Here is a 72,089-nt window from a genome sequence, read left to right as displayed (position 1 = left end):
AGCATCCACCCGACGGACGACACCGCTGCCCCGACGAACATCTCCACCACCCTTGATCCAAAATAGGAAGCCGAGCTCATCCAATTCCTCCGTGAGAACTGGGACATTTTTGCATGGAAGCCCGCTGACATGCCAGGTGTACCCAGGGAGTTGGCTGAGCACCGACTGTATGTGGATCCTACTGCTCGGCCCGTCCGAGAACGCTTGCGTCGGTCCGCCGCGCACAAAAGGAAGGCAATCGGAGAGGAGTTGGCTAAACTTTTGGCAGCCAACTTCATTCGCGAGGTACACCACTCCGAGTGGCTCGCCAATGTTGTCATGGTGCCCAAGAAGGACAAGTCTCTCCGTATGTGCATCGACTTCAAGCATCTCAATAAGGTCTGCCCGAAAGATCATTTCCCGCTCCCCCGCATTGATCAAATTGTTGATTCGACTGCGGGTTGCGAGCGTTTATCATTCCTTGATGACTATTCGGGCTATCATCAGATCCGTCTGTATGGTCCGGATGAATTAAAAACAGCCTTCATCACCCCATTCGGGTGTTTCTGCTACATCACTATGCCATTCGGTTTGAAGAATGCAGGAGCAACTTTCATGCGCATGATCCAAAAATGCCTCCTTGACCAGATCGGTCGAAATGTGGAGGCATATATGGATGATATCGTAGTCAAGTCACACAAAGGTTCCGACCTACTGACTGACTTGGCAGAAACATTCGCCAACCTTCATAGGTACGATATCAAGCTCAACCCTGCCAAGTGTTCATTCGGTGTTCCCAGCGGAAAGTTACTCGGTTTCTTCATTTCCGAACGAGGGATCGATGTCAACCCCGAAAAGATCGGGACCATCGTCCGAATGGAGTGGCCGGTCAGAATACATGATGTTCAAAGGCTCACAGGTTGCCTAGCGGCTTTGAGCAGGTTTATCGCTCGACTCGGCGAGAAGGCGCTACCTCTGTACCGACTCATGAAGAAATCAGATACCTTCGAGTGGACAGACGAAGCCCAAATTGCATTCGACGACCTCAAAGCCCTGCTTTCCACCCAGCCGGTTCTTACAGCCCCGCTCAGTAAAGAACCCCTTCTTCTGTACATCGCGGCTACAAATCAAGTCGTCAGCACTGTTCTCACAGTCGAACGCGAAGAAGAAGGCAAAGCGTACAAGGTTCAGCGGCCAGTATATTATGTCTCTAAAGTCCTGACTCCTTCCAAGCAGAGGTATCCCCATTATCAAAAACTTATTTACGGGATTTACATGACTGCAAAGAAGGTGGCTCATTATTTCCAAGACCACTCGGTGTGTGTCATTTCTGATGCTCCATTGTCGGAAATCCTCCACAATGGAGACGCATCAGGCTGAGTGGCGAAGTGGGCAATGGAGATGTTATACTGCGACATCAAGTTCGAAGCCAAGAAGGCTATAAAGTCTCAAGCTCTGGCTGACTTCATAGCAGAATGGGTAGAACAACAGCAACTGACTCACATCTACTCGGCTCATTGGACCATGTTCTTCGATGGGTCCAAGATGTTGAATGGCTCCGGCGCTAGTGTAGTGATCATATCTCCAAAAGGTGATAAACTTAAGTATGTGTTGCAGATACATTTCGATTCTTCCAACAATGAGGCAGAGTATGAAGCTCTCCTTTATGGATTGCGCATGGCCATCACACTCGTCGTCCGTCGCCTGATGGTCTATGGCGATTCAGATCTGGAGGTTAATCAAGTGATGAAGGAGTGGGATGTAAGGAACCCCACCATGACTGCATACTGCAACACAGTAAGGAAACTCGAGAAGAAGTTTGAAGGTCTGGAACTTCACCATGTTCCGCGACTGAAAAACCAAGCAGCTGATGAATTGGCAAAACTTGGATCCACTCGGAGACCGGTCCCGAGTGATGTCTGCCTCGAGCACCTACACCTTCCCTCAGTAAAAGAAGATCCTTTCACAGAGGAACCAGTACAACCGAAGAGCTCAACAGATCCGACTGAAGTCGAGGTCCCTGCTGTGGTTGATTTAATCATGGAGATTCTTGCTCTCATCCCCGATTGGACTGTGTCGTTCATTGCGTACATCCTGAGGCAAGAATTACCAGAAGACGAAGTCCAAGCTAGGTAGATCGTCCGCAGGTCGAAGTCCTTCACCGTCATTGATGGCCAGTTGTACAAGGAAAGTGTTTCAGGCATCCTTCAGCGGTGCATCTCCCCTGAGGAGGGACATTTAATCCTGGAAGAAATTCACTCGGGAACCTGCGGCCATCATGCTTCCTCGAGAGAAATCGTCGCCAAAGCATTCAGAGCTGGTTTCTTCTGATTGCAGGCGAATGAAATGGCAAAAGATATGGTCGACCGATGCGAAGGCTGTCAGTTCTATTCGGACAAGTCCCACAAGCCAACATCTGCACTGAAGACAATTCCTCTTGTTTGGTCGTTCGCAGTGTGGGGATTAGATACAGTCGGACCATTCAGAACAGGCCAAGAAGGATTCGCTCATCTGTTGGTAGCAGTCGACAAGTTCACCAAGTGGATTGAAGCCAAGCCCATCAAGAAGCTTGACGCCCTTACGGCCATCAAATTTGTCAGAGACATCATCGCCAGATTTGGGGTTCCGCACAGCATAATCACCGACAATGGCACAATCTTTGACTCGGACAGATTCAAAGGTTTTTCCACAGGCCAAGGTAGACGAGTGGATTTTGCATCTGTGGCGCATCCCCAAACAAACGGGCAAGCAGAGCGGGCGAATGGGCTTATTCTTCAAGGGTTGAAGCCTCGACTCCTGCGAGAAGTTGGACATGCCGCCGGCGCATGGGTCACTGAACTGCCTTCGGTGTTGTGGGGCCTCCGCACAACTCTGAATAGATCTACAGGGCGATCCCCGTTCTTCCTCGTTTATGGAGCAGAGGCAATCCTTCTGTGTGACTTTCTTCACAACTCTCCACGAGTCGAAGTCTTCTCTGAAGCTGAAGCAGAACAAGCCCGGCAAGATGGAGTGGATCTTCTAGAAGAAGACCGCGAGATGGCACTGACTCGCTCAACAGTTTATCAACAAGATCTGCGGCGATTTCACGCGCGACACGTCAGGAGTCGCACATTCCAAGCAGGAGACCTGGTGCTCCGAGTGGATCAGCAGAGACCACACAAGTTGGCTCCCGCCTGGGAAGGACACTTCATCATCTCTAAGGTGCTGAACAATGGGGCGTATCGACTCTACAACCTCAACAGGGAAACGGACGAGCCGCGAGCATGGAATGGAGATCTCCTGAAGCGTTCTACACATGACCGCCGACGGGGGCAATGTAAAGAACAAGTATCATTGAAGTAATACAAAGCAGATTGATTTCTTGCAGACTCCGGTCTAAAAAATTCTTCCGCGTTTGCAGACTCCGGTCTAAAAAAATTCGCTCCGAGTGCACACTCAAAGTCGCACTGGAGGACTTAGCTGTGACCCAGAGTCGCCTAAGTAAAAAACTCTCTCCAGTGTGCTCTAAAAGTCGCACTCGGAGACTTAGCTGCGACCCAGAGTCGCCTAAGTAAAAAACTCTCTCCGAGTGTACACTAAAAGTCGCACTCGGAGACTTAGCTGCGACCCAGAGTTGCCTAAGTAAAAAACTCACTCCGTGTGTGCACTAACAGCCGCACTCGGGGACTTAGCTGCGACCCAGAGTCGCCTAAGTAAAAAAACTCTCTCCGAGTGTGCACTAAAAGTCGCTCTCGGAGACTTAGCTGCGACCCAGAGTCGCCTAAGTAAAAAACTCACTCCGTGTGTGCACTAACAGCCGCACTCGGGGACTTAGCTGCGACCCAGAATCGCCTAAGTACAAACTCGCTCCGAGTGCTCACCAAAAGCCGCACTCAGGGACTTAGCTGCGACCCAGAATCGCATAAGTACAAACTCGCTCCGAGTGCGCACCAAAAGCCGCACTCGGGGACTTAGCTGCGACCCAGAATTGCCTAAGTACAAACTCGCTCCGAGTACGCACTAAAAGCCGCACTCGGGGACTTAGTTGCGACCCAGAATCGCCTAAGTACAAACTCGCTCCGAGTGCGCACCAAAAGCCGCACTTGGGGACTTAGCTGCGACCCAGAATCGCCTAAGTACAAACTCGCTCCGAGTGTGCACTAACAGCCGCACTCGGGGACTTAGCTGCGATTCAGAATCGCCTAAGTACAAAACTCGCTCCGAGTGCGCACTAAAAGCCGCACTCGGGGACTTAGCTGCGATCCAGAATCGCCTAAGTAAAAAAGCTTCCTTCGAGTGTTTCCTCGAGATCCAATCGGAGGCTTAGCAGACCCTCATTGAGGCTCATGTGGATGTGAACAAAACTGACAACTACATGAGTAACAACTCGCTTCGAGTGCGAGCTTACAACCACACTCGAAGACTTAGCGGCGATCCAGAATCGCCTAAGTAAAAAAGCTTCCTTCGAGTGTATCCTCGAGATCCACTCGGAGGCTTGGCAGACCCTCATTGAGGCTCATGTGGATGTGAAGACAACTGACAACTACATGAGTAAAAACTCGCTCCGAGTACGCACTAAAAGCCGCACTAGGGGACTTAGCTGCGACCCAGAATCGCCTAAGTACATACTCGCTCCGAGTGCGCACTAAAAGCCGCACTCGGGGACTTAGCTGCGATCCAGAATCGCCTAAGTAAAAAGCATCCTACGAGTGTATCCTCGAGATCCACTCGGAGGCTTAGCAGACCCTCATTGAGGCTCATGTGGATGTGAAGACAACTGACAACTACATGCTCCGCATGTTTGCCATTGGCTTCACCAAGAAACGCCAAACAAAAACCACGAGCCAAAATCGTGTCAAAAAAAACTTGGCGAAAGAAGAGCAAAATATTTGATTCGAATTCAATGTTGGATCTACGATCAGTCGGCTCGGTATGGATCAAGCTTATCCACACCGAACCATGAATGTAACGGCCAACAGCAGTGGCCAAAGTTTGATACAGATACCGCTCGGCATACTGAGGTAAAGTTTTTCAAGCGTCACCGGGACTGGCAGGCTTCACAAAGGTGTCAAGGTCGATCCCGTCTGCGATGCGAGTGGCTGTCTCGAGGAAGGTCTCCATGAAATCTTCGAATCAAAGCTTCTTGGTGTTGGCGACCTGCAACGTCTTCAGCTTTTCTTCGCGAGCTTCCTTGCAGTGCACTCGGACCAGCGATAGTGCCACGTCCGCACCACAACGAGCGGCAGACTTCTTCCATGCCTGCACTCTGTTCGGGACGTCCTCCAGACAAGTCATCAACCCTTCTATTTCTTGTCGGGAATCTTCTTCGGGCCACAGCTCCTTGTCGATCCGGCCGATGACTTCTCTCAGGCGGCCAATGAAAGGTCCCACTCTGCCAAGGCGAATATGCGCTTGGAGCATGTCCCGGTTGACTTCGTCGCCGAGTGGAACGTTCGGAACAACCGACCGTTCAATGTCGGCTGCTTCAGCCTCAGCGTCCAGACAAAAATCTGCCAAGAAAAGACAAGCAGAAAGTAAGCGCAGAATAAACTCCAAAGACAAGAAGCACTCGGCAAAAAGCTTACCACCAAGCAGTGCAATCATCTTCCTTGCCCAGTCGCTCACGTACTTCTCCTGCGCCATGCACCGATTGTTCATCAACTTCAGCTGACCCATCCGTTCGGTTCTTTGATTGCCCATTTTCTCAATTTCGGCCACCAATGCCTTGTTGGTCTCCGGGGGACTCCTCCAAAGACTTCTCTCGGTCAGCAAGAGCCCCCTTCACACCAGCCAAGTCATTCACAGCCGCCTCCAATTCCGCAGCAAGCTGAATCTTTTCAGCCTTCACAGCATTGTACGCGGATCCCATTTCGCAAGTCTTCTGCCAAATCAGCGCAAAGGGAAGATCAGACACATTCAACAAGGAAAACAAACAAAGCTCAAAGTTCTTCAGACCCCTGCCGATGCAAGCAATCGACAGCGGTCTCGGGGACTACACCCAGTGGGTTCACTAAGAGTGACCCCACTGGCATGAAGCTCGAACAGGCCGGCCCTATTGAGCTACATGACAAATAGACAAATCTATGACACTACTATCACTCGACCTGAGTAACACTACTCTCGGGGACTACACCCAGTGGGTGCACTCGGACTGCCCCCACTGGAACCATTCGGGCAGATCAGCTCTGATCCGCTTAGGTAACGGAAAATGCATCTAAAGACAACTGTCGGTGCAAGCACTCAACAGAAGTCTCGGGGACTACACCCACTAGGTTCACTCGGAGTGAACCCACTGCAAAATCATCCTACTGTATCCGGGTCTATCACTGCAACCCCGAGTGGGTGACAAGAGGAAAGTAAACACTTACTAGCGCACTTACTCAGATATCGTCCCGGAGCTCCAAGCTTCTCTTGTACAAAGACGCGATGGAGTCGTACGCTCCCTTGGCATCACCCGCCATAAACTCCACCTGCACCATGGCGTCCTTGGCGGCCCCCACCTGGTCTTCCGGGAGATGTCGGACATCATACTGAATGGTTGACGGACCCGGCACGGTAGAAGACTCCTTGGGCATCCCAAGCTCCGCTCCAGTCGGTTCCGCCGCGAGGGGCACCGTCTCAGTCGGCGGCATCGTCTCGGTCGGCAGCACGGCCGTGGTGGGAGCAGCAGCAGATGGGACAACCTCAAGGACAGGCGCTAAAGCTGGCCCTGACCCCCTTTGGTCGTCATCCTCTAGATGAATCACCTTCGAAGGAAGCCCGACTGAACAACATGAAATTACAGAAAAAGGGCAAGATTAAAGGCAGCACTCGCGAAACAATAATACAAACTCTCGGAGTCGGGACAACGTACCTTGCTGGAATGTGGCAGCGTTATCCGTATCCATGGGATCATCGTCCTGGCGCGGCAGAGAGGTGGCGGAGGTAGCAGCTCTGTCGAGTAAAATCCACTCGACGGATAAGCATGAGTTCAACTAGAGACTGAAGGAAGATGGGAGAACAAGACACTTACGCTGAGGCGACTGGAACAGCGATCCTCATCCGAGGCAAAGCTTTCCGAGGCTTGGGCCCGCTAGGTTTGGCCACCTTGGACGGCTTGTCCGTGGGCTCGGCAGCAGCGTCCCTAGTCCTCTTCACGCTCCAAGCACTCGGAGCCACTGGAGAGGCTGGCGGAGCACTCGGGGCCGCTGGAGGAGCCGGTGGAGCCACGGGTTCGTGACGGCGCTTAGTTCGATGCTCTGATGGTGGAGGTGGCGAGCTCTGCTCCCCAACCTCCCCCTCCTCCTCTTCAGTCCCCTCTTCCGTCTCCCCACTGTCAGAGACGTACTCGGCGCTATCCACGCTACCCTCCTGGCTGCCCTCCTCTTCCTCAGCTGGATTCCCATTCGAGACGGGAGAGTGCCAGTTGGTCCACTCCTGCACAAAACACAGTCGACAACGTCAGACGTCAGGCGGTGGTGCAAGAAAAGCGATAAATCTAAGAAGATTGAAAGCACTCGACAAGATGTGCTCACCTCATTTGGAGGAGGATTATCGGCACGGAAGGGCTTCACACGCCGGGCTCCTCGGGGGTTGTCGCATGCGCCTGTGATGCCGCAGACCCACGCTGTCACAACCTCCCCGGTCACGCATTCTGGATGAGTCCGAATGGAATCCTCTGGCCCCGCGTAGTGCCACATGGCGTGGTGTCGGGCTTGCAGCAGCTGGATGCGCCGACCCAGAAAAGTCTCCAACAAATCCGTGTCGGTGACTCCCTTGCGGACGACAGCTATCAGCGTGTCGACCAGAGGTTGGATCTGGATCTTTTCCACCTTTGAGAGCGCAAGCTGCCTGGGAGGAGCCGGACGGTCTAGGCTAAAAGGTGGCAACCCAGTCGCAGCATTCGGACAAGCGATGTCTTGGCAATAGAACCAGGTCGACTACCAGTTCCTAACTGACTCGGACAACTGGAGAGGGTGTTTGGGACCTAGCGGAGAAGATGTACTTAAAGAGCCCCCAATGGGGGACATCCAATAAAGCACTCGCAAAGGGTGACGAATGCGGCAAGATGGGCTATCGCGTTCGGAGGAAAATGATGGAGCTGCGCCCCGAAGTGATTCATAATACCTCTGAAGAAGGGGTGGGGAGGCAAGGAGAAGCCCCTGAACACGTGGCTGAGCAGCAGGACGCGCTCCCCCCCTACGGCGCCGGCACCGTCTCGCCCTCCGCCGGCAGCCTCCACGACTTGTTCGCGATCATGCCGTGCTCCACTAGCTCCAGCAAGTCGTCCGCCGTCACCGTGGAGGGGAGGAAATCCCCCTGGATCCAACCCGCCGGCAGTGCCCGCTGTCGCCGCTGAGCAGGGGCCGCCCCCTTCTTCTTCTTCTGCGGCTCGAGTTTGCTGGTCTGCCCCTTCGTCATGGTGTAGGCAACAGATCCGCAGAGGAGGAGAGGAAGGAGGAGGCTTGGAGCGCGCAGGGAGCTACGGGAGGAGCGAGGTGAATGCGAGTAACAAGGGCAGCGCAACAAGAAACCCCCGCCGGAAGGGCTTAAATAAGCTTCCGACTGAGTCGCTAGCAGGTGGCCACGAAATCTTATCCCCCCGACAGGCTGCTGTGATGTTAGTGGAGAAGATAACAGCGCGGTAATCGAGGCGGCAGAAACTACTCGATGGCGATGTCGTCATCCCCGCTGAGCGCGCGGCAACCGAAATTTGAGGATCCCGGAAAATCCGCCGCTGTCAGTTTGACCGGTCACATCGAAAGATTTCGCGGAAGCACTCGGTCCCTGACGGTTCGTTTCGCTGGTATATTCACTCGGATCACTGGTCGAAAGGATAAAATGGATCGAGGCAAACAACGCCAAAGTCACATCCATACCAGTCGGATCCGTACTCGAGGCATCACTTCGTCATTCCAACCCCGATCCATTCGGGGACTAATGATGGGGTTATAGTCCGAGGGTAGGGTCATAGGCCTGCCCTATAGGTCCTACCCAAGGACTACCCTTCATAGAGGATAAGGCCCTTAGACAGTTCCGACTGAACTAAGGACTCCCCCATCATCCAGTCGGTGACGAGCATTCGGAGCGTATTTAACGTACCGACTGAATTCCACTCTGTACATCGTAACCTCCCAGGAGGGCAACGGTCATACGTTTTCATACACCATTATTAGCATTTAAGCGATACGTTACCTGTAACGTAGGCATTTATTCGCCACTATTCCACCCCTGTCCACCGGGCCGTTGTGGAGGGCAGCGCACTCTATATAAGCCGCCCTTCCCCACTGGTGTAGGGGTTGGCATTTACTGTAATCTGATATTCCACTCGACACTAAGCTCCCAAGAGCACTGAGACGTAGGGCTTTTACCTCCATCGTAGAGGGGTCTGAACTCATACAACCTCGCCGTAGTTAAGGCTCTGTCCATCCTTTCGTACCCTACACATCTACTGTCAGACTTATACCCACGACACCTACGCTCACGAAGATCAATCTATGGAGATCAACATCTACGAGAGGGGGAGTGCGTCTACATACCCTTGTAGATCACTAAGCGGAAGCGTATATAACGCAGTTGATGTAGTCGAACATCTTCGCGATCCAATCACGATTAGTCCCACGATCTGTCATGATCTAGCATCGAACGGACAGCACCTCCTCATTCATCACATGTACAGGTCGATGACGTGTCTGCCTCCTTGATCCAGCAAGCGAGGTCGGAGAGTGAGATGAGTTCTTCGGCAGCACGACGGTGTGGCAGCGGTGTTGGTGGAGTTGTCCCGGCACGGCTTCGCCGAGCGCTACCGCTACGATCTAGAGGGAGAGGGAGAGGGTGTGTCGTGGCTTATCATGCAGCTTCCATCTCTCCTCTCCACTATATATAGGAGGAAGGGAGGAGGAGTGGCGCCCTAGGGTTTCCCCCTAGGGCCGGCGGCCAAGGAGGTATCCACCTCCTACAAGGGAGGTGGGGCGCGCCCTAGAGAGGAGTCCCTCTCCTCTAGGACTCCACCCACCTACTACCATTGGGGCGCATGGGCCCTTGGGGTCGGCTGCCCAGTCCACCAGGGGTTGGTTCGCCAGCTCTTCACCCCATGTGGCCCCCGGGATGGGTGGGCCCCTCCAAGTGGACCCCCGGAACCATTTTGTCACTCCCGGTACAATATTGGAAACACTTGAAACCTTTCCGGAACCTGAATACCTCTTTCCTATATAGAAATCTTTGTCTCCAGACCACTCTGGATCTCCTCGTGATGTTTGGGATCTCATTTGGGACTCCGAATAACTTTCGATCACCGTCATACATAACTCATTAATACCAAATCGTCACCAAACCTTAAGTTTGTAGGCCCTGCGGGTTCGAGAACTATGCAGACATGACCGAGACACTCTCTGGTCAATAAACAATAGTGGTACCTGGATGCCCATATTGGCTCCTACATATTCTACGAAGATCTTTATCGGTTGAACCACGATTTCTAGGATTCAATCAATCTCGTATGCAGTTAACTTTGTCCGTCGGATTGTTACTTGCCCGAGATTCGATCGTCGATACCTACATACCTAGTTCAATCTTGTTATCGGCAAGTCTCTTTACTCGTTCCGTAAAACAAGATCCCGTGACTAAATCCTTAGTCACATTGCTTGTAAGCTTGTTGTGATGTTGTATTACCGAGTGGGGCCCGAGATACCTCTCCATCACACGGAGTGATAAACCCCAGTCTTGATCCATGCCAACTCCAGAGAGACCCTCAGAGATACCTATAGCGCATCTTTGTAGTCACCCAGTTACGTTGTGACATTTGATGCACACAAGGCATTCCTTCGGTGTTACTGAGTTGCATGACCTCATGGTCATAGGAACAGATACTTTGACATGCCCAAAGCAATATTTCTAAGTTGGATACGATCAAACGCTATGCTTAAGGTTTGGGTCTTTTCCATCACATCATTCTCCTAATGATGTGATCATGTTATCAAATGACAACTCATGTCTATGTCTAGGGAACCTTAGCCATCTTTGATCAACGAGCCAGTCTACTAGAAGCTCACTAGGGACATTGTGTTTGTCTATGTATCCACATATGTATCTGATTTTCCGATCAATACATTTCTTGCATGGATAATAAATGATTATCATGAACAAGGAAATATAATAATAACTAATTTATTATTGCGTCTAGGGCATATTTACAATAATCTCCCACTTGCACTAGAGTCAATAATCTAGTTCACACCACCATGTGATTAACACCCAATGAGTTATGGGGTTTGATCATGTTTTGCTTGTGAGAGCGGTTTTAGTCAACGGGCCTACAACATTTAGATACATGTGTACTTTACAAATCTCTGTCATATGGTAGATGTTGCTACCATGCTCCACTTGGAACTATTCCAAATGACTACTCCACTATACGAAACCGGTTTTCTACTCAGAGTCATCCGGATTGGTGTCAAAGCTTGCATCAACGTAAACCTTTACTACGAACTCTTTTATTGCCTCCATAATCGAGAAATATTTCCTTAGTCCTCTAGCTACTAAGGATAACTTTGACCGTTGTCTAGTGATCCACTCCTGGATCACTCTTGTACCCCTTGACACACTCATGGCAAGGCACACATCAGGTGCGGTACACAACATGGCATACTATAGAGCATACGGCTACGGCATAGGGGACGACCTTCGTCTTTTCCCTTTCTTCCGTCGTGGTCGAGCTTCGAGTCTTACTCAAATTCACACCTTACAATACAGTCAAGAACTCCTTCTTTGACTGGTCCATTTTGAACTCCTTCAAAATCTTGTCAAGGTATGTATTCATTGAAAGTTTTATCAAGTGTCTTGATCCATCTCTATAGAACTTGATGCCCAATGTTAAAGTAGCTTAATCCAGGTTTTCCTTTGAAAAACTCCTTTCAAACAACCCTATATGCTTTCCAGAAATTCTACATCATTTCCGATCAACAATATGTCAACCACATATACTTATCAGAAAATCTATAGTGCTCGCACTCACTTTCTTGTAAATACAAGTTTCTTCATAAACACTGTATAAGCCAAAAGCTTTGATCACTCATCAAAGCACTTATTCCAACTTCAAGATGCTTGCACGAGTCCATAAATGGATCGCTAGAGCTTGCATGCCTTTTAGCATCCTTAGGACCGACAAAACCTTCTTGTTGTATCACATACAACCTTTCCTCAAGGAAACCGTTAAGGAAACAATGTTTTGAGATCCATCTGCCACATTTCATAATTAAAAAATGCAGCAAATTCTAACATAATTCAAACGGACTTTAGCATCGCTACGGGTGAGAAAGTCTCATCGTAGTCAACTCCTTGAACTTGTCGGAAACCTCTTACGACAAGTCGAGCTTTCTAAATGGTGACATTTACCATCATCGTTTGTCTTCCTTTTTAAGATCCATTTCTACTTAATAGCCTTGCGACCATCAAGTAGTTATTCCAAACTCCACACTCTCTTCTCATACATGGATACTATCTCGAGTTTCATGGCCTCCAGTCATTTGTCAGAATCCGGTCCCACCATCGCTTCTCCATAGCTCGTAGGTTCATTATTCTCCAACAACATTACCTCCAAGACGGGATTACCGTACCACTCTGGAGTAGTACGTGTCCTTTTCGACCTATGAGGTTTGGTAGTAAATTGATCTGAAGCTTCATGATCACCATCATTAGCTTCTTATTCAAGTGGTGTAGGCTCCACAGAACATCTTCATGTGCCATGCTACTCTCTAGTTGAAGTGGTGATTCAATAACCTCATCAAGTTCCACCATCCTCCCACTCAATTCTTTCGAGAGAAGCTTTCTCTCGATAAATGACCCATTTTTAGCAATAAACACTTTACCTTCGAATCTGAGATAGGAGGTATACCTAACTGTTTCCTTTGGGTATCCTATGAAGATGCATTTATCCGCTTTGGGTTCGAGCTTATTAGCCTAAAGCCTTTTGACATAAGCATCACAGATCCAAACTTTAAGAAACGACAGCTTAGGTTTCTAGCCAAACCATAGTTCATACGGTGTAATCTCAACAGAATTATATGGTTCTCTATTTAAAGTGAATGTGGTTGTCTCTAATGCATAACCCCAAAACTATAGTGTAAAATTGGTAAGAGACATCACAGTACACACCATATCCAATAGGGCATGGCTATGACGTACGGACACACCATCACACTATGGTGTTCCAGGTGGAATGAGTTGTGAATCAATTTCCACATTATCTTAAATGTATACCGAACTCGTAACTCAGATATTCACCTCTACGATCACATTGTAGACATTTCATCCTCTTGTCATGATGATCTTCAACTTCACTCTAAAATTGCTTGAACTTTCCAACATTTCAGAATTGTGATTCATCAAGTAAATATACCTGTATCTACTTAAATCATCTATGAAGTAAGGATATAACGACATACACTACGTGCATCAACACTCATTGGACTGCATAGATCAAAATGTACTATTTCCAATAAGTCACTTGCCCCTTCCATCTCACTGGAAAACCAAGGGCTTCAGTCATCTTGTCCATGTGGCATGGTTTGCATGTCCCAAGTGGTTCAAAATCGAGTGAGTCCAAAAGACCCATCATAATGGAGTTTCTTCATGCGTTTACACCAATAGGCATGGTTCGCATGTCTCAAACGATTTAAAATCGAGTGAATCCAAAGATCCGTCGGCATGGAGTTTCTTCAAGCGTTTTATACCAATATGACCTAAATGGCAGTGCCACAAGTAAGTGGTACTATCATTACTAATTTTGTATCTCTTGGCATAAATACTATGAACATGTGTATCATTACGATCGAGATTCAATAAACCATGCACATTGGGTGCATGAACATGAAAGATATTATTCATGTAAAGAGAATAACCCATTATTCTTTAACTTACATGAATAATATCTCGCAATAAAAAATCAATATAATGTTCATGGTCAACGCAGATACCAAATAACATTTATTTAGGTTTACCACTAATCTCAAAGGTAGATGGAGCGTGCGATGGTGATCACATCAACCTTGGAAACACTTCCATCACACATCGACACCTCTTCCTTAACTAGTCTTTGTTTATTCCATAACTCCTGTTTTGAGTTACTAATATTAGCAACTGAATCGGTATCAAACACCCAGGGGGTACAACAAGCACTAGTAAGGCACATGTATATCAAATATACCTTTGTTGACATTGCCAGCCTTCTTATCTGCCAAGTATGTGGGGCAGTTCCGCTTCGAGTGACCACTCCCCTCATAGCAGAAGCACTCAGTCTCGTGTTTGGGTTCAACCTTGGGATTCTTCACTAGAGCAACAACTGGCTTGTCATCCTCAAAGTTTCCCTTTTTTCCCTTGCCCTTCTTGAAACTAGTGGTTTTACTAACCATCAACACTTGATGCTCTTTCTTGATTTTTATACATTCGTGGTGTCAACCATCGCGAATAGCTCAGGGATCATCTTCTCCATCCCTAATATGTTATAGTTCATCACGAAGCTCCAGTAGCTTGGTGGCAGTGACTTTGGAGAACTATGTCAAGCACTATCTTATCTGGTAGATCAACTCCCACTTGATTCAAGCGATTGTAGTACCCGGACAATCTGAGCACATGCTCATCAATTGAGTTATTCTCCTTCATCTTTTAGGCAAAGTGTCTTGTCAGAGGCCTCTTACCTCTCAACACGGGCACGAGCCTGAAATCCTAATTTCAGCTCTTCAAACATTTCATATGTTCTGTGACGTTCAAAAATATTTTGGAGCCTCAATTCTAAGCCGTAAAGCATGACGCACTGAATTATCATGTAGTTATCAAAATGTGTATGTGAGGTGTTCGCAACATCCACACACGACGCATGCGGGGTAGCACACCGAGTGGTGCATTAAGTACATAAGCCTTCTGTGCAGCAATGAGGACAATCCTGAGTTTACGGACCCAGTCCGCATAATTGCTACTATCATCTTTCAACTTAGTTTTCTCTAGGAACGCATCAAAAATACAGGGGAGCTACAACGCGAGGTATTGTTCTACAACATATTTTTTCTAAAGACAACTTATACTATGTTCACAATAATAAGTTCAATTAATCATATTACTTAAGAACTCCCACTCAAATCAACATCCCTCAGGTTGTTCGAGTGTGACAAGATCCAAATCCACCAACCCAAGTCCGATCATCACGTGAGATGAGGTGGTTTCAATGATAAACAACTCCATGTTAATCATATCTACTATATGACTCATGTTCGACCTTTCGATCTCATGTGCTCCAAGGACATGTATGTACATGCTAGGCTCGTCAAGTTTAACCCAAGTGTTATCCAGGTGCAAAACTGACTTACACGTTGAATGCGAACGTACAGTCTATCGCACCCGATCATTACGTGGTGCCTCGAAACAGCGAACCTTCGCAACCGTGCACACTTGGGGAGAACACAATTTTATCTTGAAATTTTAGTCAGGGATCATCTTATAATGCTACCATCGTCCTAAGCAAAATAAGATGCATAAAAGGATTAACATCACATTCACATGCAAATCATAATAATGGCATGATATGTCCATCATTATCTTGTGCTTTTGATCTCCATCTCCAAAGCACCGGCATGATCTTCATCGTGACCAGCATGACACCATGATCTCCATCATCATGATATTCATCATCGTGTCGCCATTTAGGTTGTCGCGCCAACTATGCTTCTACCACTATTGCTAACTCATAGTGATCAAGCAAAGCAAAAGGCACAAATAATTAAAGACAACCCTATGGCTCATGTCGGTTGCCGTACTGATCGATATGAAAGTAGTGATAATTCTATACAATACATGATCATCTCATACATCACATATATCTCATCATGTCATTATCCATATCATATCACAACATACTGTGCAAAAACAAGTTAGACGTCCTCTACTTGTTGTTGCATGTTTTACATGGCTGCTATGGGTAACTAGCAAGAACCGTTCTTAGTTACGCAAAGCCACAAGATGATATTCAAGTTGCTATTTAACCTTCTGCAAGGACTGCCACTATCAAATCTGATTCAACTATAGTGGGAGAGACGGACACCCACCAGCCATCTTTATGCAACAAGTTGCATTTGAGTCGATGGAACTGGTCTCTCGTACATGGACGAGTAAGGTTGGTCTGGGCCGCCTCATCCCACAATACCACTGAATCAAAATAAGACTAAGGAAGTAAGCAATATGAACATCAACACACACAAACTCTTATGTTTTCTGCTCGTGCATGTTACCTATGCATAGACCTTGCTCATGATGCCACTGTTGGGTAACGTCGCATGGGAGACAAAAAAATTCCTACGCTCACCAAGATCAATCTATGGAGATCAACATCTACGAGAGGGGGAGTGCATCTACATACCCTTGTAGATATCTAAGAGGAAGCGTTTATAATGCGGTTGATGTAGTCGAACGGCTTCGCGATCCAATCATGATCCGTCCCACGATCCTATCACGATGTGTCCCGATCTAGCGCCGAAAGTTTGGCACCTCCACGTTTAGCACACGTACAGCTCGATGACGTCTCCGCCCCCTTGATCCAGCAAGCGAGGTCGGAGAGGTAGATGAATTCTCCAGCATCACGACGGTGTGTCTGTCGTGCTGGTGCAGTTGTCCTGGCAGGGCTTCGCCAAGCGCTACTTTGACGATCTAGAGGAGAAACTGATCTAGAGGGGAGGGAGATGCTGCATCGTGGCTTATCGTGCGGCTGCCCTCTCTCCTCTCAATTATATATAGGGGGGAGGTGTTGGGTAACGTAACAAAAATTCAAAAATTTCCTACGCCATACTTAGATCTTCCTATGGAGAAACCAGCAACGAGAGAGGGGTGAGAGCATATTCATACCTTTGAAGATCGCTAAGCGGAAGCGTTGCTAGAACGCGGTTGATAGAGTCGTACTCGCTGCGATTTAGATCGTGGTGTGATTTCGATCTAGTGTCGAACCACAGCACCTCCGCATTCAACACACGTGCAGCCCGGTGACGTCTCCCGCACCTTGATCCAGCAAGGAGGAGGGAGATGTTGGGGAAGAGCTCCAGCAGCAAGACGGCATGGTGGCGATGGAGCGACGTGGTCTCCCGGCAGGGCTTCGCCAAGCACCGTGGGAGAGGAGGGAGAAGAGAAGCAGGGTTGCACCGAGAGAGAGAGAGAAATCGTGTGTCTCCAATGGCCAAAAACCCCACTATATATAGGGGAAAGGGGAGGGTGGCGCACCCTTTAGGGTTCCCACCCCCAAAGAGTGTGGCAGCCCTAGATGGGAGTTGAGGCCGGCGGCCAGGGGAGGAGAGGGGGTGGCGCACCCGTGGGTGGGCCTTAGGCCCACCTGCGCTATGGGTTCCCCCCCCCCTTCCCAATCTTGGGCACCTTGGGTTGGGTGTGGGGGGTGCACCAGCCCACCCAGGGGCTGGTTCCCTCTCACACTTGGCCCATGTAGCCTCCCGGGGCTGGTGGCCCCTCCCGGTGGGCCTCCGGAACCCTTCCAGTGGTCCCCGCACATCGTCGATGGAGCCCGAAACATTTCCGGCGTCCAAACCCATCCATCCTATATATCAATCTTTACCTCCAGACCATTCTGTAGCTCCTTGTGACGTCCGGGATCTCATCCGGGACTCCGAACAACCTTCGGTAACCTCGTACAACAACTCCCTATAACCCTAGCGTCGTCGAACCTTAAGTGTGTAGACCCTGCAGGTTCGGGAGGCATGCAGACATGACCGAGACACCTCTCCGGTCAATAACCATCAGCGGGATCTGGATACCCATGGTGGCTCCCACATGTTCCACGATGATCTCATCGGATGAACCACGATGTCAAGGATTCAATCAATCCCGTATACAATTCCCTTTGTCCATCGGTATAGAACTTGCTCGAGATTCGATCGTCGGTATCCCTATACCTTGTTCAATCTCGTTACCGGTAAGTCACTTTACTCGTTCCGTAGCACATCATCCCGTGACTAACTCCTTAGTCACATTGAGCTCATTATGATGATGTTCTACCAAGTGGGCCCAGAGATACCTCTCCGTCACACTGAGTGACAAATCCTGATCTGGATTCGTACCAACCCAACAGACACTTTCGGAGATACCCGTAGTGCACCTTTATAGTCACCCAGTTACGTTGTGACATTTGATACACCCAAAGCACTCCTACGGTATCCGGGAGTTGCACAATCTCACAGTCGAAGGAAAAGATACTTGACATTAGAAAAGTTGTAACATACGAACAACACGATCTAGTGCTATGCTTAGGATTGGGTCTTGTCCATCACATCATTCTCCTAATGATGTGATCCCGTTATCAATGACATCCAATGTCCATGATCACGAAACCATGATCATCTAGTGATCATCGAGCTAGCCAACAAGAGGCTTGCTAGGGACACATTGTGATCTATTTATTCACACATGTATTACTATTTCCTGTTAATACAATTGTAGCATGAACAATAGACGATTATCATGAACAAGGAAATATGATAATAACCATTTTATTATTACGTCTAGGGCATATTTCCAACAGTCTCCCACTTGCACTAGAGTCAATAATCTAGTTACATTGTGATGAATTGAACACCCATAGCATTATGGTGTTGATCATGTTTTGCTCGTGGAAGAGGTTTAGTCAACGGGTCTGCAATATTCAGATCCCTGTGTACTTTACAAATATCTATGACTCCTCTCTAGACCTGGTCCTGGATGGATTTGTAGCGGCGTTGGATGTGCTTGGTCTTCCGATGAAATCTAGGCTCCTTGGCTATGGCAATGGATCCAGTGTTATCACAGAAGAGTGTCATTGGACCGGACGCGCTTGGAACCACTCCAAGGTCGGTGATGAACTCCTTCATCCAGATCCCTTCATGAGCTGCTTCCGAAGCAGCTATGTACTCCGCTTCACATGTAGATGCTGCCACCACGTCTTGCTTGCGGCTGCACAAGCTCACTGTCCCACCATTCAGAACATACACGTATCCGGTTTGTGACTTAGAGTCATCTGGATCTGTGTCGAAGCTAGCATCGGCGTAACCCTTTACGACGAGCTCTTCGTCATCTCCATAAATGAGAAACATTTCTTTAGTCCTTTTCAGGTACTTAAGGATATTCTTGACCGTTGTCCAGTGTTCCATACCGGGATCACTTTGGTACCTCCCTACCAAACTTATGGCAAGGTTTATATCAGGTCTGGTACACAGCATGGCATACATTAGAGAGCCCACGGCTGAAGCATAGGGGACAGTACTCATCTTCTCTCTATCTGCTGCCGTGGTCGGCGACTGAGTCTTACTCAATCTCATACCTTGCAAAACTGGCAAGAACCCCTTCTTTGAGTTTTCCATATTGAACTTCTTCAATATCTTATCAAGGTATGTACTTTGTGAAAGACCTATGAGGCGTCTTGATCTATCTCTATAGATCTTGATGCCTAATATGTATGCAGCTTCTCCAAGGTCCTTCATTGAAAAACTCTTGTTCAAGTAGGCCTTTATGCTCTCCAATAGAGTTTAACTCTATATTATTCCCCATCAATAATATGTCATCCACATATAGTATGAGGAAAGCTACAGAGCTCCCACTCACTTTCTTGTACAGACAGGCTTCTCCATAAACATGTATGAACCCAAACGCTTTAATCACCTCATTAAAGCGAATGTTCCAACTCCGAGATGCTTGCACCAGCCCATAGATGGAGCGCTGGAGCTTGCATACCTTGTTAGCACTCTTAGGATCGACAAAACCTTCTGGTTGCATCATATACAGCTCTTCCTTAAGATACCCGTTAAGGAACGCTGTTTTGCCGTCCATTTGCCAAATTTCATAATCATGAAAAGCGGTAATTGCTAACATGATTCGGACTGACTTCAGCTTCGCTACGGGAGAGAAAGTCTCATCGTAGTCAACTCCTTGAATTTGTCGAAAACCCTTTGCGACAAGTCGAGCTTTATAAATGGTCACATTACCGTTTGCGTCAGTATTCTTCTTGAAGATCCATTTATTTTCTATGGCTCGCCGATCATCGGGCAAGTCCACCAAAGTCCATACTTTGTTCTCATGCATGGATCCTATCTCGGATTTCATGGCCTCAAGCCATTTGTTGGAATCTGGGCCCGCCATCGCTTCTTCATAGTTCGAAGGTTCACCGTTGTCTAACAACATGATTTCCATCACAGGGTTGTCGTACCACTCTGGTGCGGAACGTACCCTTGTGGACCTTCGTGGTTCAGTAGAAACTTGATCCGAAGCTTCATGATCATCATCATTAACTTCCTCTTAAGTTGGCGTAGGCGCCACAGGAACATCTTCCCGTGTTGCGCTACTCTCCGGTTCGAGAGGAGGTGCAATTACCTCATCAAGTTCTACTTTCCTCCCACTTACTTCTTTCGAGAGAAACTCTTTCTCTAGAAAGGATCCGTTCTTGGCAACAAAGATTTTACCTTCGGATCTAAGATAGAAGGTGTACCCAATAGTTTCCTTAGGGTATCCTATGAATACGCATTTCTCCGCTTTGGGTTCGAGCTTTTCTGGTTGAGGTTTCTTCACATAAGCATCGCAGCCCCAAGCTTTTAGAAACGATGGCTTAGGTTTCTTGCCAAACCATAATTCATACGGTGTCTTCTCAACCGATTTAGACGGTGCCCTATTTAAAGTGAATGCTGCAGTTTCCAATGCGTATCCCCAAAATGATAGCGGTAAGTCGGTAAGAGATATCATAGATCGTACCATATCTAATAAAGTGTGATTACGACGTTCAGACACTCCGTTACGTTGCGGTGTGCCAGGCGGCATCAGTTGTGAAACAATTCCACATTTCCTTAGGTGTGTGCCAAACTCGTGACTCAAATATTCTCCTCCACGATCAGATCGTAGACACTTTATTTTCTTGTCACGTTGATTCTCAACCTCACTCTAAAATTATTTGAACTTTTCAAATGTTTCAGACTTATGCTTCATCAAGTAGATATATCTGTACCTACTCAAATCATCGGTGAGAGTGAGAACATAACGATAGCTGCCGCGAGCTTCAACGTTCATTGGACCACATACATCAGTATGTATTATTTCCAATAAGTCGGTTTCTCTCTCCATCACTCCTGAGAATGGAGTCTTATTCATCTTGCCTATGAGGCACGGTTCACATGTGTCAAATGATTCAAAGTCAAGAGACTCTAACAGTCCATCAGTATGGAGTTTCTTCATGCGCTTGACACCGATATGACCAAGGCGGCAGTGCCACAAGTATGTGGGACTATCATTATCAACCTTACACCTTTTGGTATTCACACTATGAATATGTGTAACATCACGGTCGAGATTCATCAAGAATAAACTATTCACCAGCGGAGCATGACCATAAAACATATCACTCATATAAATAGAACAACCATTATTCTCTAACTTAAATGAGTAGCCGTCTCGCATTAAGTAAGACCCTGATACAATGGTCATGCTCAAAGCTGGTACTAAATAACAATTATTAAGGTTTAAAACTAATCCCGAAGGTAGATGTAGAGGCAGCGTGCCGACGGTGATCACATCGACCTTGGAGCCATTCCCGACGCGCATAGTCACCTCATCCTTAGCTAGACTCCGTTTATTCCGCAGTTCCTGCTTTCAGTTGCAAATGTGAGCAACAACACCGGTATCAAATACCCAGGAGCTACTACGAGCGCTGGTAAGGTACACATCAATAACATGTATATCATATATACCTTTGACGTTGCCGGCCTTCTTATCCGCAAAGTACTTGGGGCGGTTCCGCTTCCAGTGACTGTTTCCCTTGCAATAGAAGCACTCAGTCTCAGGCTTCGGTCCATTCTTTTTCGTCTTGTTCCCGGCAGCTGGCTTACTGGGCGCGGCAACGGCTTTGCTGTCTTTCTTTAAGTTCTTCTTAACCTTGCCCTTCTTGAAACTGGTGGTCTTATTGACCATCAACACTTGATGCTCTTTCTTGATTTCTACTTCTGCAGATTTCAGCATCGAGTACAACTCGGGAAAGGTCTTCTCCATCCCTTGCATGTTGTAGTTCAGCACTAAACCCTTGTAGCTAGGTGGGAGAGACTAGAGGATTCTGTCAATTATAGCGTCATCCGGAAGTTCGACTCCAAGCTGAATCAGACGACCATGCAACCCAGACATTCTGAGTATATGCTCACTCACAGAACTGTTCTCCTCCATCTTATAGCTAAATAACTTGTCGGAGACTTCATATCTCTCGATCCGGGCATGAGCTTGAAAAACTAGCTTCATCTCCTCGAACATCTCATATGCTCTGTATTTCTCAAACGCCTTTGGAGCCCCATTTCTAAACTGTATAGCATGCCACACCTAACCAGAGAGTAGTCATCACTCCGCGTTTGCCAGACGTTCTGAACATCTTGGGCTGCCGCGGGAACAGGAGGATCACCTAGCGGCTCATCAAGGACATAAGCCTTCTTGGATGCAATGAGGATGAGCTTCAAGTTACGGACCCAGTCTGCATAGTTGCTACCATCATCTTTCAGCTTGTTTTTCTCTAGGAACGCGTTGAAATTGAGGTTGACATGTGCGTTGGCCATTGGATCTACAATATTTGTAAAGACAACTTTTAGACTAAGATCATGATAATTAAGTTCATCTAATCAAATTATGTATGAACTCCCACTTAAATCGACATCCCTCTAGTCATCTAAGTGTTGCATGATCCATGCCGACTAACCCGTGTCCGATCATCACGTGAGACGGACTAGTCGTCGATGGTGAGCATCTTCATGTTGATCGGATTCAACCATGCGACTCATGTTCGACCTTTCGGTCTCTCGTATTCGAGGTCATGTCTGTACATGCTAGGCTTGTCGAGTCAACCTAAGTGTTTCGCATGTGTAAATCTGGCTTACACCCATGATGATCGAGTGTGATAGAGCATCTTCATATGGAGAAACCAGCAACGAGAGAGGGGTGAGAGCATCTTCATACCTTTGAAGATCGCTAAGCGGAAGCGTTGCTAGAACACGGTTGATGGAGTCGTACTCGTTGCTATTCAGATCGTGGTGTGATTCCGATCTAGTGCCGAACCACGGCACCTCCGCATTCAACACACGTGCAGCCCGGTGACGTCTCCCGCACCTTGATCCAACAAGGAGGAGGGAGTGGTTGTGGAAGAGCTCCGGCGGCACGACGGCGTGGTGGCGATGGAGCGACTAGGTCTCCCGGCAGGGCTTCACCAAGCACAGTGGGAGAGGAGGGACAAGAGAAGCAGGGTTGAGCCCGAGAGAGAGAGAAATCATGTGTCTCCAATGGCCAAAACCCCCACTATATATATGGGGAAGGGGAGGGTGGCACACCCTTTAAGGTTCCCACCCCCAAAGGGTGCGGCATCCCTAGATGGGAGGTGAGGCCGACGGTCAGGGGAGGAGAGGGGGGTGGCGCACCCCTGGGTCCGCCTTAGGCCCACCTGTGCTAGGGTTCCCCCCCCCCCCTTCCTCCCTTGGGCGCCTTGGGCTGGGTGTGGGGGGCGCACCAGCCCACCCAGGGGTTGGCTCCCTCTCACGCTTGGCCCATGTAGCCTCCCGGGGCTGGTGGCCCCTCCCGGTGGGCCTCCGGAACCCTTCTGGTGGTCCCGGCACATCGCCGGTGGAGCCCGAAACATTTCCGGCGTCCAAACCCATCCATCCTATATATAAATCTTTACCTCCGGACCATCCTCGTGGCGTCCGGGATCTCATCCGGGACTCCAAACAACCTTCGGTAACCTCGTACAACAATTCCCTATAACCCTAGCGTCATCGAACCTTAAGTGTGTAGACCCTACGGGTTCGGGAGGCATGCAGACATGACCGAGACACCTCTCCGGTCAATAACCATCAACGGATCTGGATACCCATGGTGGCTCCCACATGTTCCACGATGATCTCATCGGATGAACCACGATGTCAAGGATTCAAACAATCTCGTATACAATTCCCTTTGTCTGTCGGTATAGAACTTGCCCGAGATTCGATCGTCGGTATCCCTATACCTTGTTCAATCTCGTTACCGGTAAGTCTCTTTACTCGTTCCATAGCACATCATCCCGTGACTAACTCCTTAGTCACATTGAGCTCATTATGATGATGTTCTACCGAGTGGGCCCAGAGATACCTCTCTGTCAGACGGAGTGACAAATCCCGATCTCGATTCGTACCAACCCAACAGACACTTTCGGAGATACTCTTAGTGCACCTTTATAGTCACCCAGTTATGTTGTGACGTTTGATACACCCAAAGCACTCCTACGGTATCCGAGAGTTGCACAATCTCATGGTCGAAGGAAAAGATACTTGACATTAGAAAAGTTGTAGCATACGAACAACACGATCTAGTGCTATGCTTAGGATTGGGTCTTGTCCATCACATCATTCTCCTAATGATGTGATCCCGTTATCAATGACATCCAATGTCCATGATCAGGAAACCATGATCATCTATTGATCAACAAGCTAGCCAACTAGAGGCTTGCTAGGGACACATTGTGATCGATTTATTCACACATGTATTACTGTTTCCTGTTAATACAATTGTAGCATGAACAATAGACGATTATCATCAACAAGGAAATATGATAATAACCATTTTATTATTGCCTCTAGGGAATATTTCCAACAGGAGGGAGGGGGTGGCGCCCTAGGGCTTCCCCCTAGGGCCGGCGGCCAAGGAGGTGTCCACCTCCTACAAGGGAGGTGGGGCGCACCCTAGGGAGGAGTCCCTCTCCTCTAGGACTCCTCCCACTTACCATCATTGGGGCACATGGGCCCTTGGGGTCGGCTGCCCAGCCCACCAGGGGCTGGTGCACCACCTCTTCATCCCATCGACTCCCCCCCCCTCGGGGATTGGTAGGCCCCTCCGGTGGACCACCAGAACCCTTTCGGCACTCCCGATACAATACTGGAAACACGTGAAACCTTTGCGGAACCCGAATACCTCTTTCCTATATATCAATCTTTGTCTCCGGACCATTTCGGAACTCCTCATGATGTCCGGGATCTCATCCGGGATTCTGAACAACTTTCAGTCACCATCATACATAACTCATTAATACCAAATCATCATCGAACCTTAAGTGTGTAGACCCTACGGGTTCGAGAACTATGCAAACATGAATGAGACACTCTCCGGTCAATGACCAATAGTGGGACCTGGATGCCCATATTGGCTCCTACATATTCTACAAAGATCTTTATCGTTTGAACCATGATGTCAAAGATTCAATCAATCCCGTATGCAGTTCACTTTGTCCATCGGTAGGTTACTTGCCCGAGATTCGACCGTCGATACCTACATACCTAGTTCAATATCATTACCGATAAGTTTGTTTACTCGTTCCGTAATACAAGATCTCGTGAATGACTCCTTAGTCACATTGCTTGCAAGCTTGTTGTGATGTTGTATTACCGAGTGGGCCCCGAGATACCTCTCCGCCACACGGAGTGACAAATCCCAGTCTTGATCCATGCCAACTCACAGACACCCTCAAAGATACATGTAGAGCATCTTTATAGTCACCCAGTTATGTTGTGATGTTTGATACACACAAGGCATTCCTCCGGTGTCAGTGAGTTGCATGACCTCATGGTCATAGGAACAGATACTTTGACATGCAGAAAGTAATAGCAGTAAACAGGATACGATCAAACGCTATGCTTAAGGATTGAGTGTTGTCCATCACATCATTCTCCTAATGATGTGATCCCGTTATCAAATGACAAGTCATGTCTACGGCTAGGAAACTGTAGCCATCTTTGATCAACGAGCGAGCCTACTAGAAGCTCACTAGGGACATTGTGTTTGTCCATATATCCACACATGTATCTGAGTTTTCGATCAATACAGTTCTTGAATTGATAATAAATAATTATCATGAACAAGAAAATATAATAATAACTAATTTATTATTGCCTCTAAGGCATATTTCCAACACGGGGTAGCACAGGAGCTGGTGCAGGGGCAGGATGCATATCGTGGTTGGTGCAAGCGGAGTAGCTCTATCATGGCAAAGGACGCTAACAAGCTCACCACGCCTCGCTTGTCACAGGCGCAACAAAATCCTCCATAGAGGGGTGGCCCACTAGCGCCCTCGGCACATGCATCATTGGCCTCATGGAAAACATTCTCGATGTGAGCCATCCATCATGTGAGGCCAACTAGCCCACCCGGAATTGAAGGATGCTGATAGGAGGACTCACCTCACCACCCACCCACCCACCCCCCCCCCCCCGACGACCAGAACCGTGTGCAAAAGAGCACACGCGGGCGTGCTGAAAAACACCGTGGGAGCTGGCCCCGACGGAGCGCGTAGTCCACACTATCCTAGACCCCTCAGGCACACGACCCGGGTGTGCACCGTCCGGGCAGATCGAACAACACACACAGCCACACGGAGCCAGCCGCGAGAAGCCAGCGTGAAACTGACGGTGCACACGGCTTCATTTCAAATTGTTCAAAAATTAAAAAAAGATTCGTATTTTTATTAAAATTTTAATATTTTTCTTAAAATTTTAATATTTTCAAAAATTATTTGTTAGTTACGAAAATTGTTCTCATTTCAAATTGTGTTCGTGTTTTTCTAAAAATGTACGGAGTGCGCCACAGACTCGGCCGGTCCATTTTCAATATTTTCTGTGTTTATTTTTATTTTATTTTTCCTGTTAATTTTCCTTTTTATTTTCCGTTACCTTTTACTTCCGAGCTTTTTTTACATTTTTCAATCTTTTCTCGTTAAAAACTGATTCACAAATTCAAAATCAAAAGTTAAAATTCTAAAATTTTGAAATAGAACCATTTTTCAAAAATTGCTTATTTCCCAAAAACAGCAATATTTTTTTGAAAAAATGTATTTAGTTGTTTCTAAATTGGAAATTTTTATTTTACTGAAATATTAACAAAAATAAAATAATGTTTGCTTTTAAAATATATTTTGTAAAATTGTTATGAATGTACAAACCTGTTCCCGTTTTTAAGTTGTTCACAAATTTACAGATGTTTGTATTTTTAGTAAAAAATTAATGTTTTCATAAAATGTATGTCAATTACAAAAAAAATCACTTTTAATTGCTTTTGTGTTCTTCCAAAAACATACGTAGTTTTCAAAAAAAATATTCGTATTTTCTAGAAATGATTATGATTTAAAAAACACGTTTCAAGAAATATTCGGCACTTCATAATTTTTATTATTATTTAGAAAGATCAGAAAGAAGCAATAACACGAAAAAAATGTTTCGAATCTCACACTACGTTTCATGACGCCATTTTGAGGTCTTGAATTCAATTCTTCAATGCCTTTCAAAAAAAATATTGTGCCTTACAAACACACATTGTTTTGGTGCCTGCTAGTGAGCTGGCCGAGATAAACCCTCACAAATATGAGACATTCATACTTGATTATAAGCTGATTAAGCTAATGAAACGAGATCTATGCACATATTAGCAATTCATCCGGCTACGGCGTCGTATGAAATAAACCCCACCACTACCAAGATATCAGAGGACAAACATAACCCGGAAGAAAACTGCAACTCCTCGATGTGGAGACCATTTTTGTTGGACACATTAATTATCTCTCTTGCTATTTCTCACGGAAACAATCATCTTCCGTAACGCATGGGCATGTTTAGGGATCCTTCCTAAACTACCCCCCACCCCCCACACCAACTAAGAAGACAGTACGTGTAGTATTGTTGGTACCAAAACCCTCGTGAGTGTGGAAAACTTGATGCAAGCGTATACACCTCGGCAGGGACGCGTTCGTGTTATATAGGGCACCAAGCCAGGATTTACATGCGGTTACAACTCAGGTTTATCTTAGGATTGATCTCCAAGTAAACTACAATCTATCTCTAAGATAAACCACATCATTAGGAGTTAGGTACGGTTTATAACAATACCGTATCCTAACTATATACATCGTTTAACACTCCCCCTCAATCACAACTTATCACAGCTATCTAAGTTGAGATTGCGACGAAATCCTTCTAGCTGCCTGAGAGTAAGTGGTTTAGTGAAACCATCAGCAACTTGATCACTTGTAGGCACAAATCTAATATTCAACAGTTTATCTGCCACTCGTTCACGAACGAAGTGATAATCAATCTCTATATGTTTTGTCCTGGCATGGAATATTGGATTAGCAGACAAGTATGTAGCACCCAAATTATCACACCAGAGAGATGCAGCTCTGGGATGGCGTATCCCCAACTCAGTCAACATGTTCTGAACCCAGATAATCTCAGTAGTAGCATTAGCTAAAGCCTTGTATTCTGCTTCCGTGCTTGACCTAGACACAGTAGGTTGCTTTTGAGCACTCCATGATACTAAGTTGCCTCCTAAAAATACTGCAAAACCTCCTGTAGACCTCCTGTCATCAGGGCATCCTGCCCAATCTGCATCAGAAAAGGCACTAACAAGCATAGAATCTGACTTATTAATCTTGAGACCATGACTTCTTGACCCTTGTAGATACCTGAGTATTCACTTGACAGCTGTCCAATGTGTACTAGTAGGAGCATGCAAAAACTGACATACCTTATTTACTGAATAAGAAATATCTGGTCGAGTCAGTGTTAGATATTGTAGTGCTCCTACAATACTTCTATACCTGGTGGAATCTTCTGCTCCAAGCACCTCCCCATCATGGAGAGACAGCTTCTCAGATGTAGATAGAGGTGTAGAGGAGGGTTTGCATCCTTTCATACCTACTCTCTGAAGTATTTTTTGAACATATTTTTCTTGTGACAACATGATCCAAGTGGGTAGCTTTATAACTTCAATGCCAAGGAAGAAGTGTAAATCACCTAAATCCTTGAGAGCAAAATCTTTGCTTAAGTCTTTGAGGAGTGCCTCAACTGCCTTAGTTGATGAGCTGGTAACCACTATATCATCAACATAAATAAGCATGAACATAGTGATCCCATTTTTATGATAAAAGAAGAGCGATGTATCCCCCTTGGATGGAACAAACCCTAGAGACTGTAGCTGAGAAGTTAAACGAGAGTACCAGGCTCGAGGAGCTTGTTTGAGTCCATACAGAGCTTTATCCAGTTTGCATACATGACGTGGTAAGTGAGCATTCTCATACCCGGGAGGTTGACGCATAAAGACTTCCTCTTCCAGAATGCCATGTAAGAACGCATTCTTCACGTCTAGCTATCGCATGCACCAGTTACGAGAGACTGCAACTGAGAGAATTAATCGAATAGTAGCAGCTTTAACAACAGGGCTAAAAGTGTCTTCATAATCCAATCCATATCGTTGCTTAAATCCCTTAGCAACAAGACGTGCTTTATACATATCGATGGTACCATCGGATTTCCGTTTGACTTTATAAACCCACTTACAGTCGATAATATTTCTGCCAGAAGCAGGGGGAACAAGGCGCCACGTCTAATTTTTCATGAGGGCAGAAAACTCCTCATCCATTGCTGCTTTCCATCTATGGTCACCAAGCGCTTCGCCAAGGTTTTGTGGTTCACATGTAGAGCAAAAAGAACCCCAGCGCACACAGCCGTCAGTAAACACTTTTGGTTTGATAATACCGCCCTGGGAACGTGTGTGCGCCCGAGCAGGTGGAGGCAAAGCCGGTTGAGCGAGTTGCTACTGGAGGCGATTTGTCGAGGGAGATGTCGGGTTGGACGTAGCAGCAGACGTGGGAGTTCGAGACACCGAGGCCGATTCGCTGAGTGGGGCCAGCCCGGGAGCCGAGGGCGACCCGCTCGGCACCCAATCAGCGCCTGCATGCGACGGAGGAACCGTGCTAGGCGACGGAGAAACCGGCCCACCTGCCGGGGCGGTTGGTGCAGAGGGGGCAGCACGCGCATCGAAGCCCGACAACGGTGTGGCCGCAAATGGTGCAGGCGTTCGCGTGGCGCGGCGGGACTGGCCACCGGGCCCGCAGAGTATCTCCTGTCGCCATCAGCCCCCGCAGGAACAGCGCCTGACGCGGAACCCGATCCCGAGAGATTCTAGGCAGGATCTGCGCCAGACTCCGAGGCGGGATTCTCTGTGGCCATCCCTAGTGCACCAGTAGACATAAAATCACGACTGTTTTCACCGATTTCTTCATCTGTTGCCTGCACATCATTAGTAGAAAGATCATCGAGCACGGTATTATTGGACATAGTCATGCGGTCATCAGCAGTATCAAGCCCCCTAGGGAGAAAAAGTGGCGATGGAAGAAGGTGTGATGGAAGGAGCACAAGTTCTTTTCTAAGCTGGGCACCGGCATTAGGATGGAGTGTGGAGAAAGGAAATACTTGTCCATCAAACACAACATCGCGGGAAATATATACCCGGCCAGAAGTAATATCAAGGCATTTATAACCTTTGTGCATAGTGCTATAGCCGAGGAAGACACACTGTTTGGATCGGAACTCAAGCTTGTGTTTGTTGAAAGGGCGTAGATTGGGCCAAACCGCACACCCAAAAATACGGAGGAAAGTATAGTTGGGTTTTGTTTTGAAGAGACGCTCAAGAGGGGTTTGGTTGTGGATGACCCTGCTAGGAACACGATTAATGAGGTATACAGCAGTAAGAAACGCCTCATCCCAGAATTTGAGTGGCATACAAGCATGTGCAAGAAGGGAGAGGCCAACTTCGACAATGTGTCGATGTTTCCTTTCAGCTGATCCATTCTGCTGGTGAGCATGGGGGCATGAGACATGGTGGGTGATACCTATGCGTTCAAAGAACACATTAAGCTTGTGATATTCACCTCCCCAGTCAGTTTGCACGGTTAAAATTTTGCGGTCAAACAAACGCTCAACATGTTGTTGAAAGAGGTGAAACTTGGCAAACACATCAGATTTATGCTGAAGCAAATAGATCCAACTAAACTTGCTGAAATCATCAATAAAGCTAACATAGTATTTTTGTTTGCCTACAAAGAGAGGCCCAGGACCCCACACATCGGAAAAAATAAGCTCTAAAGGAGCCTTTGACACACTAGTAGAACGAGAATAAGGAAGTTGATGGCTTTTAGCCATTTTCATGAATCACACACTGGTAGGTGATCCTTTTTATTTGATACTGGAAGGGAGAAATCACGAAGAATTTTCTGAACCACTGGTAGTGCTGGATGACCTAGGCGCTTGTGCCATCTTGAAGTAGATGGTTTAACCACACCAAGGACTTGACGTTGGGGAGCATCATGGCGACCAGAAACTGGGAATAGGCGACCCTTACTCTTGCTTTGAAGAATGGTTCTCCGAGTGCCCCAATCCTTAACAAAAACAATTTCAGGGTAAACCTCAAGGAAAGCATGATTATCTTTAATAAGTTGCCAACCAGAGAGGAGACTTTTATCAGCTTTAGGTGCATGAAGAATGTTGTTTAGTTTCAAAGAGCCATAGGGGGTAGACAAAACAGAGTGACCAGCATGAGCAATGTCCATACCTTGACCACTCGCAGTGTGGATTTGTTCCGTGCCGGTGTAGCGGTCACACACAGCCAGCTTCTCCAGCTCACCAGTCACATGGTCTGTTGCACCGGTGTCAAGATACCAGTTGGTATCAACTCCATAGGAGTGGGCAGTGTTGGCGGTTCTGTTTCCACCTCCACTACCTGCAGGGTTGCGGACATTGTTGTTGTAGTTGCGATCAAAGCGTCTCGCGCAACGCCAGGCACCATGCCCGACTTCCTTGCAGATCTGGCAGTTCTCTCTGTTGGTGTTGCGGTCACCGCGAGTAGCGCGATCACCACGACCACCTCCAGAGCCACCAGCGCCATTGAAGTTGTCGTTGAAGCGAGGGCCCCCCGTGTTGTTGTTGGAGAAGCCACGGGAGCCATTGTTGCCGTTCCCAGAACGGCCGAAGGTACCACGGCCGCCTCCTTTGGCGGCGAGGTTAGCGGAGTAGGCGGGGGCCTGAGCGGTGATGCATCCTTCGGCTGCAAGAAGGAGGGAGTACAACTCCCCAAGGCCGATCGGCTGATCGGTGATAGTGCGAGTGGAGATTGCAGAGACGAACCCGTTGTACTCGGATTCGTGCATCAGTCCCTGAAGGATGTGTGACACAACGTCATCTTCATCCAGGGGTTTTCCGGCGGCTGCAAGCTCGTCGGCGAGTCCCTTCATCTTGGTGAAGTAGGCGGCGGCGGACAGATCGCCCTTGCGGGTGGTGGTGATCTGAGAGCGGAGTTGGATGATGCGAGCCCGAGACTGCGAGGAGAAGCTTTGGAGAAGCTCCTTCCATGCCTGAGCCGCCGTTTCGCAGTTGCTGACCTGCATCAGAACATCGCGCGAGAGGGAGGCCAATAGGAAGGTAAGCACCTGTTGGTCCTGCGTGACCCAAGCCGCATGCTCGGGGTTGGGGATGGCGGAGATTTCTTTCTTGCCAGCAACTTCTTTTTCCAGGAGGATCTCAGCAACGGGTTCTTTGTGAGACCCATCCAGGAACCCTAGCATGCCGGCGGCACGAACGTGCGGCAGCACCTGCGCCCGCCATATGAGGAAGTTATCCCTCGTGAGCTTCTCAGTGATGGTGTGACCCAAGGAAGCAATGGAGGGAACAGCCATGGTGACAGCGGAGGATGAGGACGACATGGCAAGGGGCGCGGTGCGATGGAGGGCAGCGAGGGCAGGGTGCGATGGTGCGAGCTAGACGTGGTGGAAGAGCCTAGCTATCTGATACCATGTGAAAAACTGGATGCAAGCGTATACACCTCGGCAGGGACGCGTTCGTGTTATATAGGGCACCAAGCCAGGATTTACATGCGGTTACAACTCAGGTTTATCTTAGGATTGATCTCCAAGTAAACTACAATCTATCTTTAAAATAAATCACATCATTAGGAGTTAGGTACGGTTTACAACAATACCGTATTCTAACTATATACATCGTTTAACAGTGAGCACATGGAGTGGTGCATGCTATTTTCCTTGGTTACCGGGGTTGCAGTCTCCAGTTCTGGGCTGATTAGAGCGACATGACCATCAATGTCTTTGTCTAACATGCACCCAAATGCAGAATCCCGGCGGCGAACACACGAGCTTGCACATCCACCGCTGACGAGGTAGGAAACCTCTGCTTATCTTTTAAATCTAAGATATAATAAATCTGAAAATTCAAAATAGGACCATGCGTCGGCAGGTAAGCTGGAATCCTCCTTACGTTCAAGTGGTTGGATACGACTTTGAAAGTTAAACATGAGTCCCATCGTCGTGCAGGTGAGAGCGAGAGATCAATTAGCTTTTTATTTTTTGAGGACGAGAGATCAATTAGCTAGCTAGGATCACTTAAACATACGTCCAAACCGAGGGAGAGCCCTCCATGTGAAGTCCTCATGATGTACGTCCGTACGTACATTCTTCTATAAATACATAGCACGGCCATACCACCATCCCATCCCATCCCTTCCTCTCCTCCTTCCCTCCGCAACACCCTCCATCATCTGCCTCCTCTCGGGACGCCGGCCGGCCGGCGACCCTGGCAACATGAAGCTCCTTCCGACCGTCTTCCTTCTCCTCCTAGTCGTCCTTGCATTGGATGGTACAGCCTTGCTTTTTTCCTATCCGTATACTACCTCAATCGCATCGAGCTCTTCATGTACTGACGTGATCCACGACCTATATACACTGTTGACAGATGTGGAGGCCCGAGGCGCACCCAGGGGTCATGGTGCACACCGCCAGTGGTCCAGCATGTTCGTCTTCGGCGACGACTTTGTCGACAACGGCAACGTTCCCAACATCATCGGTGAGAAGACGTCGCGGCAATGGAGCTACCCGTACGGCGCTTACCGCAACTCCAGTTGGTCTGGAGCTCCTGTTCCAACAGGACGCTTCTCCAACTACCGGATGCAGTCAGATTTCATCGGTACGTGCTATGCTATACCATTAATTCCAGTGGACTTGAACTTTTAGAACTTCTAAATATATATTGCTAGAACTATTAGATGGACTACTGCTAGTGTGCTATGACATGTATCATTATACCTCTATAATCGATCATATATATTGCCTTGTCCTTGCAGCAAGGATGTTGGGCCTCAATGAAGCCCCTCCAGCCTACGAGCTCACATCAGACCAATCTTGCGACTCATCTGGCATGACCTTTGCTTTTGGCGGCGCTGGTGTCTTCAAGGTGACGGAGAAGAAAGTGCGGACCCTTGCCGCACAGGTCCAAGCTTTCAAGAGGCTAGTCAACGACGGGGTCATCCCAACACGACAGCTTCATCACTCTGTTGCGCTCATCGCCATCTCCGGCAATGACTACATGACTGGCTCCGACGCCAACAGTGGCTTCTACTCGAGCTTCGACGATGTGAGTAGGAGTAGTTCCTAAGAAACTCAAGCAATTAAACCATCAATTACTACTTATATGGATCTTCACCTCACTAATTATTATTAACTTTTCATGCATGCAATTGCAGCTCGACACTTACATGGGAAACGTGGCGACTGAGATCCTAGATAATGTGGCACAGCTGCAGATGCTTGGTGTGAGAAAGGTGCTAGTAAACAATTTGCATCCCGTTGGTTGCACTCCTTTGCAGACTAGCTCCAACAACCATACCACATGTGACCTTCTCGCCAACTATGGCGCATCCGTGCATAACAAGTATCTAAACCAAATGATCGGAGAAAGGGACAACGTCCACATACTGGACCTCTACACTGCCTTCACCGATATAGTCAATCACGCCCCTGGTAAATACTCCCTCCGTTCCTAAATATAAGTCTTTTTAGAGATTTCACTAAGTGACTAGATACATAGTAAAATAAATGAATGTGCATTGTAAAGTATGTCTATATACATCCGTATGTAGTTTTCTAGTGAAACCTCTTATATTTAGGAATCGGAGGGAGTACATGCATATATATATATATATATCCGTGTGGATGTTGTAAGTCAAATCTTGCTTCTAATGCGTTCATATGCAGGTGAAGGGTCGGATCGGTCCAAGGATTTCAAGCGCAAGCTGACCCCATGTTGCAAGAGTTCCTATGAGGGAGGGTACTGTGGAGAGCGTAGCAGCTCAGGCAAGCACCTGTACGATCTATGCGAAAATCCCGACAAGAGGTTCTACTGGGACGAGACACACCCGACACATGCTGGGTGGGAGGCTGTAATGGAGGCGCTGGAGCAACCTCTGATGGAATTTCTGGATCAGGACTACATTCCATGATGCGTTGTATTTTTATTACATTAATAATTGGTAGTTGGTGTTGAGTAAATAGGCAATTTTCCGAGTACATTAATCCACAAAATAATAACTAGCATGGCATTGACTAGACTAATGACATACTGATCTTGAGCTAACCTAACACATACTACGCATATAGTGGATACATCTATGCAAACAAGTAGTACTGCTAGAATAAATACGAACATGAGGATAAACGAGTCATACCCTCCAATCGGCCAGTTGGCCGTAGTAGCGGCGGCAGTATCCTCTGTCGTCTTCTTCTCGGCTTCCTCACGGAGACGATCAGCTTCGCTTGGTGAAGACATGGCGATGACGAGGGCGACGCGGACGTAGACGAAGCAGACGGACGAAGGCGAGCAGTCGCGTGATCGCTCCCCAAAAACCTAATCGCGAGGTTTCGGAGGCCTGCTCTCCCGTCGACCGTGTACGCGGTAAACGGGACGGCTAGGCTATCCCGTCGACCGTGCATAACAAGTATCTAAACCGGCGGCAGCAGCAGTCAAGGAACGAAGGCGTGAGGCAGATGTGATCTGATTCTCGTGACGGCTAGGGTAGGCGATCGCGTGCTTATAAAGGCGGCTGGGTGGAGAGACGTGGGCCAAGCCCACGTCCGAGTCGGTAACAGCCACGATCCGACGTCTCGGATCGTTCCTTGTCCGTTACGTATTCTCCGTTCCTGACCGGCAAAAATAAGCGCGTAGGTATGAGCTCGGCTCGGCTCATTCCCGCAACCCGCGGCGCGGCGCGGCGCGGCGCGGCGCGGCGAGGCGGGCGGCGGAGGAGGAGTGCGCGAGGGCACCTTCTCTTCTCACTCTCCAATAGCATGTGGAAGAGAGACCCTTATAAAGGGGTCCAAACTCTCCTCCACTAGCGGGGTGGGACTAAACTCCCACCACCTTGCCATGCCACCACCTACATGGGCCCTTGTAGATTTTCTGAAATTCTCTAATGGGCCTAAGGCCCACCTCCAAATTTCAACAATCCCCCACCAGATCTCAAGGGCACATCGTGTTCCCTCGTTCCAGTCACTGTTTTAATATACCAGCATTTCAGTGAAGACCTATTAAGGTTGAGCTTCACCTAGAACAAGTAGCTACACTCCTTTACAACTGAACAATGGACTATGCCTTGAATTGTCAGCTTGGCGTAAAAGAGCTTCACCACAAGTCTTACTAGTACTAGACTGCCGAAGGTGACCCCTCGGGTGGAGCATATTAGTCACACTCCTGGCCTATTCATGAGTTTACTAGAGATCACCCAAACCTCATAGACTGTGACCAGCAGTCAAGCTCATATAGGTGTGTTCCTCCAAAGATCGCTCTGTAGGACAGCATCTTGCTTACATGTAAGCTTTAGAACACATTAAGACAGTAGTCATCCTACCGTACAGTATCCGAGAGTATTGCATCTCCAACGGAGTGGGTTAGTAAAGTTACTCTCCTCAGTTCACCACTGGCTTATTTTCCCAGGTCCTACTTCACGGGATCTCCGATCATATAGGTTAGGTTACTACCATGGCAACTCATGTGGGTCTCATACCCATCTCCCTCGATGCACTATCTATCACAACACGTGATAGCCCTTTAGTAAAGGGATCTGCCAGATTCTTAGCCGTTTGGATATAATCCAACACTATCACTCTGGAGTTTCTCAAACGTCTGACAGACTTCAATCTCATTCTTATATGTTTGTTGGACTTCATATTGTCCTTTGAACTCTTCACTTTAACAATAACCGTCTGATTATCGCATTTCATAAGGATAGCCGGAACCGGCTTCTCAACCACAGGTAAGTCCATCAAAAGATCTCGAAGAAATTCTGCTTCGACACCAGATGTGTCTAATGCTGTTAATTCTGCTTCCATTGTCGATCTTGTTAAGAACGTTTGCTTGCAAGACTTCCAGGAAACAGCACCACCCCCAAGAGTAAACATATACCCAGTAGTGGCCTTCATCTCATCAGCATCAGAGATCCAATTCGCATCACTATACCCTTCAAGTACCGATGGGAATCCCGTATAGTGAAGCCCGTGGTTGACAGTACCTTTCAAGTAGCGCATAATTCTTTCAACAGCACGCCAATGAACATCGCCCGGGTTTGCAACAAACCGGCTAAGTTTGCTCACAGCAAACGCGATGTCAGGCCTCGTTGCGCTAGCTAGGTACATAAGTGAACCGATAATTTGAGAGAATCTCAATTGATCTATAGCTGTGCCTTTAAACTTTCGAATAAGCACACTAGGATCATATGGTGTTTGACAAATTTTGCAGTCTGAATATCCAAAGCGACTCAAAATCTTATCAACATAGCGGGATTGCAGAAGTGTAATCCCACCCTCATCATCTCTCAACAGCTTGATGTTCAAGATAACATCAGCCACCCCAAGGTCCTTCATCTCAAAGTTTTGAGACAGAAAAGACTTAACCTCCTCAATTACTTTGAGGTTGGTTCCAAATATCAGTATGTCATCAACATACAAGCACAATATAACTCCTTCGCCCCCACCATGGCGATAGTATACACATTTGTCAGCTTCATTAACAACGAAGCCAACAGATGTCAGAGTTGTATTAAACTTCTCATGCCATTGCTTAGGTGCTTGTCTCAGACCATATAAAGATTTCAGCAACTTACACACCTTTCCTTCCTGACCTTCTATCACAAAGCCATCTGGCTGTTGCATATAGATTTCCTCATTTAGCTCTCCATTCAGGAAAGCCGTCTTAACGTCCATTTGATGAACGAGAAGACCATGAGAGGCCGCCAATGAGAGTAGTACTCTAATGGTGGTCAGTCTAGCCACAGGTGAATAAGTATCGAAGAAATCTTCCTCTTCTTTCTGGGCATAGCCCTTGGCCACAAGCCTAGCCTTGTACTTTTCAATCGTACCGTCGGGCCTAAGCTTCTTTTTGAACACCCACTTGCATCCCAATGGTTTGCAACCATAGGGACGATCAGTGATTTCCCATGTCCCGTTAGCCATGATGGAGTCCATCTCGCTACGGACAGCAGCTTTCCAGTAATCAGCATCTGGAGAAGCATACGCTTCTGAAATAGAAGTGGGATTATCATCCACGAGGTATACGAAGAAATCATCACCAAAGGTCTTTGCAGTCCTTTGTCTCTTGCCCCTACCACGGGCTTCCTCGTCATCCTCCTCAGGATTTTCATCATGTGTTTGTTCATAATATTCCATAGGAATGGCAGGCTCAGGAGTTATCTCGGATTCTTGTCTAGAAGTGCTTTGCATATCTCTCATGGGAAATATATCCTCAAAGAATGTAGCATCCCTCGACTCCATTATTGTACCGACCTTCACGTCAGGTACCTCAGATTTCACTACTAGAAATCTATAGCCTACGCTATTCTTAGCGTATCCCAAATTAACGCAATCCACAGTCTTTGGTCCAAGCTTACGCTTCTTGGGGATCGGTACATTGACTTTCGCCAAGCAGCCCCAAGTACGTAAGTACGAGAATGTCGTCCTTCTCTTCGACCACTCCTCGTAGGGAGTGACCTCATTATCTTTTGTAGGAACTTTATTCAGGACATGACACGCGGTCAATATAGCCTCCCCCCCCCCCCCACCATGCCTTGGATAAACCCGATGTATCTAACATGGCGTTAACCAAATCAGTTAGAGTACGGTTTTTCCGCTCGGCAACCCCGTTTGACTGGGGTGAATAGGGAGGCGTCCTCTCATGAATAATGCCGTGTTCCGCACAAAATGAATCAAATTCGTTTGAGAAGTACTCTCCACCACGATCAGACCGGACTCGTTTAATTTTCTTTTCAAGTTGATTCTCAACTTCTGCCTTATAGATTTTAAAGTAGTGTAGAGCCTCATCTTTAGTATTTAACAGATACACATAGCAAAATCTAGTGGAATCATCTATCAATGTCATGAAGTATTTCTTTCCACCTTTAGTCAACACACCATTCATCTCACAAAGATCAGAATGTATGAGTTCTAATGGTGCCAAGTGTCTCTCCTCTGCAGCCTTGTGAGGCTTGCGAGGTTGCTTTGCTTGCACACACGAGTGGCACTTAGAACCTTTGGCTAAAGTGAAAGTTGGGATTAAATTCAGTTTTGCTAGCCGCGACATAACACCGAAACTTATGTGACAAAGACGTGAATGCCAAACTTCAGATTCGTTAACACTCGAATGAATATTGTTCACGACTTTATTACAAAAATCTGCTAGAGAAAGGCGGAACAGACCTCCGCATTCATAACCTTTTCCAACGAAAAGTCCATATTTCGTAACTACTACTTTATTAGACTCGAACACCAACTTAAACCCTTCTCTACACAGAAGGGAGCCACTAACGAGATTCTTCTTGATGGCGGGGACATGCTGCACGTTCTTCAGCTGCACGATCCTTCCCGAAGTAAACTTCAGATCGACCGTGCCAACACCAAGAACAGAAGCACTCGCGCCATTCCCCATCAATACGGACCCGCGACCGGTGGCCTGATAAGAAGAGAACAAAGATAAGTCAGCACACACATGAATATTTGCACCCGTGTCCACCCACCAATCGGTGGACTGACAAACTGTAAATACAGTAAGTAAATTACCGTACCCAGATGCACCACTTTCATTGTTGCCCACAATCATGTTTGCAGACTTGGAGTCCTGCGCCGGCTTCTTGTACTTGTTTGGGCATTTGTTCGCCCAATGTTCCTCTGAACCACAAGTATAGCAGCCATCTCCCTTCTTATTCTTCTTGAAGGGCTTCTTCCCCTTCTTCTTGAAGTCGGTATTCTGTTGGACAGAGTTCTTTCCCTTGGGCTTGTGAGAATTGAAGTTCCTCTGATGTACCATATTGGCAGCAGAAGAGCTTTCCACCGCTTTTCCATTGGAGTCCTTTGCTCTCGAGTTCTGCTCAACACTCAGATGGCCGATGATGTCCTCTACTGAGAACTCACGCCTCTGATGTTTTAGAGTAGTAGCAAAGTTCCTCCAGGAATTAGGGAGCTTAGCAATTATACAGCCCACGACAAACTTGCCCGGCAAATTGCACTTAAGAACCTCAAGTTCCTTAGCTATGCATATTATCTCATGAGCTTGTTCCAATACAGAACGGTTGTCAACCATCTTGTAATCGTGGAACTGCTCCATAACATACATCTCACTCCCAGCATCGGTGGCCCCGAATTTAGATTCGAGCGCCTCCCACAAGTCCTTGGCAACATGCATATGTAAATATGCATCAACCAGCTTATCTCCGATCACGCTAATGACTGCTCCAAGGAATAGGACGGTGGCCTCCTTAAACATCTTCTCCTGTTCAGGAGTGATAGTTTCCGTAGGAGTGACACCGGCTACCCAGAACACGTTCATAGCCGTGAGCCATAAGGTGGTTCTCGTTTGCCAACGCTTGAAAAAAGTACCGGTAAACTTATCCTGTTTCAGTGCAGCAGACTAATGACATACTGATCTTGAGCTAACCTAGCACATACTACGCATATAGTGGATACATCTATGCAAACAAGTAGTACTGCTAGTAGGTATGAGCTCGACTCGGCTCATTCCCGCAACCCGCGGCGCGGCGCGACGAGGCGGGCGGCGGCGGAGGAGGAGTGCGCGAGGGCACCTTCTCTTCTCACTCTCCAATAGCATGTGGAAGAGAGATCCTTATAAAGGGGTCCAAACTCTCCTCCACTAGCGGGGTGGGACTAAACTCCCACCACCTTGCCATGCCACCACCTACATGGGCCCTTGTAGATTTTCTGAAATTCTCTAATGGGCCTAAGGCCCACCTCCAAATTTCAACAGTTGGTGTGGTATCTTTTAGGTTAGCAACCATTATGTACAGTATGCGTATTTATGGGTGAGCCTGAGAGGTTTTCTTTCGTCATGTTTGGCTGAACTTTTAGTCAGTAGTAATGTCTATATGTGAACTGTTCTATAAAATGCTTAATGTCTCGTATCCCATGTTTGAGATTAGAAAGATGGTACTCCTGGTAGTATTTGACCAACTTTTATCTTCAGTGTTCGGCTGGTTGATCAATATAGTACAACGTCCATGCATTTTTTGCTACATATATCCTGGAGTTTTGCAGCACGGAAATCTGATGAAATTTTACAAAAGAGGAAGCAAGGAATTCATCGGGAAATTTGCATGCTCAACAGGAAATAAAGGGGATTGTGAGGGATTATATCCCCATAAGGCCTTGTTTGGTACTAGTGTTTTTTAAGAGATTGGTGGGGATAATCCCCCAAGGGATTGGGTGACACCCCAACCTTCACCCAATCCCTCCAAATCTCCATTTATCCCCAATACACTAGGTAGGGGTAGTGTATTGGGTATTGAGAAAAATGCACTATAATTTGGGTATTTGAGGGGAAATGTAGGGATGAAACATGTCAAATACACTAGAACCAAATGGTGTTATGGGATATGTGGGGATTGAGGGGTTTGACCGGGATAATCCCCACAAATTCCCTAAAATACACTAGTACCAAACAAGGCCTAAATCAAATTTCTTTCCAATCCCCTTCAAACCTCTACAATCCCCTTGGGGGAGGTATTAAACGAGCAAGCCCTTAGGCCTTGTTTGGTTAAGGGGGATTGGGGAGGTTTTGAGAGGGAGGGATTTCAGGGGATTGGGTGAATCCTTTGTTCCACCCAATCCTCTCAAATTCCCGGGGTTTTGCTTCCACTAGTCCCCTGAGGCCTCGTTTGGTTAAGGGGGATTGAGGAGGTTTTGAGAAGGAGGGATTTCAGGGGATTGGGTGAATCCCTTTGTTCCACCCAATCCTCTCAAATCCCCGGGGTTTTGCTTTCACTAGTCCCCCGAGGAGGGTTTTGAAACACATGGATAGGGAGGGATTGAAGGGGAACGGAAGGGATTGGGCTAAGCAAACCCCTCCTACCAAATGGGCGCGCGAGGATCTGTGGGGTTTCTGGACCCCCCGGAGATTTTCCTCTCAAACCCTCTCCAATCCCCCCTAACCAAACGAGGCCCGAGGAGGGTTTTGAAACACATGGATAGAAAGAGATTGAGGCCTCGTTTGATTAAGGGGGATTGGGGAGGTTTTGAGAGGGAGGGATTTCAGGGGATTGGGTGAATCCCTTTGTTCCTCCCAATCCCCGGGGTTTTGCTTCCACTAGTCCCCCGAGGAGGGTTTTGAAACACATGGATAGGAAGGGATTGAAGGGGAACGGAGGGGATTGGGCTAAGCAAACCCCTCATACCAAATGGGCGCCCGAGGATCTGTGGGGTTTCTGGGCCCCCAGGGGATTTTCCTCTCAAACCCTCCCCAACCCCCCTTAACGAAACGAGGCCTGAAGGGGAACGGAGGGGATTGGGCTAAGCAAACCCCTCCTACCAAATAGGCGCCCGAGGACTGTGGAGTTCCTGAGCTCCCCGGGGATTTTCCTCTCAAAACCTTTCCAATCCCCCTTAACCAAACGAGGCCTTAGGAGTTTCATGTTTGTTTCGGCCGCTCTGTAATCTGAATACTCCCTCCGTCCGTAAATAACTGTCTCAACTTTGTACTAGCTCTAGTATAAAATTATACTAAGCTTAAGACACTTATTTTAGGACGGAGGGAGTACATGTTATGAAATCCGAGTAGTACAAAACTGACTACAAGATGCGATATTCTTCCTCGTTACCCACGTACAGCAGCACGCCGGCGGCTGTGTGCTTCCTGACGCCCTGGCCGAAGCTTGGCCTTCAGCCTTGAAGACAGGTCGCCGTCCACCGGCAGCGATGGTTGGCCACCCTGGACAAGCGATGTTGCCTTGGGCTCTCGCCGGCGTCCCGGACGATCTAGATGGCCACCGGTCGCTACAAACCGGGACGTCAAGCGTGAAAGAACACAACATACTTTTTCTCCTACTTACACTCTGCTCTGCCGCTGTTCGTCAGCAAATTACTAGGTATATACCGGTATTGATAGACGTTATATAGTACTCGTAGGTAACCAAACAAACTTCAACATTTACTAAATCCATTTACAATGACGCTGTAAAGCGATTGCGTTTACGAACCAAACACCTCCTAGAAGTACATGAAAACAAGGTATGAAACAGGATGCGGTCCTGCTTCAAGTGTATTCAGAAGATGTATTTCACCGTACCCAAGTACAGATTTGGGAGTACAGCGTCGTGCCCTATCCATACATAACATAGTAACACATTGCCATGATTATATTATGCAGATAGGCCTTCTACTTCACAGTAGCCAGAAATGTAAAAAAGAAAAAAGAAAAAAACAGACAACAAATTACAGCCAAAATTCCTTGTGTGCAGAAGAAAATGTTTTCGCCCTGGACTGGCGAATCTGACGCCGCTCACACTGGCTAGAGAACAAAGGGTAATTTCAAAAGTTTCAGGTCTATCTGCTGTGGAAAGCTAGCTTGCCGTAATCCTGGTGTCTAGCTCTTCTAACTAGGCATGCACTTCTCCTCGTTACTAATACACAAAACATGATGATCTAGCCTATGCTCCCTTGACTTTACGTGATGGAGGCCGTCGGAATATGTTAATGAGATCATCGAGGCCCTGTTCAGGAGAAAGGTATCATCTCAGTCGCAGGGAAAGAAAGATTCTAGTTATGTTTACAGAAATGAGTCGGTCCATACCCGTGTCGTGATTACTAGGAAACTGAAGAGAACAATTAGATAGGAACCGAGCACCAGAAGGAACAACAGGTCGAAAGTAACGCTTGCAACCTGTGAATTGAAGAATCAAAGGCCGGTTGAGGTTAGTTCATTGTCATCATATTAAGAAAAGCAACTTAAAAGGTGGGATAAAACTTAAAAATTGAGCAAGTAATAAGGGAATTCATCCGTTGAATGACACATCACAAGGCAAAACATGGAGAAGTGTGACATGAAGCTTACACACTTACCTGATATACGTTTAAAGTCGATTTTGTTGCATCATAGAAAGTGAACATGCCATCAAGGACGTCATTTTGAACATGCACATCAGTAGTATGCTCAGACAGTTCCTGCACCAATATGCAGATAGTGTCATGGCTTGCGAGGGAACAACTATGAACAATGTGAACTAGATGAGATTACTGATAGTAGGTACACAACCTTTTTAAGTGCTACGATAAAGGGGTCATTCTTCTGAAGAAAAGGTGCAACCCGTGGTGTCCGTGAGAAAAGATCCAACCAGGACCGGATATAGTGAGGACTAATGGCTAAGCTGCTGTTATCAGCAAAAACATCAATGTTCCTCCCTCTCAATCCGTAGATGTGTCTCTGCGAAGAGGCATTATTAGTATTAATATCAGACTTCATCTAATTAAAAGAACCCTGGTTCAGAAAAGAGCAAGAAGCAGACGGTAACTTTAGTTCTTCCAATCACTCATCATAGCAGCATTTTGTATAACTAATCATTTTAACATTCAAACATGCTACTCCCTCCGATCCATATTAATTGTCGCTCATTTAGTACAACTGAAACATGGATGGACAGCAGAATCTCCTAAACCTTCGTCTAACTATTAGAATCCTGGTTCAGAAAACAGCAAGAGGTAGCCAGTAAATTTGGTTCTTCCAAACACTTATCATAGCAGCAATTTGCATTTCTAGTGATTTTTCGCATCACATTCAAACATGCTTATAACACGAAAGCATTGTAACATGGATGAACGACATAATCTCCTAAACTGGTATTTCTACTCAGCTAGAGATTGGAGTGTAACTGGTGCACCAAAGTAACTAAATGAATTTTCTGTTGACATATTTCAAGAGAAATTTCATGCTAAGTTAAAATCAGTTGAACAGTTATATTATCTGAAATACTCCCTCCGATCTGAAATAATTGACGAAGCCTCTCTACAATGTAAAATGGCATTGTATAGAGGTTGGATCAATTAATTCCAATCAGAGGGAGTACATTTTTTTGCAGGGGATACATACATGCTACTGCTGTGGATATTTATATCTAAATTTATAACCCAGCTAAAAATTTGATTAGTCCGTACTAACACATTTTCCCAGACAAACAAATATTTCAATGAACATTTGCCGAAGCACTGACAAGAGATGTATCACAGAAGCGGTCATTCGCCAGCTTTGGAGATTATTACATGGAATGAAAAAATGTCTACAAAACATTAACACATACACATCTCTAACGCTGAAGAAACCATAACTTCATCAACATTATCTAACTAGTGTGCAAATTGCAAAGTAAAATGAAAAAATTCAGAGCAAATAGTTTAGCTTACCGCAAGGCTCTCAGAAACTAATTTGACAGTTCTCATTACTGACTCGACATCTACTGATTCTCTGAAAGAAGAAAAATATACAAGTAAATATAAAAAACTAAGACAGTGAAAAAAAGAATTAGGGTGCATTAGAAGTGACTTCACCTAGTGTCGTACAGACCACCAGTGCTTTCCAAAAATTCAGGAGGTGTAGACAATTCCGAAAGAGTTAGCGCAGTCACCCTAAACCTCGAGAATTGCTCATGTTCCCATGCTACCTGCAAGATTGCAAGCACATCACTTGGCAAGCTTGAAAATTAACAAAATATAATACTTAATCAGCAATACTAAAGCAGTTCCAGGCTTCTAGATTCCAAAATGTACATACTAAACAAGCATATTAATTTCTAGAAATAGCATATAATTCTGAACTCATTTCTAAATCAGCCCTGATGCCAATACTAAGCTAATTCTTGATCCTGCACCCGAAATATGTCAGGCTACCATACCAGAAGAACTGATTCAGCAATAAATATATCAAATGCCATCATACTAGTACAACAGTAGGTACATGTAAGATGGATTATCTGAAATCCTGATGGGATCCAGACCTAATGACGGTGTAAATCCTTCAAAAGGCAAGAACATACTCTAGAATTTGACACGTTAATCTTCTTGTGCTTGATGCCAACTGAAATGCCCATTTCCTTGGAGATATCTGAAAAATCCTGAAGCAAACAAACTTCAAGTTGTGAATGACTTATCATTGCAGGCAAAAATTTATGGACCAAAAAATTTGGAATGGCTACTGTACTTCAAAGATTTGCTTGATGTAAGGGTTCTCTGGAGGCTTTGACACATGCATCCAGAGATCATTGCTCCACGAACCAACGCTATTCAAGCAAATTGCATAGTCAATACTCTCACGGACACGCTGATCGAAACTTCTAAGCCACTGTAACAAAATTTGGAAACCATACATCTGTGAGTTGACCATGAATATGCACCAGAAAGCTTCCATAATGGCGCAAGATGAGCACTAACCTTGCTAGTTCCATTGTAATTGTAGGGTCCGCCAGATGTTAATCCAAAGAGAAGATTAAACTTGCCTCTGGTCTTAGGACTTGAATAGAGGCGTGAAAAGATCCTTGCAATTTCTAGAAGAGCCACAGCTCCACTTCCATTGCTGTCACTTCCCACGGAAAGCGCCTGAAAACATATGTATTATGAAAATATCGAAAATAACATAAAAAATTCTTGAAACACTTTTTCTGGGTTACATACAGGTGCAGCACCAAAAGTGTCATAGTTTGCAACTATGGCAATAGTTGGAAGCTGTTCAGCATCGCCCTCTCCTTTCGATCCAGGTAACCATCCCTGCAACTCAAAGGTATTAAACTTAGGGATGTATACATCTCATGAAAGATGGGAAACACTGCTATATTTATGAGTCAGATATCAGGTGTAGCGATCACTTCTGGCATACAGCCAGCCATTCATCGTGGCCTACTTAATTGTTTGTTTCAAAAGAAAACAGATCTATAAGACATTCCAGTGAATTATATAAAGTAAATAAGACCAACCTGATAAATGCAAAAGTAGACAGGAAATTCATGTCAAAGCAGCTACCTGGATATTTGAAATGGTTGGAGATGACACCTTTTTAGGTTCCGCAGAAGGCACAACAAGCTTGTATCTACAAGTCCAAAAGACAATCAAGAGCATGGAGGAGGCTGACAATTTATAGTCAAGTGTTACATTAATTATTGTGAGAAATGCTGGACACTCAAGAGTATGCTGTGTTTCTTCTTCAAGTATTACCCTCCTGTTGATGCAGAGGCTGGCTGGCCTGAAGAGGCAATTTTACGAATATCTTCCAATAGGTTATCCAAATTTTCATCATGGAAAGCGAAGTACACTGGAAACTGCATTGAGTAACGCACACGAGTTAGCTGAAATATTATATCATATTAAAAGTTGATCATTGAACAAAGAGGGAGCAGGACATATTTAGACGAAAAAACAACATGAGCAAATTCGAATGGAAAGTCATGATTTATAAAAAACGTTATACAGTAAAGGGGATCACCAAAACTGTTGATGATGTGCCCATAGCAATTTAAAGAGTGCATGTTTCAAAACAAAGAGAAGTTTGGTAAACAGCTAAAAGCATCACTCAGGATTTGAAATGCAACTATAATATTAGTTTTGTTGAGCTACCTCCCAATTACAAATTTACAATACAGATTGCAGAAGCTCAATGCATATTTGTATTTTGTAGCGTTAATTTGTACTTCAAAATGTTCTGTCCGTGGAGTCTTGTGATATATCTGACTAGATACTGGATAAGTAATGGAACATATAAATCACAAGCAGAGATAGAGACATAACTGCCTAAGAAATTTATAACTTACCGGCACTTCTTCATGCATGAGCAACTTTTCTAGCTCAGCCAGCACATTCTTTGGTTCACCCTTGTCATCGTTGTTTCCCTCAACGTTCTTAGCGCTAATGTTTCTCGGGAGCAGAACAAGCAACCCTCCAAGATGTTTTTTCTCTGCCAGGTACTCTGAGTAGTAGGTAATGAAACAACAGTTTGTCAACACTATTATTTCAATCAAATTTCATGCGCAAAATAAAAAATAATACTGTGGTTCATTGAAGAAACATGATCTTTTTCGGATGGGTCATGCATGATGGAACACCATCGTTGAGTCATGATTGTTGTAGTTTAGATGCCACGACTCGGCAGTTCGTAATGCCACATGAGTGAGTGCATACATTTTGGCAAGAGTAAGTAGCAAACAAGTCAGATGATAACTAAAGCCATACTTGAAAGCCCATACATAGAGCGTATCCTGGCTGTGATCTGGTTGCTGTAACTAAACGAGCAGCATGAGCCGTGTAGAAACTAGAAACACGAAAGTAACAGATACACACCGACACCAGAATCTTACGAGATCAGAAAGTATATCGCAAACACTACACACATCTCGATCGGCAATGCGAAGAGGCACACAGATCGAGCTCAATTCTAACTAGAGCCGGTGAAAAGCTCGTCTCATCTACTACAGCGTGCTGGTACTGGGAGGATGGGGCGTAGGAGGGAGGAGGAGTACCTCGGAGGAAGGAGAGCGGGAGGTCGAGCAGCGGCGCGACGAGCGCGGAGCGGGAGAGATCGGCCCCGGCGGGGAGCGGGAAGGCGGCGGCGTGGTGGTTGAGCGCGGCGGCGCGGGAGCCGAGCGGGGCACCAGCGAGGTCGTACTGGATGAGGCGGTAGACGCCGACGGCGGCGGCCGCGTCGCCGAGCTCGACGCAGGCGAGGAGGACGAGCAGGACGGCGAGCGCGGAGGAGACGGATGCGACCACCTCCCCGGAGGGAGACATGGCCGGCGGGGCGGGGCGGGGGTCTGGAGCCCGGGCGGAGATGCAGATGCAGCCGCTGCCGCTGCCGCTGCTGCCGATCTGATTGGTATCAGACTGGTGTTCAATCAAACCAAGTCCTCCTCCCGACCTCACCTTCACTGCGTCGTGCGGAGGTGGCGGCGTGGACTCGCGTGGTAATTTCCTCTGGTTTTCTGGGTTCCTTCGCATATAAACTTAACCATGTGATTTCCGATCGTGGATTAACAGCTCGCATGCATGATGGAAGAGGTCATGTGCGGGTTGGCATAGTTAATTGCTACGTACTGCCATGCCTTCCATTAAATATGGCCAAACTAATCCCTTGTTTGAAACATCATGGTAACTTTGCAACACCAAGTAACTAGCTACATTCCTGTTTGGCATCGCCATATTATTGTTGTGTTCAGCCACATTCGAGTTCCTTCTTCCAGCGGCACGCTCACTCTGACGTGCTTTGCACCTTTGAATTCTGATGATTTTTATAAAATTAAAACCGTCGATGTCATGTTTGTTAGATTATTAAACTCTTTTTAGTAATCTAAATTCAGTTTCGCAACATAACAGCAGAGCATGTTACATATGATAAACTATGCAATGTTATATATTAATCAAAATCACATTTGTGAAAGCATGTATGCCTTGTGTCATAGTGTTTCTTTGGATGGATCATTTGTGTTAGGCCTTTCTTTCTTTCTTTCAGAGTCTATATGTACTTCGGAATATTATAGTTTTTTATGCTATGATACAGTGACGAAGCCACCGTAGTTGTGTAGTTATGTGACTACACAGGAATTTGACAAATCAAATTAACTATAGGTATGCATACCATACTGCTGAACAAACTACATGAAGGAATTGACTACATGGGACCTTGTGATATCACATACTTTGTATCCTCGCACCGCCACTACTATCATATACTAACCATATGTCAAGTTTGGTTACAACCTCTATGTTTGTTGTATGCATTGTTTGGATGTTCACTTGCTTATGTTGATCTTATCCAGGCTTTTGTATTGTCCTGGCACTGGTCCCATCCAAGGTCTGGTGTTACTTAGGTTCTGATTCGTTGTCTCATGCAAGGGCTTGTGGTTTATTGTAATGTCAACTTCTTTCTCAAGAATTTTGTAATGACTACACAATCCTAGAAAGTTCTTAATTGCAATATTAGAAGTTTGAACTCCCCACATAATGGTTGCATATTCAGAACAAGATTGAAGAGAGTGGTTGCCTTGTAGTGTGTTTCCAGGGAACTAAAAAAGAGCATATCAGCATACCCTTCATTAGGAATTTTTGTCCTCCAAAATTTGATGCATTTGCTTTTTTACCATTTATTGGTAGATCGAGTGGAATTTCCACTATTTGGTGTTTTTCCCACTTCAAGTGAACCATTTTTAGAATGAATTTGCAATATATAGTGCTTCAGCAAACAAATGTGGGGACTTCGAGACCCTCACAAACATCTACGCCCCATGTCACAAAGATTAAAAAATTAGAATTCTTTAGTTGGTTGGATGGTATTCATATCCCTCATGACAATTTTTTAGTTCGAGACTCTCACAAAAATAGACTCTCACAATTCATATCCCTGATGATGCAAATTGACTGGTGATAGAAGCAAACCTTGGGGGAATTTCACTCACATATTGCATTTCAATGTGGTAATTAACCAGCTTGGTCTCATTGATATCCCACTTAAAGGCAAGACATTTCACCTCGAGCAATATGCAATCTAGCCCTTTTCATAGAGATTGTACTAGTTCTTCACTTCAGCATCCTGGACATTACCTTACGCAGATACTTTAGTTTTTCCTTTAGATGTGATAATTTCTCACCATGTGCCTTATGTTGTTCACATTCAAACCTCTATGCCCGAGAGAAACATTTTAAGGTTTGAAAAACGATGGATGGATCATTATCGATTTCTATCTTTAGTGAAATCTGTTTGGACTAAGAGCATTCAATATGTAGATGCTACTAAGATGGTTAATGCGAAAAAGATGGATATTCTCAAGAAAAGCTTAAAAACTTGGGACCAAATCTTGTCTAATTCTTAAGTAGCCTATTACTAATGTCAATGCTCTGATTAGCTTGGTTGATTCTACTAAAAAATGGAGAGATCTCACAAGTTGTAAATAAGCTCTTAGGAAAGATCTTGAGGCCCACCCGACTTTGTTGCTTTAGCGGGAGAAGACTATTGGTAGGCAGTTAAATGGGTGCATTTAAGAAGTGAGAATTCCATATTTTCTTCACTCTGTGGCTACAGTACACAATAGGAATAATAACATTGCCACTCTAGTCTGTCCTAATGGGTATGTTGTTTCTAATCATGATGCTAATAAGGCGGCCCTATTACATGACGCTTTTAAAGAAAGATTGGGTTAGTCTAGCAATTTTGATATTCCTCCTAAACTTCTCAATCTCTTGGAGCCTCATGCTCGCTTGGATATTTTAGGCGAACAATTCACCCAAAAAGAGATTGATTTTATCATCAAGGAACTACCTTCTAATAAATCGCCTAGAAATGATGGTTTTAGACAAACTTCATCCAAAAAATGGACTGTTTGAAGAAAAGATTTATATGATCTTTTTGACCGGTTTTATAAGGGGGGCTTGAGCCTTCAAAGTATCAACGACTCTTTAATTTCTATAATCTCCAAAAGACATGTGATTCTTGAGTCAATGATTGTAGGCCCTTTTCTCTTTTGATTTTAGGCCCTTTTATCTTTTGATTTTCACTATCAATCTCCTTACTAAGCTGATAGCTAACATATGGGAATCCATCGTCGTGGAATTGATGCAAGTTAACCAATATGGTTTTATCAAACCAAGGTATATCCAATGTTGTATTGCTTGGGCATATGAGTATATGTTCAAATCCATAAGAGCAAACATCATACTATTGTTTCAAAGCTAGATTTTGAGAGGGCTTTTGATAAACTGGAGCATGAACTGCTTATGGCCATACTTAGGCAGTAATGGTTTGGGAATAAATGGTGTTACTGTAGTAATCAAATTTTGTCCTCAACTATCTCTATTGTCCTTCTAAGTTGTGCCGAGGATCTCAATTTAAATGTAGAGGGAGAGTAAAACAGGGTGATCCTCTCTCCCCACTTCTATTTGTGTTGGCGTTTAATTTCTTGAACAATTCGAAATGATGACATGGAGACACGAGTCATTCAACCACCTGCCAAATTTTTTTCATGTCCAGACCTTCCCGCTCTTCAATATGCAAATAATACTCTGATAGGTTTACAAGCTCTCCCTCTCCAACTCACACAACTCAAAGGCCTAGTTGATCTTTTTTCCAAAGCTTTGGTTTGAAAGTAAATTATCAAAATTTTGTTTTGATAACTATAAATGTGCATCATGATGAAATTTCAAGGACTTCCTCACATTCTTGGCCATCATGTTGAGTTTTTTCCTTTCACATATCTTGGTGCCCCTCTCGGTTTTTCGAAGATGAGCTTATATCCTTTTGAGCATGGTGGCTTGTAGATTTTATAAAACTATTATGCTCTCATTCTTCACTTATTTTTGTTTTAGAGATGGACAAATAGTGACGGTAATTTGCATGGGTCATAAGACTAGATAAAAAATAATGAGTATCCAATGAGTGATGATAAAAACCATCATGTAGCACATATAGAGAAATTCTTGGTTAATGATATTGATGTGGTGATATGAAAAAGGTGTAAGTGCATTATTATTAATTCAGATAGGTGTCGATACTAAGAGATGTTAAACTTCTTGTTCATCTAAAAAGATTAAAAAGGCATGGTGATGATGTGTGAGCATTTCTATTCATTGTTGAAATCCTAGTGTTGTTTTGAGTCAGAGTCGCGCAATGGTTAATTCCTACCAACCCTCTCCCTCGAGACATGCGAGTAGTACTTTGATTTGTGATAAAACTAATAAAACTTTGCAATAAGTATACGAGTTCTTCATGACTAATGTGAGACCATGGACATACACACTCTCACCTCCTCATATTTGCTAGCCTCTTCACTACCGTGCATCGCTCGTTCCCACCTTGAGGATCTGTGCAACTTTCGTCGGTGCATCCAAACCCCGTTACATCACATGCTTTGTTTCACATAAACCTTTTTATATCCTCTTCAAAACATCCACCATACCTACCTATCATGGTATTTTCATAGCCATTCCGAGATATATTGCCATGCAAATGCCATCGTCACTTCACATGACTAGTTCGTTCATCATCATTTTGCTTTACATGATCATATAGAGCTGAAATAGTATTTGTGGCAAATCCACCGTCCATCATATCTTTGATACATGTCACGCTAGATCATTGCACATCCTGGTACACTGCCACGGGCATTCATATTGGAGTCATTTCGCTTCATAGTTCATCATATCGAGTTGTCAATGAGTTGTAAGTAAATAAAACTGTGATGATCATCATTATTAGGGCATTGTCCCACTGAGGAAATAAAATGGGGGGGGGGGATGAGCCCACCATAATTAAAAAATGAATGGGAGAAACAGAGAGAAGGGACTTAGCTACTATCCTTTACCACACTTGTGCCTCAAAGTGGCGCCTTGTTCTTCATGCAGAGAGTCTCATGTTACATCATTCATATTCTAGTGGGAATCACTTTTTCATAAAATTGGCTTGTATATTCCGATGACGGGCATCCTCAAATGCCCGAGGTCTTCATGAGCAAGCAAGTTGGATGCACACCCCACTTTGCTTCAGTGGAGCTTTCATACACTTATAGCTCTTGTCCATCGTTTGCATGTCAATCCCTACTCCTCGCATCGATATCTACCGATGGGCATCTCCATAGCTCGTTGGTACGCCTAGTTGATGTGAGACTATCTTCTCCAGTTTTACCCCTTTGAAACCTACCACCATATTCTATTCCACCTTTATGCTATGTTCAATGGTTCATGCTCATGTATTGCGTGAAGAATAAAAAGTTGATGCATATTAAAAAATTACGATCCAATTGACTGACTTGAACACCGTGGTGCTTGACATTTCTATTAATGTGGTGTAGATGGAGCTATGTCTTGCTAATATAATAAATATGGACCGGGGGGGTAAAACAATCTTTGAGGATCGAATACTTTGAAAGATTAATGATTTGATGCTTATACCTATAAGTATTGCTATGTTAATGTTTGTTAATTCATTGTTTCTCAATGAGCATACATGCATAAAGTTACATCATCGATAGCATGTCACATCCAAAATTCTGTTTTTATCATTTACCTACTCGAGGACGAGCAATAATTAAGCTTGAGGATGCTTGATATGTCTCCAACGTATCTATAATTTTTTATTGTTCCATGCTAAATATTATCATTCTAGTATGATTTTGGGGTATTCATTACCATTTTATATTATTTTGGAGCACTAACCTATTGACCCAGTGCCGAGTGCTAGTTGATGTTTTCTGCGTGTTTTTCACTTTGCAGGTTTTCCATACCAAACGAGGGTCCAATTGCCATGAAACTTTGTGGTGATTTCTTTGGACCAAAAGAAGACCAACAAGCATCGGAAGAAGGCTGGAGGCCTCACGAGGGGCCCACAAGCTAACAGGGCGCATCCTCGGGGGCGCGCCCTGATAGCTTGTGCCTCCCTCGTGGCCCTCCCGACTCTGTTCTTTGGCTTATAAATTCTCATCTATCCGAAAAACACTACCGAAAGTTTCTGTTCCGGCGGGAGGCCATATGGAGCTCCACTTCGGCACCATGTCGGAGGGGGGATTGACTCCTCACTGATTGCATTGGTTTCCCTTCAAGCTTAAAGGGTGATGTAACACAACGACGAAAAGTATTTGCCTCAGTTATGAAACCAAGGTATCAATCCAGTAGGAAGATCCACAAGACTATGTAGGCGGCACATGCAACCAAATAGCAAATCCTCACAACCCAACGCGTGGAGGGGTTGTCAATCCCTCGTGGGTAAACTAAGGATAGATTGATAGATGCAAATAAGAGTGATAGCAAATAAAATTCACCAAGGTATTTTTTTATAATATAGATCTAAAAATAAAAGAGCACATAAAATAGAAACACGAATAGCAAAGTAGAGATTGCAAATGGATGATGTGAAGTAGGCCTCGGGGCGTAGGTTTCACTCGTGGCTTCTCTCGAGAGAATAGCAAACGGTGGGTAGACAAATTACTGTTGGGCAATTGATAGAAGAGCAAATAATTATGACGATATTCAAGACAATGATCATGTATATAGACATCATGTCCAAGACAAGTAGACCGACTTCTGCCCGCATCTACTTCTATTACTCCACACATCGACTGCTATCCAACATGCATCTAGTTTATTGAGTTCATGGAGAAACAGAGTAATGTCATAAGAATGATGACATGATGTAGACAAGATCTATTCATGTAGGAATAGACCCCCATTGTTTTATCCTTGATAACAACGATACATGCGTGTCATGTCTCTTTCCGTCACTGAGATTGAGCACCGCAAGATCGAACCCATCACAAATCACCTCTTCCCATTGCAAGATAAAAGATCAAGTTGGCCAGACAAAAACCAAATATCAGAGAAGAAATACGAGGCTATAACAATCAAGCATGAATATGATTTCATAGATCTAATCATAAAGTCACAATTCATCGGATCCCAACAAACACACTGCAAAAGAAAGAGTTACATCATATGGATCTCCAAGAGACCATTGTATTGAGAAAAAAAATGAGAGAGAAAGCCATCTAACTACTGCCTACGGGCCCGTAGGTCTGATATGAACTACTCACGCATCATCGGAGGAGCACAAATGAGGATGGTGACCCCCTCCGTGATCATGTTCCTCTCTGGAATGGGATCTAGATTGGATTCGTGGCTTCTCGAACTTGCGGTGGCTGAAACTATTTTTCATCGACTCCCCTAGGGTTTTCTGAATATTGGGGTATTTATAGAGCTCATAGGTGGTGGAGGAGATGCCCGACGCCCCCACTAGGCACCAGGCCGCGCTAGGGGCCCTCGGCGCGCCCTACTCTCCAGTGGGTCGCGTGGTATTCCTATGGTGGTCCTTCTTGGCTCCCAAGTTTCCTTGTGGTCCAAAAAAGTCTTCGTAAAGTTTTGTGGCATTTGGACTTCATGTGATATTGATTTTTTGCGAAGGAAAAAATAGCAAAAAAAACAGGTGGGACTGATGGGAACGTTGCATGGGAAACAAAAAATTTCCTACGCACACGAAGACCTATCATGGTGATGTTCATCTACCAGAGGGAGATTAGATCTACATACCCTTGTAGATCGCTCAGTGGTAAGAATTAAGAAACTTGGTTGATGTAGTGGTACAGCTTTGTGATTCAAATCACCGTCGTCCCACGATCCGTTCCGATCTAGCACCGAACGGATGGCACCTCCGCGTTCAGCACACGTGCAGCTCGATGACGATCTCGGACTTCTTGATCCAGCAAGAGAGACGGAGAAGTAGATGTGTTCTTCGGCAGCGTGACGATGCGCCGGTGTTGGTGATGATCTATTCCTGCAGGGCTCTGTCCGAGCTCCACAGAAATCTAATCTATAGGAAGAACTACGAGGTGTAGGTTTGAGTTGCACGTGGCAAAGTTGTGTCTCAAAAAACCCTAAACCTCTAGTATATATAGGAGGAGCCAAGGGGTGGGGCAAAGCCCTAGGGCGCCGGCCAAAGGTGGCCCTCCTTGGGTCGGCCGAAGTGGGAGGGAGGAGTCCTTCTCCAATCCCACTTGGATTAGGACTCCTTCCTTATTTTCCCACCTATTTTGGTTTTTCCACTTTTTCTTCATGGGCTTTCCTTGGATGACTTTGTCAGCCCATCATACCTTGTTGTACATCCAATAAACCCATGTGGACCACTTGAGGCGTGGTGGGCCCACCCAGTGGGCCCCGGGAACCCATTCGTCACTCCCGGTACACTGCCGACAATGCCCGAAAACTTTCTGGAATCCAAACACCAATTTCCTATATATCAATCTTCGTTTCTGGACCATTTCGGAAACCCTGGTGACATCCGTGATTTCATCCGGGACTCCAGACAACCTTCGGTCACCAACACATATGACTGAACTATAGTAAAACATCATCGAACCTTAAGTGTGCAGACCCTGCGGGTTCGAGAACTATGTAGACATGACCTGAGAGACTCCTCGGTCAATATCCAACAGCGGTACATGGATGCCCATATTGGATCCTACATATTCTACGAAGATCTTATTAGTTGAACCTATGTGCCAAGGATTCATATAATCCCGTATAACATTCCCTTTGTCCTTCGGTATGTTACTTGCCCGAGATTTGATCGTCAGTATCCCTATACCTATTTTAATCTCGTTACCGGCAAGTCTCGTTACTCGTTCTGTAATACAAGATCCCGTGACTTACACTTAGTCACATTGTTTTCAAGGCTTGTGTGTGATCTTGTATTACCGAGGCAAACGAAAAAGGCAAAGATTTTTTTTGTAAATTTCTATTTTTCAGAAGTGGGCGAGAGGAAAACGAGAGGCAACTGGCAAACAAAGTAAATGCAAGAGATGAGTTTGCGACACTTACTTGGATGAGTTCTTGAGTTGATCCTCCCCGGCAAAGGCGCCAGAAATCCTTCTCCTACTTCTCAAACAACAGTGCCAGAATTTTACACGTTGACGGAGACTTCCTTGCGTTGGCTTTTCCCTTGAAGAGGAAAGGGTGATGCAACACAGGAGCAGTAAGTATTTCCCTCAGTTGAGAACCAAGGTATCAATCCAGTAGGAGAATCTCGTCAAGTCCAGAGTACCTGCACAAACACAAAGAGCTTGCACCCAACGCTATAAAGGGGTTGTCAATCCCTTCAAGATTGATTGCAAAGTGAGATCTGAAGGCGGAAAGTGAAACGAAGAAAAAGTGTAAGGCTGAAAATATGGTGTGGAGTAGACCCGGGGGCCATAGTGTTCACTAGAGGCTTCTCTCAAAATAGCAAATATCATGGTGGGTAAAAAAATTACTGTCGAGAAATTGATAGAACCGCGCAAAGTCATGACGATATCTAAGGCAATGATCATACATATAGGCATCACGTCCGAGACAAGTAGACCGATACTTTCTCCATCTACTACTATTACTCCACACATCGACCGCTATCCAGCATGCATCTAGTGTATTGAGTTCATGACGAACAGAGTAACACCTTAAGCAAGATGACATGATGTAGAGGGATAAACTCAAACTAATGATGAAAACCCCTTCTTTTTACCCTTGATGGCAACAACACGATGCGTGCCTCCCTACCCCTTCTGTCACTGGGTGAGGTCACCGCACGGTATGAACCCAAAACCAAGCACTTCTCCCATTGCAAGAATCATAGATCTAGTTGGCCAAGCAAAACCCACAACTCGAAGAGAATTACAAGGATATGAAATCATGCATAAGAGAGATCAGAAGAAACTCAAATAAGATTCATAGATAATCTGATCATAAATCCACAATTCATCTGATCTCGACAAACACACCGCAAAAGAAGATTACATCGGATAGATCTTCATGAAGATCATGGAGAACTTTGTATTGAAGATCCAAGAGAGAGAAGAAACCATCTAGCTACTAGCTATGGACCCGTAGGTCTATGGTGAACTACTCACGCATCATCAGAGAGGTCATGGTGTTGATGACGAAGCCCTCCGTATCCGAATCCCCCCTCCGGCAGGGCACCAGAACGTGCCCTAGATGGGATCTTGCGGAGACAGAAGCTTGTGGTGGCGGAAAAGTACTTTCGATGATCTCCTGATTTTTTCCGGGATTTTAGGGAATTTATAGGTGAAATACCTAGGGCAGAGGAGGTCGAGGGAGCCCACAAGACTGGGAGGCGCGGGCCCCCTGGCCACGGCTAGGGGGCTTGTGGGGTCCCTGGTGGCCCCCTTCCCTGATTCTCAGGCTTCCCGATCTTTTTCTCTTTCGAAAAAAATCTTTTTGGCAGTTTCGTTCCGTTTGGACTCTGTTTAAAATACTCCTTTGAAAGGGGTCAAAAACATGGAAAAAACAGGCACTGGCACTTGGCACTGAGTTAATAGGTTAGTCTCAAAAAAGATATAAAAGGCATACAAAACATCCAAAGTTTGACAAGATAATAGAATGAAACCATCAGAAATTATAGATATGTTGGAGACGTATCAAGCATCCACAAGCTTAACTCCTACTCGTCCTCGAGTAGGGAAGTGATAAAGAATGAATTTTTGATGTGGAATGCTACCTAACATAGTTGTCCTTTGCAACTTCTTTCATATGACATGAATGTTCAGATCCGTAAGATTCAAAAAAATAGTTTGCTATTGACATGAAAACAATAATACTTCAAGCAAACTAGCAAGGTAATCATGAACTTTCAAAATAACAAGGCCAAAGAAAGTTGTCCCTACAAAATCATATAGTCTCGCTATGCTCCATCATCCTCACACAACTAATATAAATCATGCACAACCCCGGTATTGGCCAAGTAATTGTTTTCGCACTCTTACTTTCTCAAACTTTTTATAACTATCACGCAATACACGAGCGTGAGCCATGGATATAACACTATATGTGGAATAGAGTGTGGTGGTGGTTGTGAGACAAAAAAGGAGGAGATGGTCACATTGACTCGGCATATCAAAAGGCTATGGAGACGCCCATTAATAGATATCAATGTGAATGAGTAGCGATTGCCATACAAAGGATGCACTAGAGCTATAAGTATGTGAAAGCTCAAAAGGAGAACTAGTGGGTGTGCATCCAACTTGCTTGCTCACGAAGACCTAGGGTAATTTTGAGGAAGCCCATCCTTGGAATATACAAGCCAAGTTATATAATGAAGATTCCCACTAGCATATGGTGGTGACGAAACGAGAGGCTCTCAAACATGAAGAACATGGTGCTATTATGAAGCACAAGTGTGGAAAAAGATAGTAACATTGTCCCTTCTCTCTTTTTCTCTTTTTTTGGGCTCTTGGGCCTCTCTTTTTTTTCTTTTTTTATTTGGGCTCTTTGGCCTCTTTTTTTTATTTCCTCACATGGGACAATGCTCTAACAATGACGATCATCACACTTTTATTTACTCGCAGCTCAAAGCTTAGAAGTGACTTTATAGGAAATGCCTTCGGCAGTGTACCGGGATGTGCAACGATCTAGCTTGGCGTATGACGTTGAAACATCTCGCTAGCTATCTTACGATCATGCAATGGCAATATGAGAGTGACAACACAAGTCATGAGACGGAACGGTGGGAGTTGCATGATAATATATTTCGGAATGGGTATGAAAATGTCATAGTAGGTAGGTATGGTGGCTATTTTGAGGAAGGCATTTGGTGGGTTTGTGCACCGGCGAGAATTGCGCGGCACTAGAGAGGCTAGCAATGGTGGAAGGTGAAAGTGAACCTATACCATGGACTCACATTAGTCATGAAGAACTCACATACTTGTTGCGAAAGTTTTTATTAGTAATCGAAACAAAGTGCTAAACGCATACTCCTAGGGGAAGGGTTGGTAGGTGTTAACCATCGCGTGATCCCGACCTCAACACAAAGGATGACAATCAATAGTTCAATTATGCCCCGACTTCCTAACATAGCGGTTCACCATACGTGCATGCTACGAGAATCACTAACTTCAACACAAGTATTTCTAGATTCACAACACCCTACTAACATAACTCTTAGTATTACCAAATCCACGTCTCGAAACTAATTGAGAGGAATCAAGACTTCTCTTTCTACTCAATGCACATGAAGATGGAGGTTTTTGTATCCTCTTTGGATACCTATCACCTTTGGGACTACTTTCATAGCATAAGTCAACTACCAAGTCACGCACCACCGTGCTCTAAAAGATCTAAGTGAAGCACACAGAGCAAAATTATCGAGCTCAAAAGATATAAGTGAAGCATAATGAGCATTCTAGCAAAATCGCGATGAGTGCATGTCTCTCTCAAAAGGTGTGCAGCAAGGATGATTGTGACACAACAAAAAGAAAAGACTCCTACGATACAAGACGCTCCAAGAAAAACACATATCATGTGGTGAATAAAAATATAGCTCCAAGTAATGTTACCGATGGATTGAAGACGAAAGAGGGGATGCCTTCCCGGGGCATCCCCAAGCTTAGGCTTTTTGGTATCCTTGAATTTGGCTTGGTATGCCTTGGGAATCCCCAAGCTTGAGCTCTTTCCATTCCTTATCTCTTTGTCCATGAGAACATCACCTAAAACTTGAAAACTTCACAACACAAAACTTAAACAGAAACTCGTGATAACATTAGCACAAGAAAACAAACCACCACCACTTTAGGTACTGTAGAAATCTTGATTTCTATTTATATTGGTGTTGGGATACTGTATTCTCACTTTTCCATGGCTAGTACCCCCCGATACTAACCATAGTTTCATCAAAACAAGCAACCAACTCAACAAAAACAGAATCTGTCAAAAACATACCAGTCTGTAGCAATCTGTATACTTCGTATACTTCTGGTACCTCAAAAATTCTTAAAAATTATGACGACATGGGCAAAAGGAATATCAACCAGCAGCAAAAAGAATCAACTCAAAAGATCTTTCTGAATAAAAATTAAAAATCATCTCGTGAGCGAAAAGTTTCTGTCTTTTCCAGCAGGATCAAACAACCATTATCAAGACTAATCATAAAGGTTTTGCTTGGCTCAAACACAAAAAGAAACACAAAATACACTATCACAACAGAACTATGATAGTGTGGACGCAAAAAAACAGAAAGGAAAAAAGATAAATTCATTGGGTTGCCTCCCAACAAGCGCTATTGTTTAACGCCCTTAGCTAGGCATAAGGCGATGGAATCACATATCGTCGTCTTTGGTGCTCAAACCATAAGTGGCCCTCATCATGGAATCATAAGGCAATCTTATTTTCTTTCTAGGAAAGTGCTCCATGCCCTTCTTGAAAGGAAATTGAAATCTAATATTCCCTTCCTTCATATCGATGATGGCACCGATAGTCCTTAAGAAAGGTCTACCAAGAATAATAGGGCATGTAGGATTGCAATCAATGTCAAGCACAATGAAATCCACGGGTACATAGTTCCTATTTGCAAAAATAAGAACATCATTGATCCTTCCCATGGGTTTTGTTGGTAGTAGAATCCGCAAGATGCAAATTAAGAGAACACTCTTCAATCTCATTAAAACCCAGAACATCACATAAAGACTTTGGAATCACGGAAACACTAGCACCCAAATCACACAAAGGATTGCATTCATAGTTTTTTATTTTGATTTTGATAGTAGGTTCCCACTCATCATGAAGCTTTCTAGGGATAGAGACTTCCAATTAAAGTTTCTCTTCAAGAGATTTTATCATGGCTTCGATGATATGATCGGTAAAGGCCTTGTTTTGCCTATAAGCGTGCAGAGAGTTTTGCATGGATTGCATCAAGGAAATGCATTCAATCAAGGAGCAACTATCGTAATTGAATTCCTTGAAATCCAAGGTAGTAATTTCATTACTACTCAAAGTTTTAATATCTTCTACTCCACTTTCAATGCTTTTAGCATCAAGATAGATGGACTCCGAATCATTGGGGCGTTTTTCAACCAAGGTGGATTCATATCCAGCCCCTTCATCATAGGGTTTGACACAAGAAAACAAAGATTCAATGGGAGTCACACCAAGCACTTTAAGATCTTCGTGATTCTTATCACGAGAACACGCCTTTTTAAGCCATTCATGTCTAGCACGAATTTGGGCGGTTCTTTATTTGCTCTTAATCATCGAAACACGCATAGCTTTCAAAGTTTCAGGTTTAGCAGCCATTTATTGACTAAGGTAGCCTGCTTATCAGAGATCTGGCCTACCAACTTTTCAAGACGAGCAAACTGAGAATTTAGTGCAAGGAATTCTTTGGCCATATCATCAACTTCTCTACTCATAAAAGCCAAAAAAGAATTTTGCTCCTTAAGTTCTCTACGAAAGTAACTGTTGTATTCAAACTGTGTAGACATGAAGCCTTTAACACTAGTTTCAATCTCTTCCAACCTTGCATAGTGAGCATCAAAATCCCTTGGTTGGGCCATGTGGGTTTTAGCGGGCAGACGAGCGGACAGAAAGCAAGCGAGAGAAAAGGGCGAACGAAAAGGCGAATGAAAAAGGTAAACGAAAAAGGCAAAGATTTTTTTTTGTAAATTTTTGTTTTTCAGAAGTGGGGGAGAGGAAAATGAGAGGCAACTGGCAAACAAAGTAAATGCAAGAGATGAGTTTGCGACACTTACTTGGATGAGTTCTTGACTTGATCCTCCCCGGCAACGGCGCCAGAAATCCTTCTGCTACTTCTCAAACAACAGTGCCAGAATTTGACACGTTGACGGAGACTTGCTTGCGTTGGCTTTTCCCTTGAAGAGGAAATGGTGATGCAGCACAGGAGCAGTAAGTATTTACCTCAGTTGAGAACCAAGGTATTAATCCAGTAGGAGAATCTCGTCAAGTCCAGAGTACCTGCACAAACACAAAGAGCTTGCACCCAACGCTATAAAGGGGTTGTCAATCCCTTCAAGATTGATTGCAAAGTGAGATCTGAAGGCGGAAAGTGAAATGAAGAAAAAGTGTAAGGCTGGAAATATGGTGTGGAGTTGACCCGGGGGCCATAGTGTTAACTAGAGGCTTCTCTCAAAATAGCAAATATCACGGTGGGTAAACAAATTACTGTCAAGCAATTGATAGAACCGCGCAAAGTCATGACGATATCTAAGGCAATGATCATACATATAGGCATCACGTCCGAGACAAGTAGACCGATACTTTCTGCATCTACTACTATTACTCCACACATTGACAGCTATCCAGCATGCATCTAGTGTATTGAGTTCATGACGAACAGAGTAACGCCTTAAGCAAGATGACATGATGTAGTGGGATAAACTCAAACCAATGATGAAAACCCCATCTTTTTACCCTTGATGGCAACAACACGATGCATGCCTTGCTACCCCTTCTGTCACTGGGTGAGGTCACCGCACGGTATGAACTCAAAACTAAGCACTTCTCCCATTGCAAGAATCATAGATCTAGTTGGCCAAACAAAACCCACAACTCGAAGAGAATTACAAGGATATGAAATCATGCATAAGAGAGATCAGAAGAAACTCAAATAATATTCATAGATAAACTGATCATCAATCCACAATTCATCAGATCTCGACAAACACACCGCAAAATAAGATTACATCAGATAAATCTCCATGAAGATCAGGGAGAACTTTGTATTGAAGATCCAAGAGAGAGAAGAAGCCATCTATCTACTAGCTATGGACCCATAGGTCTATGGTGAACTACTCACGCATCATCAGAGAGGTCATGGTGTTGATGAAGAAGCCCTCCGTATCCGAAACCCCCCTTCGGCAGGGCACCAGAACGTGCCCCACATGGGATCTTGCGGAGACAGAAGCTTGCGGCGGCGGAAAAGTACTTTCGATGATCTCCTGATTTTTTCTGGGATTTTAGGGAATTTATAGGTGAAAGACCTAGGGCAGAGGAGGCCAAGGGAGTCCACAAGCCTGGGAGGCGCGGGCCCCCCTGGCAGCGGCTAGGGGGCTTGTGGGGTCCCTGGTGGCCCCGTGCCGTGATTCTGAGGCTTCCCGATCTTTTTCTGTTTTGAAAAATATCTTTTTGGCTGTTTCGTTCCGTTTGTACTCCGTTTAAAATCCTCCTCTGAAAGTGGTCAAAAACGTGGGAAAAACAGGAACTGGCACTTGGCACTGAGTTAATAGGTTAGTCTCCAAAAAGATATAAAAGGCATACAAAACATCCAAAGTTTGACAAGATAAGAGCATGAAACCATCAAAAATTATAGATACATTGGAGACGTATCAGTATTCCTCCATGTTAGTGAGTTACATGATCTCATGGTCATAGGAATGAATACTTGACATGCAGAACAATAGCAACAAAATGACATGATCATATGCTACGTTTATAGTTTGGGTCTAGTCCATCACATGATTCTCCTAATGATGTGATCCCGTTATCAAGTGACAACACTTGTCTATGGTCAGGAAACCTTGACCATCCTTGATCAACGAGCTAGTCAACTAGAGGCTTACTAGGGACAGTGTTTTGTCTATGCATCCACACATGTATTTGAGTTTCCAATCAATACAATTATAGCATGGATAATAAACGATTATCACGAACAAAGAAATATAATAGTAACTAATTTATTATTGCCTCTAGGGCATATTTCCAACAGGGACTAGGCACTATGTCAATAGGTTAGTCCCAAAAAATGATGTAAAGTTGCTATAAAATGATCATAAAACATCCAAGAATGATAATATAACAGCATGGAACAATCAAAAATCGTAGATACATTTGAGACGTATCAGCATCCCCAAGCTTAACTTCTACTCGTCCTCGAGTAGGTAAATGATAAAAACATATTTTTTGATGTGGAATGCTACCTCACATGTTCATCATATTCTTTTTCTTTTTAGTATGGACATATGGACTTGTAGATGATTCAAAACAATAGTCTATAGTTTGGCATGAAAATTTTAATACTCGAGCATATGAACAAGCAACCAAGTCTTTCAAAATATCAATGCTAAAGTACACTATCCTTAGCCCATCATGCTCCATCATTGATCCAGTCATGCAACACACCTAAATATTAACTACATCCAATGCTCAAGTATGATAATGGTGTTCCTCAGTTGGTGCTTTATAAGAGAAGATGAAGACTCACATTCAAAAAAATAAAAATTGCATAAAGTAAATAGATAGGCCCCTCATAGAGGGAAGCAGGGATTTGTAGAGGTGCCAGAGCTCAAAGTGAAAAGTTTAGAGATAAATTATTTTTGGCTGGTATGCTTTTCCTGTCAACGAAAACGACTAAGAGTTTCCAATATCCTCAATGCTAAACAAATTATAGGCGGTTCCCAAACTAAAAATAAAGTTTATTCATTTTTCCACCATTCTTTCACATTCCATGGCTAGACGTATCCACGGGTACCGTCCATACCAACACTTTCCAAGGAATTTATTATTTGACAACATAAACTATATTTTTTTGCATTTTGGGACTGGGCATCCCTATTACCGTCATACTTTCATGTAATGACAAGTGAATAAACACTCATCTTGAGAATAACCTATTTAACATGGAAGATACCAACCACCCCTCGCTGCTTCATGAGCGGTACGGGCACACAAAACAGAAATTTGTTTTGAACATTAGAGTTGGCACTTGCAAATTTACTTGGAACGACGTTGAAATACCGCATATAGGTAGGTAAGGTGGACTCATTTGGCACAACTTTGGGTTTAGGATTTGGATGCACAAGCAGTATTCCAGCTTAGTACAAGTGAAGGCTAGCAAATAGATTGAGAAGAGCCCAACCAAGGAACGAAAATCATCATAAGTGAACGGTAAACATAACTAACACCGAATAATGTAACACAAGTAGGATGTAACTTCATAACATAATTATTGACTTCATGTACATGCATGGGGAATCACAAACCTTAACACCTATATTCTTATTAAAGCATAATTACTCATCAACATAACTCGCATATCACTATCTTCATATAGCAAAGCTATTGCAAAGAATCAAGTTTAATATCCAATGATCTTCATGAAAGCTTTTATTATATCTTTCCTGTACATTCATCACTTTGGGACTAATTTCATTTAAAGCAAATTGCCTTTGCAAATAACAAGCTCTCAAACAAATATAAGTGAAGGACGAGAGCACAAGTTTCTTTAAAAAATTCAACTCTCAAATAATATAAGTGAAGCAAGACAGGATTTCTTCAAAATTTCTACTACCCTAAAAATAATCTAAGTGAAGCATGAGAGCAAATTTCTTCAAAATAACAACACCACCGTGCTCAAAAATATATAAGTGAAGCACTTGAGCAATTCCATAGCTCAAAAAAATGAAGTGAAGCATAAAGAGCGATTCTAACAAATCATAGCATAATTTGGTTCTCTCAAATGGGTGTGTCCAGAAAGGTTTATTATGACAAACTAACCAGAAAAGAAAGCAAAGACACAAATGATACAAGACGCTCCAAGCAAAACTCATGATATGTGATGAATAAAAATATAGCTCCAAGTAAAATTACCGATGTTTGTTAGAAGAAAGAGGGGATGCCTTCCGGGTCATCCCCGAGATTAGTTGCTTGGTACTCCTTAGATATTACCTTGGGGTGCCATGTGGCATCCTCAAGCACATAACGCAAAGAAAACATAATCTGTCAAAAACAAAACAGTCTGTAAAGACTCGAATATTACGCATACTTTTATAACTCCAAAAACACTGAACAATTAGGAAACCATAGGGAATTTATATATCAATCTTGTGTAAAAAATTCAGAAACTTTTGACGTTTCAGTGATTTTTAGGATTTTTTCAACTAGACGCAAAAGTTTCTGTTTTTCAACAAGATTAAAAAAAACTAACACCCCACATGATGCCAAAGGATTTACTTGGCACAAACACTAAATAAAACACAAAAAACACAATTATAATAGTATAATAATTTTTCAAACACTTAAGAAAAGAAAGGAAACGTGAAAAATAAATTTTAGTCATTGGGTTGCCTCCCAACAAGCGTTATCGTTTTATGCCCCTAGCTAGGCATATAGCATAGATTTTAGGTGATGCCATCCTTAGTGATTGATCCGTAGGTTTCCCTCATGATTGATTCATATGGTAATTTAATCTTAGTTCTAGGGAATTTCTCCATGCCTCCTCTTAGTGGAAACTGAAATTTAATATTCTCTTCTTTCATATCAATCACGGCCCCTATAGTATGCAAGAACGGTCTACCAAGAATTATTGGACAAGACAGATTGCAATCAATATCAAGCACAAAAAATCTATGGGCACGTAATTCCTATTTGCAAGAATAAGAACATCTTTAATTCTTCCCATAGGTTTTTAACAGTAGAATCCGCCAAGTTCAAATTGAGAGAATATTTTTCAATATTGGTAAGACGAAGCACATCACAAAGAGATTTCGGAATTGTTGAAACACTAGCACCAAAATCACATAAATCATAGCAATTAAAATTCTTAATCTTGATCTTAATGGTGGGTTTCCATTCATCATGTAATTTTCTAGGAATTGAAATCTCTAGCTCTGACTTTTCTTCCAAAGCTTTTATTACCGCATCCATAATTTGTTTAGTAAAAGCTTTATTTTGTTCAAAGGCATTGTGTGAATTTATCATAAATTTCAACATAGAAATACACTCAATCAAAAATCAGCTATGAAATATAAAGTTTTTGCAATCCGAAATAGTGGGTGCATCACTAGCTAAAGTTTTGACCTCTTCAATCCCACTTTTATCAAATATTTCAATAGGATTTTCATGCTCCAAATCATGGGTACACCCTCTAGCTAATGTTGACTCTTCTTTATTTCCCTCATAATTAATTTTAACATTACTAAACATGGAATCAATAGAAGAAACACCAATCATTTTAATCTCTTCATCATTTTTATGAAAGCAATCAGGAAATGCTCTTTTTAGAAATTTGCTTTTAGTTCTAAGCATAGCGGTTCTTTTCTTACTTACATCTATGGAAACATATAAATGTTTAATTGATTCATTAATATAAACCTTAGGAAAAAAATTATTCTTGAGATTTTCTACATCATGCAAAATTCTATCAATGCTTCTAGCATATCATCAATCTTATTCAACTTTTCTTCTATCGTAGTATGAAAGATATTTGTGCATTGATAAATTCCTTAATATTACTCTCAAGATCAGAGGGTATCCTAGCATTATTATTATGAGAATTACCATAGGAATTACCATAATTATTTGAAGAACTTCCAGGACACGACTTAGGATTAAAATTGTTCCTAGAAGCATTATTATTAAAGTTGTTTCGCAAGACAAAATTCACATCTACGGGATCATTATTTTGCACAATCAAAGTAGACAAAGCCACATCATTAGGATTAATAGGAGCATGCTTACTAGAAACCACTTTCATAAGAGCATGAACTTTATCACCCAAAGCATCAATCTCTTCAATAGTTTTTTACTAGTAGGAGCACTTTTAGTATGACATTGTGAATAATTAGCCATAATATTATCAAGAAATTTAGTAGCATAACCCAAATTAATTTCCATATAAAGTACCCCCTGCGGCGGAATCCAATAGATTTCTAGAAACAAAATTCAATCCCGCATAAAAGAATTGTATGATCATCCACAAATTCAAACCATGAGTTGGGCAATTTCTTATCATCAATTTCATCCTTTCCCAAGATTGGGAAACATGCTCATGCTCAAGCTGTTTAAAATTCATAATCTGATTTCTAAGAGAAATATTTTTCGTGGAAGGAAAATACTTCATGATAAAAGCATTTTTATACTTCTTCCAAGAATCGATAGTATTTCGTGGCAAAGAAGAAAACAAAATTTTAGCACGATCGCGCAAACAGAATGGAAATAATTTCAAGTTGACAATACCACTGTCCACATATTTCTTATTTTTCATATCACACAATTCTATGAAAGTGTTCAGATGGGACGCGACATCCTCATTAGGAGTGCTAGAAAATTGCTCTTTCATGACAAGATTCAACAAAAGCGGCATTGATATCATAAGACTCCGCACTAGTGGCAAGAGGAGCAGTCGGAGTGCTAATAAAATCGTTGTTATTGGTATTGGAAAAATCACACAACTTAGTGTTTTCTTGAGTCATCGTGACTATGCAAACAAGAACACAAGCAAAAAAGAGATCCAACAAGAAAACAACAAACAGAAAGGAGGCAAATAAAAAGGCAAATCTTGTGAAGAGGGGGAGAGGAAAACGGGAGGAAAATGGCAAATAATGTAATTGCAAGGATATGAGAGTTGTGTGTAGGAACGTGGTAGATCTTGACTAGATCTTCCCCAGCAACGGCGCCAGAAATCTTTACTCCTCGCTGATTGTGTTGGTTTCCCTCCAAGCTTAAAGGGTGATGTAGCACATCGACGGCAAGTATTTCCCTCACATATGAAACCAAGGTATCAATCCGGTAGGAAGATCCACAAGACTATGTAAGCAGGACCTGCACACAAATAGCAAATCTTCGCAACCCAACGCGTGGAGAGGTTGTCATTCCCTCATGGGTAAAATAAGGATAGATTGATAGATGCAAATAAGATTGATAACAAACAAAATACAACAAGGTATTTTTTGGTTTTTTGATAACATAGATCTGAAAATAAAAGAGCAAATAAAATATAAACGCAAATAGCAAGGTAGAGATTGCAAATAGATGATCTGAAGTAGACCCGGGGGCCGTAGGTTTCACTAGTGGCTTCTCCCGAGAAAATAGCAAACGATGGGTGAGAAATTACTGTTAGGCAATTGATAGAAGAGCAAATAATTATGAAGATATTCAAGACAATGATCATGTATATAGGCATCATGTCCCAGACAAGTAGACCGACTTCTCCCCGAATCTACTTCCATTACTTCACACATCAACCGTTATCCAGCAAGCATCTAGTGTACTGAGTTCTTGGAGAAACGGAGTAATGCCTTAAGAACAATCACATGATGTAGACAACATATATTCATGTAGGAATAAATCCCATAGTTTTATCCTTGAGAGCACCGATACATGCGTGTCATGTCTCTTTCTGTCACTGAGATTGAGCACCGCAAGATCGGACCCATCACAAAGCACCTCTTCTGATTGCAAGATGAACGATCAAGTTGGCCAGACAAAAACCAAATAGGATAAGAAATACGAGGCTATAATAATCAAACATGAATATTCTTAGATCTGATCATAAGCGCACAATTCATCGGATCCCAACAAACACACCGCAAAAGAAAGAGTTGCATCATATGGATCTCCAAGAGACCATTGTATTGAGAAACAAAACGAGAGGGAAAGCCATATAGCTACTGCCTACGGACCCGTAGCTCTGATATGAAATACTCACGCATCTTCGGAGGAGCACCAATGAGTGTATGGTGAACCCTATTTTGTGGCTTGTGGAACATGCGGCGGCCGAAATGATTTTTCGTTGACTCCCCTAGGGCTTTATAAATATTGGGGTATTTGTAGAGCTCACAGGCGGCGGAGGAGATGCCCGAGGCCCCCACTAGGCACCACGCCATGCTAGGGGCCCTGGGCGGGCCCTGGAGTCTAGTGGGCCGCCTGGGCCTCCTCTGGTGGTCCATCTTGGCTCCCAAGGTTCCTGGTGGTCCAAAAAAATCTCGATAAAGTTTCGTGGCATTTGGACTTCATCTGATATTGATTTTTTGTGAAGGAAAAAAACAACAAAAAGCAACAACTGGCACTAGGCACTATGTCAATAGGTTAGTCCCAAAAAATGATATAAAGTTGCTATAGAATGATCATAAAACATCCAAGAATGATAATATAACAACATGGAACAATCAAAAATTATAGATACGTTGGAGACGTATCAGGGATCAATCATGGAGGGCCTCTTCATCAACCTTGCTACCCTCACGATGATGTGTGTGTAGTTCACCACACACCTACGAGTCCGTGGCAGTACCTAGATGACAATCTCTCTCTCTTTTTTGATCTTCAATACAATGATCTTCGGTGAGGGAGGTGTGTTGTGGTAGGTTCAACCTGGCGAATTTCTATATCCTAGTGACAGAAGGGGACAAGATGCATCCTTGTGTTGCTGCTACTAAGGATAAAACGATGGGTTTCATTCATATTGCTCCAGTCTACTTTGTCTACATCATGTCATCTTACTCCATGCATTACTCTGTTTACTTAATACTATAGATGTTTGCTGGATAACGGTCGATGAGTGGAGAAATAGTAATAGGTGCAGGCACGAGTTGGCATATTTGTTTATGGATGTGATGCCTATATACACATGATTATTGTTGTGAATATCGCATAACTATCTGCGTTTCTGTCAATTGCCGAACAATACTTTGTTTACCCACCGTATGATATTTTTCATGAGAGATGTCACTAGGGAAAGCTATGGCCCCCGGGTCTATTCACAACATATTGATAAAACCTTCAATACCTTGTTGCCATTTACTTGTTTTTATTTTACCTCGCTATCTACAATTATCTACACACCTCACTGGTTTGCAAATAACAAGATAAGAGGATTGACAACCATCTTGCCCGTGTTGGGTGCAAGTTGTTTGTTCTTTTGTGTGCAGCCGCTCAAGACGGTTGTGGTTCATATTCCTTTTGGTTCGATAAATCTTGGTTTCATAATTGAGGGAAATACTTACCCACTTTGTGATGTGATAACCCATCCTTTTCACGAAAAACCCAATGCAGATCACGAGTATCACCCCCAAGCCGGTCCCGAGGTGCCCGAGCAATGACCTCGGCTTGATGAAGTGGCGACGCAACACGGTCGATGTGGCGAGGCGAAGCCCCT

At 44.5% G+C, this 72,089-nt stretch overlaps 2 protein-coding genes across 2 annotated transcripts; one reads left to right on the top strand and one right to left on the bottom strand.

Moving 5' to 3' along the window:
* The first annotated feature begins 33,412 nt into the window (after window positions 1–33,412).
* LOC123412315 (GDSL esterase/lipase At5g03610-like) lies at window positions 33,413–35,106 on the top strand. Its single transcript, XM_045105272.1, has 6 exons — window positions 33,413–33,467; window positions 33,564–33,794; window positions 33,952–34,241; window positions 34,351–34,428; window positions 34,474–34,627; window positions 34,862–35,106. Exons 1-6 carry the CDS (start codon window positions 33,413–33,415, stop codon window positions 35,104–35,106), a joined length of 1,053 nt encoding a protein of 350 aa, XP_044961207.1.
* An 8,049-nt stretch (window positions 35,107–43,155) lies between these two features.
* Window positions 43,156–48,798, bottom strand: LOC123407611 (nicalin). The gene is made up of 14 exons (XM_045100775.1): window positions 48,430–48,798; window positions 47,725–47,879; window positions 47,132–47,235; window positions 46,940–47,006; window positions 46,595–46,687; window positions 46,355–46,519; window positions 46,125–46,265; window positions 45,961–46,038; window positions 45,476–45,588; window positions 45,332–45,392; window positions 44,190–44,357; window positions 43,997–44,098; window positions 43,728–43,817; window positions 43,156–43,647 (listed from the first exon to the last, which is right to left on the bottom strand). The coding sequence occupies exons 1-14, from the start codon at window positions 48,695–48,697 to the stop codon at window positions 43,585–43,587; spliced, it is 1,668 nt and encodes a 555-aa protein (XP_044956710.1). The 5' UTR covers window positions 48,698–48,798; the 3' UTR covers window positions 43,156–43,584.
* Window positions 48,799–72,089: the final 23,291 nt, after the last annotated feature.

The sequence above is a fragment of the Hordeum vulgare genome, chromosome 7H (genome assembly GCF_904849725.1).
Source record: "Hordeum vulgare subsp. vulgare chromosome 7H, MorexV3_pseudomolecules_assembly, whole genome shotgun sequence".
NCBI classification, from domain to species: Eukaryota; Viridiplantae; Streptophyta; class Magnoliopsida; order Poales; family Poaceae; genus Hordeum; species Hordeum vulgare.
Note: the sequence above shows the minus strand (reverse complement) of the source record. Positions and strands in the feature narration are given on the sequence as shown.

Bases quoted from the DNA above. Each gene is read 5' to 3' on its own strand.
- LOC123412315 (XM_045105272.1), top strand. From the start codon at position 33,413: ATGAAGCTCCTTCCGACCGTCTTCCTTCTCCTCCTAGTCGTCCTTGCA. The intron at 34,242-34,350 runs GTGAGTAGGAGT...ATGCAATTGCAG, and splicing joins TCTACTCGAGCTTCGACGAT to CTCGACACTTACATGGGAAA. The intron at 34,628-34,861 runs GTAAATACTCCC...GTTCATATGCAG, and splicing joins TATAGTCAATCACGCCCCTG to GTGAAGGGTCGGATCGGTCC.
- LOC123407611 (XM_045100775.1), bottom strand. From the start codon at position 48,697: ATGTCTCCCTCCGGGGAGGTGGTCGCATCCGTCTCCTCCGCGCTCGCC. The intron at 46,520-46,594 runs GTATGTAACCCA...ATATGTTTTCAG, and splicing joins ACACTTTTGGTGCTGCACCT to GCGCTTTCCGTGGGAAGTGA. The intron at 45,393-45,475 runs GTGAAGTCACTT...TTCTTCTTTCAG, and splicing joins GGTGGTCTGTACGACACTAG to AGAATCAGTAGATGTCGAGT.